Raw genomic sequence first — 71,092 nt, 5'->3', positions numbered from 1 at the left:
ATGCTGAGGCGACTTCAAACTTTCGCCACTCGGTCAGTCCTCGTTCGAATTCAACAATAGAAAGGTCTATTCACACTGGGAAAGCCTCAGCTTACGGCTCGGTACTGAGTGTCTAGAATTTGCAAACCGCTTGCAATGCTGTTACAGTGTTAGCAGTACATGTACCGATATAGTGCGTGCGTACATGCATGTCTGCCGCCGGTATTATTAATTCCTGACTTGTTCTTCTCTTTAGAGACTTCTTGGCCTGGCTATACAACGAGTCGCCCGTGAAGGACACGGTTGTTGTGGATGACCGGTGGGGAACGGATACACGCTGTCTGCATGGAGGTGAGAAGGACACAGACTCGGCATGTAGCTAGAATGCACGCTGGTGACATTGGAAGGTGCGCGTGTGCACACACACACACACACACACACACACACACACATGCATGTACGTGCACATGCGTGCACACACACACACTCACATGTACACTGTACAATGTCCTTGCAACCACACACATTGCTGATGAGATAGAGTGTTCTCTGAACTGCTCCATACATGTATCTACTTGCAGGCTACCATACGTGTCATGACCGCTATGAACCAGGCGCTCTGCAGCCACACAAGTGGACAGACTTGATGACGATGGCAAATTCATGGGGATACGATCGCGTCGAGACGGTCGATCAGTACAAGACTGCCGAGGAGATGGTCTCAATTCTTGTGAACAATGTTGCATACGGCGGTAAGGGGCGATCATTAGAACTGTCGGTTAATGCATTACTGTAAAACCGGAAAGTTTATTAACGACCAAAAGGTTTAACGTTTTTTTGTAATTTTGGCATGATAAGGTGCAGAAAGTTTAACGATGGCTATCTGGCCACCCATCTGTATGCGCATCGTTAAACAGACATCTTGCGATAACGTTTCTTCAAATAACGAAAAAATGTTGGTCGTTAAAACGTTAGACTTTGTGACTCGTTAGACTTTCCGGTTTTACAGTGTGTTAATAAGAAGAAAAGAGGACTAAAAGAGCTACAAGTTACGCTATCATATCCACTAACACCACCACCAGTTATGTTACAATCAGCTCATGCGATAACATTGCACGGCACTGACCAACGGTACTGACGTTGTACGCCTAACTGCTTTTCTTTTGGTCCTCTTTTCTGCTTACAAATTAATCCTTGGCTCTCCCGGTGACCCGAGTCTAACAATGCATTATGTGCCGGGATATTACTGTAAAAGCCATAATATATAACGAAGTGCTAACTCGAACGAGTTAACGAGGAGAAATCTGTCGTTAAAATAGAAATCAGAAATCGATACATATACTGTCCTATTGAGCGTTGAGAATGAGTGAGAATCGTTACCTTTGGTACACGTAAACTAGTCAATTTTGGGAAATCGTTATATATGCGCCTCGTTAGAATAATGACTTTTACAGTAGCACACTAGAGAGTAACAAAGTTGGTCTCCATTTTTGGTGGCCAATGTGGCATGCGGTGGTAAGGGACCGGATCCGGTTAGCCCTGTCATTCACCAAATGCAGTTGTCTTGTGATGCCAGCATACAGAGGAGGGAGTAAAGCGGTTGGTCTCCATTCCTGTGATCGATGCAGCATCCGGCAGTAAGGGACAATCATCAAACCCGTTGGTCACCGAGTGTGTTATGTTCCCCGGTACACGTATAGAGTGGAGGGACTGGAAAAGTGCATTGCTACTTGCAGCTAAGCGGTTCAGTCTTGATCATCAGGCAGCGTTCACCCAGAGTTCAATGGTCTCATGATCATCAGGTAGCAAGTGCCGTACTCTCCCCGGTATAGAACGCAGGACCGGCGGAAGCAGTTATTGATTGGTCCGACCATACCCTAGCCTTTCATACACTTTGTGTATGATATGGACGGTAGACACATGACCTCCTCAGCAGCCTGTAAACATAAGTTGGCGGCCAAAAAGTTGGTCCGGCCATGGCCTGACCAACCAGACTGGTTCCGCCGGGCCTGGAACTAGAAATCTGCCGCAGGGGCATCGGAAGTCATTTTAGTGTGGTACGGTCAGCTGTCTGAAGTACAAGTTACTCGTGGGGGAGGGGGGTCCTGAGCCAACATTTGTAAATAATTAATTTTAGAGCCCAGATCAGTGTGTTTTATTGATCCACAGGGTACCTGGGGCAAAAGTGGTGCGGTCAATACCGTGGTGACCATACCGTGTCCGACGCCCCCGTGTCTTGTCTAGAAGCGTATTCTGAATACAAGCCTGGTACTCAAGACGTACCTACCGGTAATTCTAGCACACAGTCTGGTTTTGTAGCTACAGTGTTGCTCAATGAAATCCAGTCGCATCACTCTAGTACGCGCCGGGCCGGTTGCACAGCCATAAACCTGCGAACACTGGGCTGCGGAATGATGCAAGGCGCATACTTGAGTGACGTGACTGGGTTTCATAGAGCAGCACTGTACTATATCTGCCTGTGAGGAGTGACTAAGTAGCAATATGGGGTAGAGGAGACGGTTTCAAATAGGACACCGGTTGCAAACCGGAACGGACTCAATATTCACTTTCTCTCTTGGTATTTTGATTAGAAAACATATGTCACAGTGAGACTACGATGTGTTATACTCCGAGCCAAAATTTCATGGCTCTGCGATGACCAGAAGCGCCATATCAAGCAGGTGAGTTTTTGACGTGTTGCTTCGCACTGCGACTTGAGTTTTACGACTTTCGAAAAATCAACTTCTTGTCGCAGGTAAACAGCGGCTCGCCTCTCGCCAATAAAGCACCGCATACCAATCAAAACTAATGGAAACACACACAAGGCTTATTGTTACTCTGTACTGGCCGTCGTGGAGCGATAGCAATTACCAAATTTCAGACCCAGAGTGAATTTGACGTGCACTCTAAAACGTGTCCGGTTTGGAGCCACCTCTGATTTGAACTTTTTTGAAGAGAAAAATTGGGCAACTTGGAGGCAATGGGTCAACACAAAGGAGTGGCTCAGTTCGATTGACTCTGGCCCCAGAGCAAACTTCAACATGCCAGTTTCCTTCCACAAACATATTTCGAGTGAAAAATCAACGCTGATGATCGGTTTGGGTCTATACAAATTTGGCTGTCAAAACGTCCCGGTATCGAGCCGTCCCCTCTACCACACTTGTTTGTGCTGTGCAGGGAGTCGTAAAATACCGGTATTTTACGACTCCCTGGTGCTGTGTACGAGAATTGACACTTAAAAAATGAATTACAAGTTGTAGGTTACTGTGATAGACCCCACATGTGGCATTCCGGGAACAGCATACAGTCAAACCTCTTTAGGACGAACACCAAGGGACCGACACGATTTGTTCGCAACTTAGTAACGGGAGTTCTTCTTATCCATATCTTATACCCAGTGAATACACAGTGATTTATCCAATAGAGTTACAAATTTATTTATTTATTTACTTCACCTTCCCGTGGCCAGAGAATATAGGCCAATATGGACTCGGGGAGGGGGGCGGTAGCAATACTAGTTCTTCTTTTAAGCGAAAGTTTGTTTTATCAGTGTTCTTCTTAACGAGGTTTCACTGTAATTATATTCTGTGTTGTAATGACTGTGCTGTGATGTGTTGTTCCAGGTAACCTGATTCTGAATATTGGTCCCACTCACGACGGTATCATCATCCCGCTCATGGCCGAGCGCTTGCTCCAGGTTAGTGGGTACAGTACCAGGGAGTAGTAAAACACCGGTATTTTACTACTCTCTGGTGGGTACTGAGAACACTTGCTACACAGTTGTGAAATCCGACCCACAGTGCATATTGGGAGTCCCCAAATTGCACGGCCCTTGGCGCCCTAGAAGTGGTACGAAAGCTGTTTGACGTGCTCGTGTGCAAGTACAGTGATGTCATCGCAACAGGTCCAGGGCGTCAGTTTTGCACTTTGGGTCGGATTCCAGTGAGCGGAACTGTATTTTGGCCGAAAACATATTGTAGGAGACAAATACACCGAGCGTCTTGGTGCTCCACCCGTACAACACAGCAACAACAACAGAGTTGCATAGCCAGCCACTACAACAATTACATGCCACCATTTGTAAATCATCACTATGAATGTACGTTCGCTAGGAAGTCTTCCTCGGTGACTTTGGACCATGTGTCAATGGGTGTGTGGGTGTGTATGTGTGTGTGTTTGTATACACACTGTAGATTGGCTCCTGGCTGAAGGTCAACGGCGACGCTATCTACGGCACACAGCCATGGAAGGTCAAGCAGGCTGAGAACAGCTCAACGGACGAAGTCCTGGTGTACTACACAACCAAGACATTGAGCACGGCAGGAACACCGGCTGCTACTGCGGTGGACGACGATGACGCTTCCACTGTGGACCTGTATGCCATACTGATGTCCTGGCCTACCCAGACGGGCACCGCACAGCTTGCCAATCCGCCGTGCTCGGCTGGTACGACCACCGCATCATTGCTGACCGGTAATGGGCCCGTCACGCTCGGCGTGCAGTGCTGGACGAGCGGAACCGGCATCAACATCAGCATGCCAACCGCTGGTCTTGCCCTGGACAAGAAGAGCTTCCCGACACAGTACGCGTACACTATTCGGCTTCAGAACTCGCTGACTGGCGACGCGGTCACTGGCAATTCCGCCGGCCATTTGTAAGCAGGGAGGCTTTGGTAATCAGCGGCCGCACAGTTTGATTCAGGAGTCAGGACCATTTCCCCTCATAATGTCTGTCATGTACAGTGCTGGCCTGAGAAATCCAACCTCATGAATAAAGTAGCGTTGCGTTCGAGTGCACAGACCAGTATGTGTAGTGCTAGGGCTGGGTAGCGCCCGGCAACGCTATTTTATTCATGAGGTTGGATTTCTTTGGCCAGCACATGTAGTCTATAGTTGAAGTAGTTTGGGACTCGGGCTCGGGTCCGCTATAAAATACACATTTCAATTTCTATAAAATACACATTTCAATTTCTATAAAATACACATTTCAATTATTTCGTATCGCAATCCTAGATTGGCTAGGGTAACCCGTAAGGAGACCATAGGTCTGTGGGCACTGCCCTAGAGAAATATGAATAAATGCTATACTATACTATTTCTGCTGCTTTTCAAATCACTTTAAGCGTGCACTGGCGGCATCAGTGTACCTTAGAAATGCCTGACGCCACCGTGATTCGCATAAACATTGCCGGTACTATCTCATTTGCAATGAGCTGCCTGCCATCTAAAATTTTTGCAATTGGTATACCCTTGTGACCCATACCCAGTCCATTGATATTTTTTTTATCATTTTCATCATTTTTTCTTTCTTTTTGGTGCGTTTTATGTCCCCATGATGTCGAGACCTCAGGTCGGCTGAGAGCAAAAAGCCCCACCATCACTATGCTCCACTATGCAATTTTTTGTCCTTGCCTGTGAGCTGTGATCATTGCAAAAAAAGAAAAAAAGAAAAAAGGTTGCCAGTACATGTGGTACATTTAAACTCGGAGGGAGTTGTGGTTGTTCGTGAGAGAGTGCTCAATACACCAAGGTGCAGAGCCTAGTACACACACTTGAGAGGGACGAAAAGCGAGGGAGGGAGGGAGGGAGGGAGAGAGAGAGAGAGAGAGAGAGAGAGAGAGAGAGAGAGAGAGAGAGAGAGAGAGAGAGAGAGAGAGAGAGAGAGAGAGAGAGAGAGAGAGAGAGAGAGAGAGAGAGAGAGAGAGAGAGAGAGAGAGAGAGAGAGCTGGGAGATAGAAGAGCACAGTTCTCTTGGTGATGGGGACTGCGAAGGATAGCAGGTTCTGGGACATGTGCATGAGAATCAGAATATTGGTGATGATGGCAGCAGGGTTATAAGGTAAGCAACTGAACACTAACAAGAACAGGGAAAGCGTTGGCGAGCAGATTCGAAGTGCATCAGTAGCAGAGAGCCAGTCCTGAGGAAGACGGTGACGGTACACCTTTTCCTTGAAGCTTTGCATGATGTGGGGCTGGGCGGGTGGGTGGTGGAGCAGGGCATTCCACGTTGCAACGGTGCAAGCAGGGAATCCTTGGAGGCAGCTATTCCGGGTGTTGGCATGCAGGCCAGTTGTCATCTGGTATGGATGGGAAATCCTGCGGCTGGAGAGAGTGACGGGCAGGTCTTGTCTCGGGGCACCGTGAGTGGCTGGTTTGGGCAGCATCTGCTTCAGAGGGCTGGATGCATCCAGATAGGAGAGCTTATAGGCATAGGCAAGCGCAGCTACCAGGCGACGGAGTGCCAGGCTAGGGAGCCAAGTACCTGCTCCGATGATGTGGAGGGTGTGGGTCGAACAAAGCCGTTGTAGACGCGGTGGCGGCTCTCGGCGTCCAGAATGGGAGACGCTCGCTTAAGGAAGCCCATGCGCTGGTTAGCACGGGAAGCTAGGGAGCGGAGGTGGAAGGAGTAGCTCAGGGTATCGTCGAAGGTGACTCCCAGGAGTTTCAGCCGACTCTCTTCACTAACCGGTGTGCCATCAAATGGTGCTCGAGGGAGCTCCCAGGGCTGGCGATGGTGGCCTATAGACATAGCCTGCGTCTTGGAGGGCTCAAATTTGATCCTCCACTTACGTCCCCAACCATGCATCGACTAGGCCAACCATGCATCGACTAGGCGCCAGGCGCGAACTGATGGTGGTGGTGGTGAGAAGGAGAGCTCTGTGCTAGAACTTTGCAGCTTAGAGAGCGTGTGTGGGCAGGCGTGTGTTTACCGCCATATTGCCAGGTGTGTCTTTACCACCATATTAATTTTATCAACTTACGTCCCCAACGGGAAAACGCATCAATGCCCTGCTGGAGGAGCTCGGAGCCACAATCGATGTCAGCTCTTGTTGTGAGGCAGTGGAAGAGAGTGGTATCGTCAGCGTAGGCTGCTAGCTCCATACCTGGTGGGAGGTGGTCCTCGCCATCATTGGTGTAGAGGATGAACAGGGTGGGACCAAGGATACTGCCCGCCGGCACGCCAGCTTTGGTCGGGTACGGACTGGAAAGTTCACCTCCAACCGCAACCCTCAAGTGACGATCAGTCAGGTAATCCCTCAGCCAAGCGAGAAGTGGACCAGTTACACCATAGCATTGTGCCTTGTGCAAAACGCCTACATGAGAGACGCGGTCGAATGCGCCAGCCACATCAACTGCAATGACTGTAACCACACAACGCGACTCCATTGGTAGTTGAGTAGCGTGAGTATGTCCTGCGTGCCGAGTTGGCTGCGGAAGCCATGCTGACTTTTCGATAAGCTGTTGTGTGCCTCCAGGAACTGTCGGATTGAGTGGTTGATAATGACCTCCATGACATTCGACAGAAGAGAGAGGAGGGAGATCGGGCGGTAGTTCTTAACATCAGACTTGGATTTTTTCTTGTGCACCGGCACATCCATTGCCGTCTTCCACATTGTAGGTTGCCGACCTTGGTGGAAGGCCTGCGAAAAGAGCCGCGACACTGTTACTGGTACAGCCAGCTCTTTGCTGCATTGCCGGAGTACATGCCCGGGGATGTCGTCTGGACCCGTGGCTTTGGCGGGCTGGAGTTGCCTCAGCTTCCGCTCAACGGTGCTTGGCCGAAAGTGGACATTGCTGAGTTGAGGTTCAGATCGGGGGCGGACTGGAGGGAGGCTGTTGGCTTGCAAGTCGTTGTCACCAAGACTGCACTTTGCGGAGAGGTACTGCCCGAATACTTCGGCCTTTTCGCTGCACGTGGTGTGCTCAGTTCCGTTCGACGCACGCAGAACAGGTATGTCTGCAGAGCGGTATCCTTGCCCACCTGCTCGCTTGACGGTTGTCCACCATTGTCGGTTGGAAAGGGCACATTTTCCTATCTATCGGCGGATACTGGTAGTGTGCGCTTGCTTGGCTTTGTGGAGACAGTTTGTTGCTTCACCTGTTGCCATAGAGTAGGCCAGCCGCAGGTGTGCATTGTTAAGCGAAGATCAGTGACGTCGCCAAGCACGTTGTTGCTTCCACCCCCCCCCCCCCCCCATTTGACGCCCATCGCCGGAGGTGATGATAGCGATGCTACACTCAGCTACTGCAGAAGCCATAGCAACTAACTTGTGCTGGGATTGCACCACAAACACACACACACACACACACACACACACACACACACACACACACACACACACACACACACACACACACACACACACACACACACACACACACACACACATACACACACACACACACACACACACACACACAAACACACACACACACACACCACACACACACACACACACACACACACACACACACACACACACACACACACACACACACACACACACACACACACACCTCAGACCTCAGACATGCCCATCGCGCAAGCGATGATAGCGAACAGCTATGTAAGACATAGCAACTTGTGCTGGGATTACACCACACACACACACACACACACACACACACACACACACACACACACACACACACACACACACACACACACACACACACACACACACACACACACACACACACACACACACACACACACACACACACACACACACACACACACACACACACACACACACACACACACACACACACACACACACACACACACACACACACACACACACACACACACACACACACACACACACACACACACACACACACACACACACACACACACACACACACACACACACACACACACACACACACACACACACACACACACACACACACACACACACACACACACACACACACACACACACACACACACACACACACACACACACACACACACACACACACACACACACACACACACACACACACACTCGTACTTGTTGCTCACTGCCAAAACTGGTCACGTGGGTCTCCCCGGGAGAGGGTAGAGAGACTCAAAAGGAATCTTGGAAAGATGACTCAATTGGCTATTGAACCGCACAACGGCCGACACCCCCTGAATTCCCCAAAACTCTGGGTGGACTTGAAAATGATCCCACTTATGGGCTCACCACACCTCAGTAAGTGGGTGAGGACACGGTGCAGAAAAAGGATTGACGGCATCAGGGTATCCGTCCCGGGATCCAACTGCAGTTACCCCTGCCCCCAGTGAAGGTAATACTTGCTACTAGTGTGGGTGGCTAAATCAGAGTGGATCTGACACAAGCTTCACTAGCACCATGATTACACAAGAGTTAATCTAGCCAGAAGTAGTCCATGGTTAACAGGTATGTACATATATACTTCAAATAGAAAGTATATGAACCCTGAAACCAACAAAGGTGGTAGGTACAACATTACACCTTCAAGCAGCCGAGCCCGTTGGCAACATACCCAACACTATCCGGCATAAGTGTACCCACCAACCGAACTAGCTGGCACACACACACACCTCAGACCTCAGACATGCCCATCATTTTTCCATTTTTTTCTCACACACACACACACACACACACCATGTACCACACACACACGCACACGCGCACACACACACACACACACACACACACACACACACACACACACACACACACACACACCACACACACACACACACACACACACACACACACACACACCTCAGACCTCAGACCTGCCCATCGCGGAAGCGATGATAGTGAACAGCTATATTAGACATAGCAACTTATGCTGGAATTACACCATTCAACAGCTTGCAAGGCTGATGAATTGACCGCCACACACCTTTGGACTTTTGGAAAGCCCATCGCCGAAGGCGATGATAGCTATTAGGCGAGGCAGTAGTTCTTGTGTCGGGATATATCATTCGGACGGGGAAAGTCGCGGCCGCAGACACAGACGAACACTATTGGTTGGGGCTGGCTTGGTGGCTTCCGACGGCTACGCTCGCGCCAGTCCCTCCGGTCCTGAGCAAGGTGGTACCATTGCGCCTCCGGGATACCAGTCGCACGCAGGTCTGAAGCTGCCACATCTCTCCAACGACGCTTGGGTCCATGGCGGGGCCGCGTGACCGGCACACACACACACACACACACACACACACACACACACACACACACACACACACACACACACACACACACACACACACACACACACACACACACACACACACACACACACACACACACACACACACACACACACACACACACACACACACACACACACACACACACACACACACACACACACACACACACACACACACACACACACACACACACACACACACACACACACACACACACACACACACACACACACACACACACACACACACACACACACACACACACACACACACACACACACACACACACACACACACACACACACACACACACACACACACACACACACACACACACACACACACACACACACACACACACACACACACACACACACACACACACACACACACACACACACACACACACACACACACACACACACACACACACACACACACACACACACACACACACACACACACACACACACACACACACACACACACACACACACACACACACACACACACACACACACACACACACACACACACACACACACACACACACACACACACACACACACACACACACACACACACACACACACACACACACACACACACACACACACACACACACACACACACACACACACACACACACACACACACACACACACACACACACACACACACACACACACACACACACACACACACACACACACACACACACACACACACACACACACACACACACACACACACACACACACACACACACACACACACACACACACACACACACACACACACACACACACACACACACACACACACACACACACACACACACACACACACACACACACACACACACACACACACACACACACACACACACACACACACACACACACACACACACACACACACACACACACACACACACACACACACACACACACACACACACACACACACACACACACACACACACACACACATACCACCACCACCACCACCACCACCACCAAGTCCAAGACTCCTCAGTGCTGATTGTTAGCATGCTAGCAAGAGTATTATTATAACCCCCCCCCCCTGGGGGGTTAAGTACTCTTGATGCTAGATGTAGCCATGGCATGTGTACAGTGTAGGGCTACCCTACTCCATGGAGTCTACCCCCTATCATCAAGCCTGAGTCCATACTCCCCCGGACCACTCTCCAGGGGACTATTAGCAGTCTGTCCAACCTTGCCACCTTTCCAAAGCAGGACACCTATATAAAATGCATACAAAGGCAATTGTCTCCCATGTAAATATACACACATGTTTTGGGAAAGCATGACTGTCCTGCTCAAAGCAGAACGGTTGGACAGCATGTATTACTATTAGTTGGCCCGACTATGGAGAATGGACTCTTGCTATCATCCTTTGTACAATAGTAGCCCTGCAAGGCTGCATGCCTTGACGCAATGACGGCTGGAGTCGCCACTGAGAGATGGGGCAAACAGACGAGGTCGACGAGGTCGGCCTCACACAACACAATCATTCATTCATTGTCAGGTCAAGTGCCAAGCTACAAAAATGTGCAAGGTACGCTCGTACCTATGCTACTCGTAGAGCAAGAGTCCATAACCCGTTATGGACTCTTGGTAGATCTACTAGGGTTATGGACTCTTGGTCGTAGTCGTAGACTCGTACTCGACATGGTCGACTGCACGCTACTACTGCACGGTACAGGCAGTGCGACTCGCGCCTCCACTGCTAGCTCATGATCCAGCTCGTACACCACCACGTGATGAACTGTTACTTGATCGAAAAGGAAGAAAAATTGTACGCAAATCAAAATTAGAGGCATTTTCAATTCTTGCTGAGAATTACAAGCAATGACAGTGTTCAGTCTCTACTCTTCGTCTGTTCTGCTTTTCTATCACTGTTGTTCATGTCTAGAGGTGGCTGGATATCCACCTTACCCTGTGTACATAGTTTAGCAAGGCGTAATCAGCTTGGGAGTAGCTTCGTTGTCTAAATCGCCATGGCCTTGGCTCAAAGTCTTGTGAAAATGGAAGAAGCTTCGACTGATGCTGCTGATGTAAAGAACGAGCCGGCTGATCTGGATGTATGTTCCCCGACTAATTCATCATCGTCAGCTATTCCTGGGCGAGCATCAGCAGGCCAGAGCTCGTCCAGTGCGGACGAAGATGACGAAGAGGAGTTCTTACCCGAATGTCGGGGTGACGAGTTTGCTGCAGCTGACACAAAGCCCATCATAGTCCAGAAGAAAAAGAGCAAGGCCTCCGGCGGCGGCTCTGAGCGGCGCAAACGGAAGCCGTCGGCATCGCAGTCCCAGTGGAACATGCTTGACACGGGTGACAGTGGTGTGGGTGCCCCGTCGCAACCGGCTCAGAAGCGTCGCCGCATCGCCAAGCTCAAGGCGGAAGAGAGCCTGTCCGCCGACGTCCTGGAGGCGCGTCAAGAGGAAGAGGAGCGCAGGAAACGACTAAGCAATCTCGGTGATGATGTGCTTTCACCAAAAGCATCATCACCGAGCGTAGGCGATAGCGTTGCTACAACTACTACCGCTGCTACTGCTGCCACCGGAGAAGTAAAACGCTCCGAGCCGAGAATAATCGACTGTCGCAGCAAGCGCAAGCACGAGGTCATCACGCTGGATTCGGACAGCGACGACGATGACGACTACAACGACGATGGCGGCGGCAGTGGCGGTGGTGTGCTTTCCAGCGTTGCGGGCAGAGGTGGGCTGAACGCCACCGCTCCTGGCGCTGCTACTGCTGCCCTGTACAACAGCACCGACAGCACTGCAGTGCTGCTGCAGCCTCCCACGCTACCGCCCGCCTTGCTCAAGCAGCGGCCGCAGCACGTCATCGAGATTGATGATGACGACGACGATGACTACGCTAATGCGGCCAGCAGCAGCAGCGGCAAGTCTAGTGCCGCAGCAGCACCAAGGATATCACGTAGGACTGCCACTGGAGCAGTGCTGGTGAATCCCAAGCGTGGGCAGGACGAGAATGAGATCTTCCTGGCGCCGCAGATCTCCAGGGCCGTGAAAGATCACCAGGTATGTGTGTGTGTGTGTGCGTGCGTGCGTGTGTGTGTGTGTGTGTGTGTGTGTGTGTGTGTGTGTGTGTGTGTGTGTGTGTGTCCCATATGGTGCAGTGGTATGTGCAGCGATTTCCAATCGATAGGTTGCGGGTTCGATTCCCAACGATTATGGTCACACACGTCTTTCTTCTCTTTCTCAGACTCCTCCTGACTTTTCTTTCATTCTCCTGGGTGGTTACCAACAGCCAGTACATGCCGGAGTATGTGGGGTGATGTGTGTGCGTGAAGAAAAAAATGAAAAAGACCAAAAAGTAGGGATTCACTGGCCAGAAAAAGCCACTTCATAGCTGTGTGGTGTAGACCAGGCTGAATAGTGGCGGTCAATTCTTCAGCCTTGCAAGCTGTTGAATGGTGCAATCACAGCACAAGTTGCTATGGCTTCTGCTGTAGCATCGCTATCATCGCCTCCGGCGATGGGCGTCAAATGGTCAAATGGTCAATGTGTGTGTATGGTGTGTCGTGTGCAGTCCGTTTCCAATCGAGAGGCTGTGGGTTCGATTCCCGACGGTTATGGTCACACACGTCTTTCTTCTCTTTCTCAGACTCCTCCTGACTTTTCTTTCACTCTCCTGGGTGGTTACCAACGACGAGTGCATGCCGGAGTATGTGGTGTGATGTGTGTACAGGAAAAGAAGAAGGAAAAGACCAAAAAGTAGGGATTCACTGGCCAGAAAGAAACCACTTCAAATACTGTAAAACTTGTTATTTTCGAGGGAACTATAGTTTCGGTGATTTCGGTAGAGAAACCAGGCACCTATATTTAAATCACACCTGGAAGGCACTAGAGTATGCGCTGTACGTGAAGGGAAAGCTGGTCACCTAATTCTACATTACGCCTGAAACTTGCCAGGTGCCTGGCACCGACATTTTAATGCACCTAAAATTACATGTTTTACAGTAGCTGTGCGGTGTAGACCAGGCTGAACACCTGGTAGGTATGTTGCACGTTACAGATTTGTCCCAGTAGCATGCACTACCTAGACTGCCTGGGCAAAAGATATTATGATTGATACATGGTATGAGTGAAGCGGACATTACCCCAAAAAAAACAAAGAGAATATGTTGAAATTAATGTTCGTAATCTATTTTCTTGAGACTATCATCAGGGAAAAGTCGTCTCACAACAGAAGCTATGCGGGTATTGTCTCCTCGTCGCCTATTCAGATATATGAATGTACATGTATGTGTAGTTCTGGGGATCACAGAACAACAAGGTCAAGCAAGGCCAGGTTGTCGCTACTCTGAGTTTCATGCTTACGCAATCATCAGGCAACAGATGATTGCGTAACTAGCCTTGTTTACCCGTGTTGTTCTATGTATTACGCCCTGCCTCCGCGGTGTTGAGCACTGTCAGCACACTGGGTGCACCCCCCCCCCCCCCAGTAGGTCCGGGGATCATAATGAATTGAAGACTACGAAGATCAAGTGATTACCGTCATATGAGTCGACTATGAGTTCAACTGCACTGGAGTCTTTAATTCATTCTTCAGTGCTCATTACGTACAGTAAAACTTGTGACTACCGACCACCCCTTGGGGCCAGAGAAAGCAGTCTTTAGTGCCAGGTGGTCCTTAGTTAGAGGTTTGCACCGCACAACCATAATATATTATATGAATGTGAGACCGTCCGTGCCTGGTGAAGTGGTGGTCTGTAGTACCAGGCTGGTCACTAGCCACGGTGGTCTTTAGTTACAGGTTTTACTGTAGTGCCAGGCTGGTCGCTAGTCACGGTGGTCTTTAGTTACAGGTTTTACTGTAGTACCAGGCTGGTCGCTAGTCACGGTGGTCTTTAGTTACAGGTTTTACTGTAGTACCAGGCTGGTCGCTAGTCACGGTGGTCTTTAGTTACAGGTTTTACTGTAGTACCAGGCTGGTCGCTAGTCACGGTGGTCTTTAGTTACAGGTTTTACTGTAGTACCAGGCTGGTCGCTAGTCACGGTGGTCTTTAGTTACAGGTTTTACTGTAGTACCAGGCTGGTCGCTAGTCACGGTGGTCTTTAGTTACAGGTTTTACTGTAGTACCAGGCTGGTCGCTAGTCACGGTGGTCTTTAGTTACAGGTTTTATCTGTGAACTAGGAAGTAGAAAATCATGATGTTAGAAAGTACAGCGCTGCTCGGTGAAATCCAGTTGCGTCGCTCAATTTCTCGCCGGGCATTGCGCGGCCCTAGGCCTGCGAACACTGGGCTGCGGATTTCGAAATGTTGCAGGGCGCAAACTCGAGTGACGCGACTGGATTTCGTTGAGCAGCACTGCACTTGGGAAAGCCCGCAACAAGGTGAGCAGGCACTCGTATTCTACGCAGCCTCTTTTGCGATACATAATGGCATAATGTGGAGCCACCGTCTTCCTTCACTCTATTTCACGCACTTACCTAGGGTACCCTGTAAAAAGACTTACAGCCTGTGGGGATTATGAGCTACTTGATGTACCAGCCTGCTATGCCGGATACCGCCAGCCATGCATCGACCAGGCGCCAGGCGCGAACTGATGGTGGTGGTGGTGAGAAGGAGAGCTCTGTGCCAGAACTTTGCAGCCTAGAGAGCGTGTTTGGGCAGGCGTGTGTTTACCGCCATATTGCCAGGTGTGTCTTTACCACCATATTTATCAGTCTGTGGGGATTTCCCTAGTATAATTATAAATACTACTACTCTGCTATAACCTGTTGACTTCTGCTGTTTGTGCTCCTGCTGCTCACTCACAGATCGACGGTGTTCGCTTTCTGTTTGACAACCTGGTCGAGCGAGTATCGGAGTACAGCAAGTCGCGTGGCTTCGGTTGCATTCTCGCTCACAGCATGGGCCTTGGTAAAACGTTACAGGTGAGGTCTGAATCCGTGTCCGGGAAAGTCAGACGTGATTGCCACATTTGACTGCTTGTAGTGGCTTGTCAGTCACGCGGCTGGGTGTCTTCGCTGCGAAGCTCTTCAATATTCACTGTATTCTAGCATGCGTGTGTGTGTGTGTGTGTGTGTGTGTGTGTGTGTGTGTGTGTGTGTGTGTGTGTGTGAAAATTTGTGGTGCAGTCATGCCTCAATACAACCTTAACGTGGGAAATAATTTCACGTCACCCTGTACCAAGGCATATTTCAGTGCCATCAGGCCCAGGGCGGCGGCATGGCGCCCTGCGTTACCCAGTCCACGATGCGCGGATGTCAGTGATCAACAGCTGCAGTACTGTAGAATAGCAGCAGGAGCCGACTGCCTTAGTCCACTGTTCGCGTTCGCTATGCGGTGTGGTATTGTCATATTGTACATGTAGACAAATTAATCGGTGAATAACTACTTTGTCCGGCTCCAAAGAAAGGCAGTTTGTGTGGTTGAAATTTTGTCCGTGGATCTTGAACCGCATTGAAATGGTAAACAAATTGACTCGTAAGCGGGATTCACAGAAGATTTTTTGCGATGCGACACGCGATGCGACAGACGCGAAACCGGGAAAACCCCAAATCGCAGCCATGTCGCACTCCACGCCACTGCCGCAACTGGGCCATCGCAGGCCATCGCAGAAGTTGAGCTTGGCTCAACTTTTGCGATGCGATACGATGCGACAAGCGATTTGGCGTACGATTTTGACCTTTTCTACAGCAAAGTTGTACAAAGGTTCAAGAGTTGCCTATAAATTGGTACAAGTTGTATCAAACCGCGTGAATATCATGGTGACGTAGCCAAATCAGCAAGATGTTGTCGCATCGCTGACTTCTTCTGTGAATGGTATTTCGCGAGTTCGCATCGCGTGTCGCATCGCAAAAAAGCTTCTGTGAATCCCGCTTTAGTCCCGAATGAAATTTATAGGAAAGTGTTTGCGCCCGACACTGGAGCTTGCGCCTTTCTACCAACTTGACTTGACACGACTGCCATCCACAGCGCACGAGAAGTCCCTCGAACCTTCGACTAATTTAGTCTTTTAGTTAGTCTGGAATTTTGTGGGCCAGATCAAATTCCCGGCGAGTTTCTCTGTTTGTGCATGTTGCAAAAGAAGGATCCACGAGCGGGATTCAAAGCCAGCACCCCTGTCTTTCCGGGACAGGTCCCTACCCACTAGGCTACCGGGGATAACACACACACACCCGTGGCTCCGTCTTGCTATGTACAGTATTATAATTATCCTCTTTTACAAGAGTATTCTTTTTTTTCTTTTGCTGCTTGCGCCCCCACAGATGATCGCATTCATCGACGTATTCCTGCGGCACACACCTGCACAGACGGTGCTCTGCATCGTGCCAATCAACACCCTGCAGAACTGGGTGGCAGAGTTCAACAAGTGGGCGCCCGCCAAGCCGATCAAGCTGGCACCGCCGTCACCGTCACCGGCGGCAACAGCAGCCGCCACGGCGACATCATTATTCCCCGCGGCGACGACGCCGTCGTCGGCTATTCCAGCACCGATCGCCGTGCCAAAGGTGGAGCCGATAACGGAAGACGTGGAGGTGCCGTCGGATGAGGAGGATGGCGAATCGCAAATGTCGGCCCCCTCGCTGGCAGGTTGGTTCCTTGCTGTTGCCTCATCTACAAATACTTCGCTTTCTTGTGTGAAAACCTGCTTTGTGTAATCCTGCTTTGAATGCATGCGCCCGGCGGACTTTCAAGATAGCGTATCGACCCAGGTGCCTTTTCTTGTGTTGTACGGGGTATACAGTGCTGGTCAATGAAATCCGGTCGCGTGTGTCAAGTTTGCGCCTTGCACCACTTCGCAGCCCAGTGTTCGCAGGTCTAGGGCTGCGCAACGCCCGACGCGTGCTTGAGTGACTCAACTGGATTTCAATGAGCAACATTGTACATAGAACTGCTTAGTTTGTATGCATGCCTGGCCCTAGCATCCACATGCATGCCTGGCCCTAGCATCCGCATGCATGCCTGGCCCTAGCATCCGCATGCATGCCTGGCCCTAGCATCCGCATGCATGCCTGGCCCTAGCATCCGCATGCATGCCTGGCCCTAGCATCCGCATGCATGCCTGGCCCTAGCATCCGCATGCATGCCTGGCCCTAGCATCCGCATGCATGCCTGGCCCTAGCATCCACATGCATGCCTGGCCCTAGCATCCACATGCATGCCACTGCATGTACAGCGCTGCTCAATGAACTCCAGTCGATGCACTCATGTACGCGCCGGGGCGTTGCGCAGCCCTAGACCTGCGAACACTGGGATTCGAAATGGTGCAAGGTGCAAACTTGAATGCCGCGACTGGATTTCATTGAGCAGGACTGTAGCTTACACACACACACAACACTATGGTCTCCTCATCTTCCTCGTCCTCCAACAGATCATTCTATGTACCGTATTTTCCGGAGTATAAGCCGGACTCTTTTGAACATTCAAAATTCACCCAAAAAAAGGGGGGGGGGGTTGCGGCTTATACTCCGTTGATCGTTTTAACGGTGATAAATAGGGCAGATGTCTGTATTTCGTGGCAAAAACATGGGGGGGGGGGGGTGCGGCTTGTACTCCGGAAAATACGGTACATGTGGTATCTGTTGCGTTTCCATGGTTACTGTGCTTCCGTGGTTACTTTGTGTTTGAATATCAGTACCAATACTTCACACGTATTCTGCCGCATGTTTGGCTTCCTCGTTTTCAGATGGGTCGGATGAGAATAAGGTGCGCTACCGGTCCTACAACATATTCTGTCTGAACGAGGGCGACCGCTCGCTGTCCTCGCGCGCAGCCAAGATCGGCGAGTGGAGTCAGACCGGCGGAGTGTTGCTGATGGGGTATGAGATGTACCGCACTCTGTCCTCGCTAGAACCCTCCATGGCGGTGAGTTGTATGGCGGAGTGTTGTTGATGGGGTATGAGATGTACCGCACTCTGTCCTCGCTAGAACCCTCCATGGCGGTGAGTTGTATGGCGGAGTGTTGCTGATGGGGTATGAGATGTACCGCACTCTGTCCTCGCTAGAACCCTCCATGGCGGTGAGTTGTGTATGGGGGTAGTGTTGTCTAATGTGCTTGTTTGTTTGTAGTAGTGGTGGTGCTGGCGGCGGTGTTTGTCTGGCTTGCTGGCTGGCTGGCGACTGATTAGCTCGACCTTTGCTGGTGTGCAATCGCCTGGAGAACCAAGCCTTTGCTTATAAAGAGACAGATTGACTGACTGACTGACTGACTGACTGACTGACTGACTGACTTACTGACTCGAGAGTTAGTTTGTGACCATGGCAATGACAAACGAATCTGTACTTGATCCCATCAGGAATTTTCAAAATTCCGTCTTGTGGCTGGCTAGCTGGCTGTCCGTCTATCGTTGTGTCGTTTTGGAAGGATAGGTGTATGAAGTCAATGTGTTGCATGTAGTTCAAAGCATCAGCGTAATGACTTGTGATGGAAAGAGTCAATGTGCCAATGTGATTGTCGGTCAGTACACGCTATGCTGTGGTACTTGTATGCACCACTTTACAGCCCAACCTCGTGCTGCAGCAAAACGCTGTTTAGGACAACCACCAAACTGAGAGAACTGCTGCGATGGAGATTAGGCATTAGGCTCGCCGGGTGCTCTGCAATGCTTCAGCTTACATGCTAGCTCTTGCAGCTGTGCCAGCTGAGCTAGTGTAAAACATGTAATTTTAGGTGTCGGGGACCTGCCAGGTTTCAGGTGTAATTTAGAATTAGGTGACCAGCATTCCCTTCACATACAGTGCATACTCTAGTGCCTTTTAGGTGTAATCTAAATTTAGGTGCTTGTTTTCTCTACAGAAATTACCGAAATTAAAGTTACACCGAAAATATCGTGTTTTACAGTATCCTCGAAACCAAGTTTCCGTGTACTATTATGGCAGTGGTTTCTTATGAGCTGAGTGTCGCTCCTTTCTTGTTCAGTGCCTCCCCTAGCGCCATTGTAACAACTGATGCTTTGTGTTTACTCATCCCACAGGGTCGTCAGAAGCTTGCCAAGCTGGAGAATGGCCGTAGCAAGGGCAAGAAAAAAGTAGCTGCCTCTGCGTCATCCTTCACCACCACCACTGGCACAGCTACCATTGTATCGACGTCATCATCATCGTCGGGTGACGTTGATTGCTGTGTAATCGACGTCGACGAAGAGGACAGAAAGACTGAGTTGCTCAGAGGTACGCTGGTGCATGTGTGTGTGTGTGTTGGGGGGGGGGGGGGGTAATTGTGTGTGTAAGCTGAGGTCTCTCTCCCTCTCTCCCTCTACCCCTCTCTCTCTATCTATATATCACCAAAAGGCATCCATTTCAGCCAAAAAATGTGTACAGATGCCACTAAGCCGTTATTACGCAGTCTATTGCTCGGCTGATTAAGATTTTCGAAATTTTCTCTCGCTGTTGGAGTGCGCATCCAAGACATGCTAGAGCTGATTGGCAGTTAGTTGTAGAACGTCAGTACCGTCGGTCAGTGTCGTATAATATTATCGCATGAGCTGATTGTCAAGTACATTGTAACTGGTGGTGTTAGTGGACATTAGGGAGGTTTAGTTCCCACGTAACGGAAACGCGTACGTGGGTGATCCACGTAAAGTGGATGAAGGGCACCCACGTTGCAATGTTGTGTTTAGTCACAAACAAAAGCATCAAGCGAAAGGCCCAAACCTGGTCAAAGACGAAGCTACCCGGGCCTAAGAAGCTCATCCAATATTTTGATTTCGTGCTTCGGAAACTTCTTCAGCTGAGCACCCTAACAGCTCGCACAATGGGCTCCATTCTGATTTTCACCCACGTTCTGGCGGAACGTGGGTGAGCTTCCATACACGGTATGTCATGGATCAGAAAACGTCTGTACGTGGGTCACTGAGTATCACGTGGTACACACACGTAAAGTACCCACGGATTACGTGGGACTAAACCTCCCTATTTATAATATAGCGTAACTTGTAGTTCCTTGGTCCTTTCCTTTGTTACAACTTTTCTATTTTTAATTTTCTTCTGGTTTTGCTGTCTCTCTCTCTCTCTCCTCTCTCTCTCCCTCTCCCTCTCTCTCCCTCTGTCTCTCTCTCTCTCTCTCTCTCTCTCTCTCTCTCTCTCTCTCTCTCTCTCTCTCTCTCTCTCTCTCTCTCTCTCTCTCTCTCTCTCTCTCTCAAGGCTTGCAAGGAGCACTGAGTCGGCCCGGCCCTGATCTGGTGGTGTGTGACGAGGGCCACCGCATCAAGAACAACTCGGCGGCCGTCTCCCAGGCGCTGCAGCAGATCCGGACCAAGCGTCGCGTCGTGCTCACCGGCTATCCGCTGCAGAATAACCTGGTCGAGTACTTCTGCATGGTGGACTTTGTGCGGCCGCGCTACCTCGGAACGCAGAAGGACTTCAGCAACATGTTTGAGCGGCCCATTCTCAACGGCCAGTGCGTTGACAGCACTACCTCGGTAAGGTGCCGTTGTATGCTGTACTGTCAGGTACTGAAGAACTGGGGGTCAGCCTCGTAGCCTAGGCCGTTTCTTATTTTTCATGTACTACAGTCTATGCGCAGCTGAGCCATAGTGTATAATATTGCTGTATGTCAGCACTACCTCGGTAAGGTGCCATTGCATGCTGCACTCTCGGGCGCTGAAGAACTGGGGGTCAGCCTTGTAGGCCGCTTCTTACTTTTCATGTACTCAGTGTCTGCTCTAGGATTGTAGGACAGCCGGGTACACGTGTACCTGGCGCAACCATAGCAACCGGGTCGTAGCCGGGTACACATGTACATGTACCTGGCGCTGTCTCACCAGCCGAGTCACATACTTTAACTGGTTGGTTGGTTTATTTTAATTCGGACAATAAACGGGAACTACGCCCAATGATATAAAGGCGAATGGATAAGCCGCATTTAGAAAAGAGAGGACAGGAATTAGAAAATTACGAAAGAAGAAGAAGTATCTGACACATACAAGCAAGGGGGGGGGTATGTACTCTTGATACCAGGGAGTAGTACAATACCCTACTACTCCCTGCTTGATACAAGCCATGTATGATGTAGTCAGTCCTTTCAAAGTAACTAGTTCGAAAGTGTAAAGTACCAACCGGGTACTCACAGGTGACCCGGTACTATATTTTCAACCGGGTTCAAGCGCCGCCCAACCGGGTGGATTACCCGGCTCACCCGGCGCTGGAGCAGACACTGGTACTACAGTCAGACTTCGCTTATCCGCTCCTCTTTTATCCGGATCCCTCGCCATCCGGAAAAAAATATTTGGTTACCGATGTACAGCATACATATATCATGCATACGTACAGTATGTGTGTTCGATTATCCGGTTCCCTCGCCTATCCGGATATTTTTGTGGAAAACGGGTGTGTGCGGTTAAGTGAGGTTTGACTGTACTACATACAGTCCATGCACAGTTGAGTCACCGGGTATATGCTTGGTGATGTCCTAGCCTGTTTGTTCTTTCTCCGGCACCCGACTGTACTGTAGTCGCATTTTGTAATGACCTAGCTTGTACATGTATCACTAACACCAAGAGTACATAACCCCCCAGAGTGTGCAACGCCTGATCCAGCTCTGCATAGGGTCTTGGTCGAGCGGAATCGGATCTTTGCGTCATAATACCGTACACATCTGAGGGGAACCCGGGGAGTCGCGGGTACTCTCGGATCAAAAACAATGGTGCCCTGCCTCGAGACCGGCCTTGCGCTGGTGTGTAATGTACGCATGACATCAGAAGATCCGATTCCGCTCGACCAAGACCCTGTGCAGAGCTGGATCGGCGTTGCACACTCTGGGGGGTTATGTACTCTTGCCAACACCCTGCACGGCCGCTTGGGCATGGTGTTGTGGGGTGTTCCGCAGTGCATTGCTGGTCCAGTGTACTCACATGGCGTTACTCATACTGTACCTTTCCTACTAGGCACTGCCCAATGGTCTTATCGTAAGTATTAGAGAGGTGCAGGGAGATGTGAAGCAAGTGCTCTGACGATAATAGAGAGGTTAAGATGCATGTCACTTCTCTGCGGTTGACGTCACAGTATAAGAATTAGCAGAGAAGTAGTGTTCTCTGTCCACCCGGGAACGGGTACGAGGGAGCACGGTGTGGGATAAAAGGAGGTGACGAGTGCAGGGTCGGCCTCTTTTGTCTTTGTGCGGAGAGTTGAGTGAGAGTGCCCACCCACCCACCCCAGTAATCATCATGTAATTTCATACATCATCGCTTTGATTATTCTAGTGATTTGATTATTCTAGAGTGTGCGGATGCATAATGGTCGGGCGTGGTTTTCTGGTTGTACGTAGCTGGATTTTTTGGTTAGACTAGGCAATGGTTCTGTATAGTCATGACCGCGGAATTGTGTGCAAAGACAATAAGTTGGGGCGCTGTGCTGTGGTGGCCCCCACTGGCAGTGTTCACGTGTTCAATAGTGGTGTACACGTATGAGTGAGTGTGCGGATGTGTGCGCAACGAGTGAGTGCAGGGTGGACAGAGAAACGTTATTTCTGACGTAACGCACAAGTTCACGTCAAATTTGGCGTAAAACTCCAAATTTCGACGTGAGCTGCAGGTCACTCGCGTTGTTTTCCAGCACGCGAGCCGAATAGCGCGAGCTGAAACTTCGCTTCACATCAGAAATAATGTGCATCTTAACCTCTCTATTCATGATTCCCCTTGGTGCGCGTATGCGTATTCAGGTCTGTGCTGGTCTACTAAGGTGTATGCGTGTAATGACTGCACGGTATTTTGCACGGTATTCACATCACCTGCGTCTAAAGCCGCATGGCTATGCCGCTGCTTCATGCCTATCACATGGCCATGTACAGATTCTAGTAGGTTCCATTGGACCAGTGTGTCACATGATGTCACTATCAGCCATGTTGTTACATTGTCCTGGACCAGTGCATCACGTGATGTCAGCCATGTTGTGTCCACTGTCCTGGACCAGTGCATCACGTGATGTCAGCCATGTTGTGTCCACTGTCCTGGACCAGTGCATCACGTGATGTCAGCCATGTTGTTACATGGTCCTGGACCAGTGCATCACGTGATGTCAGCCATGTTGTTTCCACTGTCCTGGACCAGTGCGTCACGTGATGTCAGCCATGTTGTGTCCACTGTCCTGGACCAGTGCATCACGTGATGTCAGCCATGTTGTTTCCACTGTCCTGGACCAGTGCATCACGTGATGTCAGCCATGTTGTTTCCACTGTCCTGGACCAGTGCATCACGTGATGTCAGCCATGTTGTGTCCACTGTCCTGGACCAGTGCATCACGTGATGTCAGCCATGTTGTTTCCACTGTCCTGGACCAGTGCGTCACGTGATGTCAGCCATGTTGTTTCCACTGTCCTGGACCAGTGCATCACGTGATGTCAGCCATGTTGTTTCCACTGTCCTGGACCAGTGCATCACGTGATGTCAGCCATGTTGTTTCCACTGTCCTGGACCAGTGCATCACGTGATGTCAGCCATGTTGTTTCCACTGTCCTGGACCAGTGCATCACGTGATGTCAGCCATGTTGTTTCCACTGTCCTGGACCAGTGCATCACGTGATGTCAGCCATGTTGTTTCCACTGTCCTGGACCAGTGCATCACGTGATGTCAGCCATGTTGTTTCCACTGTCCTGGACCAGTGCGTCACGTGATGTCAGCCATGTTGTTTCCACTGTCCTGGACCAGTGCATCACGTGATGTCAGCCATGTTGTTTCCACTGTCCTGGACCAGTGCATCACGTGATGTCAGCCATGTTGTTTCCACTGTCCTGGACCAGTGCATCACGTGATGTCAGCCATGTTGTTTCCACTGTCCTGGACCAGTGCATCACGTGATGTCAGCCATGTTGTTTCCACTGTCCTGGACCAGTGCATCACGTGATGTCAGCCATGTTGTTTCCACTGTCCTGGACCAGTGCATCACGTGATGTCAGCCATGTTGTTTCCACTGTCCTGGACCAGTGCATCACGTGATGTCAGCCATGTTGTTTCCACTGTCCTGGACCAGTGCATCACGTGATGTCAGCCATGTTGTTTCCACTGTCCTGGACCAGTGCATCACGTGATGTCAGCCATGTTGTTTCCACTGTCCTGGACCAGTGCATCACGTGATGTCAGCCATGTTGTTTCCACTGTCCTGGACCAGTGCGTCACATACTATGTTTGTATGTGTATTGCGTTTGTATATATGCATTGTGTGTGTGTGCATGTGTGTGTCTGTGTGTGTGCATGTGTGTGTGTGTGTGTGTACATGTGTGTGTGTGTGTGTATGTGCATTTGTGCCTTTTCCTACTGGCAGGACATCGTGCTGATGCGCCAGCGCACGCACATTCTCCATACACTGCTGGAGGGCTTTGTTCAGAGGTGAGCCATGCACGCAACACAGTCGGCGCACAGTCGTTAGTGCATGGACACGGCAGGAGTGTGGGCATGTGTGTGTGTGCGGAGGGAGTGAGCAGGGTACATGTGAGACAGACAGACAGACAGAGCGATGGAGACAACCTGATCTTCTTCCCATGCTCAGTAATTATTTTCTTATTGTCCGCAAACTCCAACACAGCCACTTACACATTTAGACTTCACTTCTCAACTCCAAAAACGGTCTTTTCACTGCGATTCAAACTAAAATTAAAATTAACATTACACCAAATTTTCGGGCTTGGCCCATCATCAGGGTCATGAATGACAAAAACATCAGTAATTCTAGTGTATTATTGTTCTCGCTTTCCCAACGCATGCACGCGTTCTCGCACGCGTGAACACGCAGACGCGATCAGCGTATCCTGACCAAGTCTCTGCCGACGATACACGAGTGGGTGCTGTCAGTGCGCCTTTCGCCCGTGCAGACGCGTCTCTACGCTACCCTGGCTGATCTACTGCAGTCGGAAGGCAACAACAGCGTCAACCCAATCAAAGCCTTCTCCATGTGCTGCAAGGTGAGTTGCAATACCCTTCTTAGAGCTACTGGCATTGGGGCATATGGCGGTTAACTTTTTCTTCATAAACATCCTCTTTTTTGTGGATGTGCTCCCTTGTATCCCAAGAAACTCTTTTTATGATAGTTAGGTAGGGTCACCAGCATGATAAGGCTGTTTGGAGCGGGTTTGTTTTTAGGGGTGAATGTATTTATCGATTTTGGGCAGAAATTGCATGTTTTTTAGGAATTTTTCAAAGGTTCTACTCTCTATCTCTCCAAAACATTCACAACCACGGTCTTGCACTGCAATGGAATAAATTTAATTCCCGTAGCTATGCAGAAGACGTTACTTCAGTAACGTCTGGCGCTAGCCAGGGTCCACACAGCTTTAATTTGGTGTTTGTTTGTTTGTTTGTGTCACGCCTGGAGCTATCCCGTATCTGTCCCGTACCGTACCATCAAACACTGCTGGCCACAAACAGCTGGCCACAATATTTGTTGGCTCCCATATCTGTCCCGTACCATCAAACACAGCTGGCCGCAAACAGCTGGCAACAGTATTCGTCGTATTATGTATACGATTCCCTAGGTATGGGGAGATTTGGAAAGAAATAGGGAGACAAGGAGGGAATGAAATTAGAAGGGACGTTAGTTGCCGAATAGGTGATAGGATGCGTCAGCAAAAACATACTTTGGAAGAGAGATCCCGTCGTCTCCAAAATACATGTAAGCGTGAATGGGCGATTCAGCGCCGGTCACAGGAAACGTCGGAAAAGAGATCCCGTCGACTCCAGAACGCCCGTGATCGGCAGAGTCAGCGCCGGTCCCAGGAAACGTCAGGACAGACATCCCGTCGGCTCGAGAACGATAGTGCGGGTTCGAATCCCATGCAGGTTATGTCTTTAAAAACAAAATTATCATCCCTATGTTTCCCTATGCAAAAAAGCATAGCGTAGGGCCCTGAGCTTCCAAGCTCTCTCGTTAGTCTCCAAGTGTTTGCCCTTGGGGTTTCATAAGGAAGTATTGATGAAGCCCTTGCTATTAATGGAAGTCTGCAAAGTGCGCCGTATATCCGACGCATGGTGTCGTGTTTGCTTTTCACATTGTTCCTCGCCCAGACGAACTATTGCAATAGGCTGTCTAAGTGCCTATGTGACGTCACGCAGCCTGAAAACTCGTAGTTACACGTAGTTACAAGGCCAAGTGGTGACAAGCAAAAGTCGCGTCACCTGCACTTGTCGTGTTTCCAACGGTCACGGCGTCACTTTGACTGGGGCGCGCTCGTTTTACTTCAAGAAGTTTCTGCTTCGCTCTCAAGCCATCATGCATTGTTTTCCTGCTGAGTGTTCACCAGCGCCTGATAGATAGGAGTTCTGAGTTTCGCTTGCCGCTGGACAAGGAAACGAGCCCAGAGTTGGTTGGTCTCAGAACTAAAAGAAATCAGCATTCGCTGCGATATAAATAACGGAGACACCCATCATTGTCATCATTGTTATCATTGTTTCTTGGCCTGTAACTACATGTAAAGCTGTACGACAGTACAGGTACAGCAGTGGGTAAGCAAACAAATCAGCTACGGCTTCTCCTTCTCTACTAAGCGAAAACTACAAACTCGGCGACAAGTAGCAGTTTATTTGAAATAAATAGTCTCGCTCTCGCGCTCTCCTCAGTCAAAATGATGCTGTAGCTGTATTCACTGCATGCTGCTGCCACTGGAAACACGACAAGTGCCGGTGACGCGACTTTTGCTTGTCACCACTTGGCCAAGTATCTTTGAGTTGTCAAGAAGCTGTGACGTCAGACTTCGACGGCCTATTGCAGTGGAAGACCGTGATTGTGAAGGTGTTGGAGAGATGATTGATCGGCTGCCGTGGAGCCTTCGAGTACTGAAGGAAGTACTGCTCTCTAGTTGTCTTGTTTCACTTGGAAGTCGCTGCTTGCGGGGAAGGCATTTCGGCAAGTGAGCTTACCTGTTGCTTCACCTTGCAGAGAAATAATTCTTTTTTTAGACAAAACATCGCAAATACGCGCAATCGCACTGTACGCGTTAGTGTACGGTGCCGTTCTTCGGTCATGGACATCCTGTTTTTATTCCAGTTCTGGGATCCTTATACTTCAAGAAATCTGAAGATGCACAATGTCAAGGGGGTGATCGTGCATTTTCTAGTGACGTTGGTTAGTGTCTGCACGGTTGACCCGGTACGCTCATGACAACCGACTAGCGTGTTACTGCTGCAGCCCAGTGACATGTGAATGACACCACCGGCTTGCCAATGCTGGCTGGCCCAAGGCACTGCCGCGTCCAGCGGCTCGTGGCTGCGTCCATAGGTGCGATGATGCCAGCCAAAGCATCTCGTCTGCCCGTGCTCATAGGTATCTAGCGTAGGCTGTTCGGCATTGCACATGAACATCGTGTGGTGGATGTCACCGGCGGTAATGTGGTCGATGCGGACGCTGACATGTTGTGCCGCACTCCATCGTTCTACACCGCACACCGACTTCCAGGGTCACTTATCTCTGTTCTTCCTGGTCACCGTATTGCCACGAGCGACAGTCGCTGAAAAGAAACCCACCCACAGAGTGGGTCTTTTTCTTGACGAACTTACCGCGATACTTCGCCATCACTCCTTCGCCCACCACTGGCCAAGTGGCGAAGAAAATGATGCTGATCTCAGACGGGAAGACGAAAAGGCGAACTTGAAGTGGTCAAAACAAAAAGTAAGCTTCGGACGGCCAGCACTTCAAATGTTTGTTGGAGTCTGCCACTTGTTTGCACTGCCGAGTGGAGGCATGCACGTCGTATGCGGACTGCATAGTGGCTCCACGGCGGATCCACTTGGGCCGGTCCGCTACCTTGGCTATCAGCGCAGGCAAGGCGTTCACGTCTGCAGCAGCATTATGGGCATCATACCACTGCTCGACGGATTGCACAAGCAGGTCTTCCTGGCGGTATGACTTACATCCAGCGTACTCAGCCTTCATAGCGACCACAACACCAACCATAACATCCAGGAATCGCTGGAGGTGACCGTCCAGCTTTTCGAAGAGGATCCTGCAGTCGAAATTGCAGACATTGGGACCAGCGGTTACGAGTTTACTGCCGACGCTTTCAAGCCGCAAGAGGAACTTCTCCAGACGTACAGATCCTTCGCTTCACTGGGGGAGGCCTGTCCGGGAAAATCGATGGCACAGCGTCTGCGTTCAGCTTTCGGCAGCACGTTTCACCCAAAAGCTCTCCCTGCAAGTTCCTCTGGAAGGCATCCTCTTCAAAATGTGCCGAACAAATTACAGAACTCTCCTCAAACTTAGGTGGCAAATTCTCGCGGAGAATCGCTGCGACCCATTTCGCTCGGAGAGCTTTATCCCGGGGAATACGATGCACCGTGGTCCCAGGGGGCTTGCCAGACTGGTTAGAGCAGCTGACAGCACAGCAAACTGGCATCGTGGCTGAAACTGTTCATGTCGCAAGAAAGAAACTCCACAAACGCCACTCTTTCTTGCTCACAACAAGCAAGCAGACCGGGAACCTGTATCTCTTTGACGTCACAGGGTGTGCGCCGGCTGCATGACGTCATGGTAAATTTCGAATTCAAATATCTCCAGAACGGCGTATCGCACGGCGATGGGACCTTCACCACCGAACTCAGCGCCTCGAAATCTACAAACTGTGAAATTTTGATTTTAGGGTGAACTTCCCCTTTAATATTAATGTCCATTGACTTGGAGACACATTGCGCTCAAAATTTTAAAAAAATCACGGTTCGCGTGAGACTCGGCTGGAAGCCGAGTTTTCCGCATCCACCGTGGGAACGCCACCACCCTCTAGGATCAAGGCGCAGATGCAGCGCCTAAACGGTGGTAGGTGAGTAGATCAGACCCACCACCAAGTGGTCAAAGACCGAAATCCCATTAGCTGCATCCATGTTACCCTCGTGCCAGGCCACGAGTTCCCAATTAACGCTCAAGTCTCACTGTAAACCGGTCTACTTGCTAGCACTAAGACCATCTGTGTGTGAAAGCCGGTTTTCTATTCACCATGAGGTACTACTGTACAGGCAGAACATTTAGCGGGGGAATAATTTAGTGCAGCTCCAAAGAAAGGGAGTCCGTCCGGTTGAACCTTTCCCAATTTAGTCCACGGACCATAGATCGTATTGAAAAGCTGGACACATCGACTTCAGTCCGGCATGTAATTTAGTCCGAAAACTCCTTGGACGAAAAAGACGGAAACGAGAGAGCTTGGAAGCTCAGGGCCCTACGCTATGCTTTTTTGCCTAGCTCATCATGCTTGTTATTAGAACTGAAGGAAATGTTTTTTTCCATTGATTGGCTACATCATTGCATTGCAAAAATGTTAGGAATTTTTCATTTCTCCTATTTTTTAAAGACATGACCTAGGATTCGAACCCGCACTAGTGCGCACTATCGCCCTGCATGCATTCCCCCGATACACTTCGCATACATACTCATTCTTCCAAGTTGCTTCACGTTATGATCTTGCATTTGAAAGCCCTATTTGAATATTGTGGCCAGCTGTCTTTGATGGTACGGTACGGGACAGGTGCGGGATAGCGCCAGGCATGCGACGGCACAAACACGCAAACACGGAATTAAAGCTGTGTGGACCCTGGCTAGCGCCAGACATTACTGAAGTAACGTCTTTTGCATAGCTACGGGAATAAATTCCATTCGGATGTTTCTGCTTCTACAGTAGGTGCTCCGAGCAGATAGTTCAGACCATGTTGCTGTGTTGGTATCCTATTGGTACCCAATGTCTGCCCGTGTCGCCCAGGTCTGGAACCACCCGGATGTACTGCACTCGGTTGTCTCGGGCAAGAACTCTAAATCGGTGAGTGGAATGCTGTGTTTGCCTGTACTGTGATGTATGTTAGTTTTCATTGGTTTCCTTGGTTGTTCGTTGTTGTGCTAAGCATTATTATTTCCATGCATTGATTTGAGAAGGGATGGCATGAAAGAGCTTACTTGAATCAGCAGTTGCCTTCTTGTTACATTGTACTCGTTACGTAAATGGAACCAAGATATTCTGGATTTACAGGAAACGTTCTTGATACGACGTGTATAGTAGCGCGCGCGGGATATCCGACCCAGAGTGTGTATTTGGCGCCCTTAACTTGCACGGCCTTTGACATCCGCCGTGGACGTGGTACGAATGCAGCTGGACGCACACCTGTGCAAGTACAGTGACATTATCGGAACTGGTCCAGGGCGTCAGTTTTGCCCCGTTGGGTCGGATTTCACCGGGCGCAACTGTCCTTGCTCTCTTTCTTTCTCAGGGCATTCTGGATGACATGGACGTCGATCTATCGTCAAGCGGCGGCTCGAAGACCAAGAAAGATTCGGCGTACATCACCTCATGGGTACGTTCATGGCTCGTATTGAATTTGTCTTGTTCATGCGACAAAGTGTGATGCTGCATTTGATCCGACATGGTAGCAATGCCCCAGCAGTGAACTCGCGTGCCGCGAACATCGGGTACTCCAACCCAGCTTGGCATGTTCATGCAAACAGTACTGTCAGGCGCCGAAGAACGGCCAGGCTAGAATTTCACCATTTTGTTAAGAACGGTCTAGGCTGGATGTTTTGCAGATGAGAACGGAAACCGTAATGTACACTAAATGTACACTCAGACGTATAGCTCTGCATAAATGTAACGTTACATGTAAGACTGTACACCATTGAATAAGAGCGAAACGGTTGTGTTAAGAACGGGCTAGGCTGGAACCCTGACCCCCCCCCCCCCCAGCTCTTCGGCGCCCAACAATAGTGTATGCTTTACTATTGGAAATTTATATTGTATACCTTCAGGTTCTTCAGGTTTCTAAGACCTTGTTTACTCTGCTGCAGCCAAGTACACGCTCAGTCTATAGGGGAACACCGTGATGATGGGCCAGGCCTGGAAAGTTGATGAAGAAATTAATGTTTTTACAGCACAGAGACCATTGTGTGTTTGTGGGGGGGGGGGGGTGCATGTGTGTGGCCTGTGTGTGTGGCCTGTGTGTGTCCGCGTGTGGCTGTGTGTGTCCGTGCGCGCGTGTGTGTGCTGAGACTGAGTTATTAAATGTTCTTGTTTGGAAGGGTCCCACCCTGGCCACTCTCTGGCAACCTCTTCTCTGGCATACAATATCACTGTACACAAAATATGTGGACAGTCATTATAACTGCAACACAAACAGTGAGATTTTTTATGCAGTGAAAATAGATCTGTGCCCAACTACGTTCGGCCGGGTCATTCTCATGCTCTGCTGTGTTTCTTTGCCTGTGTTGTGTTGTATGCTACGTTGTATACTATGTGTAGGCACCGGCGTTCAAGAAAGTGTTTGGTGAGACGTATGGTCCGGGCAGCGAGTCTCACGGTAGCAAGTTTGAGATCCTGCTGCAGATGATTAACCTGTCCGTTCTCGCAGGCGACAAGCTGCTAGTGTTCAGGTGAGCTAATGACTAAGGCAAGATGCAGACATGCTGGCTGGCTGGCTGGCTGGCTGGATGGATGGATGGATGGCTGGCTGGCTGGCTGGATGGATGGATGGCTGGCTGACTCACTGACTGTATTACTGTGTTACTGATCGTCTGACTGAGATGGATAGAGGATTGTGAGTTTTGGGTATGCATTTGTTTGACTCATTGGACGGAGGTGTGATCACTGATCAGTGCAGCCCATTGTTGACATTCCCAAGTTGATTATACTGCCGATGTGTGTGTGTGTGCGCGTGCGTGCGCGTTCGAATGTGTGTGGGTTTGTGTACCTGATCATGTGCCATTTCCTCTTGCCCTGCTCTCCAGCCAAAGTCTGACAACGTTATCACTGCTTGAGGACTTTCTGTCGTGCTCTCAAATTCCGGGCACTACGGAGAAATGGAAGAAGAATGTCTCCTACCTAAGTAAGCTAAGCTTGTGACTTGTCTTTGCCTTTGCAAAGGTAGTGTGGGCTGTGCTTGTGGTGTGTGCTGTATCATGTCCATGGCAGTATCCATTGGCTGACAGTGTGGCAGTCCTGTGCATGTGTTGTTGTTCTGTCAGGCTGTTGTGCTCATTCTTTCTCTTTCTCTGTGTCTCTCTGCCTCTCTCTCTCTCTCTCTCTCTCTCTCTCTCTCTCTCTCTCTCTCTTGACAGGACTAGATGGGTCTACCCCGTCCGCCGAGAGGGAACGAATGATCAATGCATTCAATCATCCGGCCAGCACAAGAATACGTCTGTTTCTCTTGTCCACTCGGTGAGTGTTGCACCACCTGCACTTTTTAGTTGCAAATTGTAACGGTGCAAGTATTCTGAATTTATTTCCCTCAATTCACTACATTTGCCCGAGTTCAAAAATCTTAGTTTTTAACACCACTGCGAAGTTGAGAATGCAAATCTAGAGGTCTGGACTTTTGAAACGTGCTGGAGGGAAGTTTACGGCTCTACCTGATGCGAAAGATGTGAAGTGCAGTGGGGAGGGGGGGGGGGGGTACTCATTAGGATTTCTCTCTCTCTCTCTCTCTCTCCTTCCCTCCTCTATCCTAGAGTTGTTTTTAGAATTCTCATCGGCTCCGCCCCCGAGTACAGTGGAGATTGGTTGGGTGTATGTGACAGGGTCCATGTACTAAGTTTCCATCGTGTTTTTGTTCCGCTGTGTGTTGTTTGCAGAGCTGGTTCATTAGGTATCAACCTTGTTGCAGCCAATCGCGTGGTGATTGTCGATGTGTCCTGGAATCCTTGTCACGACGCCCAGGCCATATGCAGGTTTGTAACGTGTGTGTGTGTGTGTGTGTGTGTGTGTGTGTGTGTGTGTGTGTGTGTGTGTGTGTGTGTGTGTGTGTGTGTGTGTGTGTGTGTGTGTGTGTGTGTGTGTGTGTGTGTGTGTGTGTGTGTGTGTGTGTGTGTGTGTGTGTGTGTGTGTGTGTGTGTGTGTGTGTGTGTGTGTGTGTGTGTGTGTGTGTGTGTGTGTGTGTGTGTGTGTGTGTGTGTGTGTGTGTGTGATGCACATGCGTTTGCTTACGGTATGTTTGTGAAGCCGTTTGTATTCCACTGCACCGTTGCTTTCCATAATCCACCAATCAATCTTTCCTTCTCTCTCTCTCTCTCTCTCTCTCTCTCTCTCTCTCTCTCTCTCTCTCTCTCTCTCTCTCTCTCTCTCTCTCTCTCTGCTATTGTTTTTGATGCGTACATAATAGAGTGTATCGTTATGGACAGAAGAAGCCATGTTTCATCTACCGTTTGGTGGCTGATAACACTCTGGAAAAGAAGATTTATGAGAGACAGGTCACCAAGCAGGGAATGTCAAGTAAGAAGAATATTCTTTCTAGTGTGCGTGCGTGTGTGCTGGTGTGTATGTGTTAGCATGGTGGCGGTCGCTCGGTTGTGTGGCATTGGTGTATAAAACAGAGAGGTTCCAGGCTGTCCAAGAGAGTGCTCAATACCGAGAGATAGAGCTAGTTCAAACAATAAGAGGACGGAAATTTTTTTTAACTGAGTTTCACGCACTAAACGATCATTGGTGTATTTGTACGTGTATGTAGGTGCCCTGTGTGTCCGGGGGGGGGGGGGGGGGGGGGGGGGGTCCGGCATGTGTGTGTCTGTCTATTGTCTAGGTGGCATGCTCAATTAGGTTTGTTGTTGCTGTGTCTTGGCGCGTGCGTGCAGATCGTATTGTGGATGAGTTGCATCCGGAACGTAATGCCACGAGAGAAGTTATGAACAGCATGTATCACACTAAGGTATGCGGTGGAGTGGACACGGTTGCAGTCTAGTTTCCAATGATTGCTCTGATGCATGCCATTGCTTTGTTTTGTCCTGAAAGCCTAGTCCGAATTACTGCACTGCAGACGCATGCTCGCCTGAAATGTACGCAACAGTTCTCACTCTCTTGACCAGGGATCGTACAAACCCTGGGTTTTGATGCATCTGTACGACTCCCTGCTCTTGACCTTTGGTCGGTGTACGAGACGCACGCACAGTTTCCGTAGGATGAGTACTTTTTCATGTAGTACTGAATGCGGCAAGTAGGACTCGCCCATCCTCCCCTCTCCACCTGGACCTACTCCGCAACGAGCATGGTGACGTTTTCGTTTCGTGTGTGTGTCTGTGTCTGTGTGTGTTCTTTTCATTCAGGAGGTTGATCCGAATGCATCCAGCGACTTCACAGCAATCATGACCAACTATCCGGATTTCGTGCTGACATCCATTCTAGCAAACCACAGCAAGTTGCTTACCAAGGTAGGGTTCTACGTCTGTATATCTCAGGTGACTGTATATCTCAGGTGGCTGTATATCTCAGGTGGCTGTATATCTCAGGTGCCTGTATACCTCAGGTGCCTGTACATCTCAGGTGCCTGTATCTTAGGTGCCTGTATACCTCAGGTGCCTGTCTATCTCAGGTGCCTGTATATCTCAGGTTCCTGTACATCTCAGGTGCCTGTCTATCTCAGTTGCCTGTCAATCTCAGGTTCTATATAATTATCTCAGGTGGCTGTATATCTCAGGTTCCTGTACATCTCAGGCGCCTGTATATCTCAGGTTCTATATATCTCAGGTGCTTGTATATCTCAGGTACCTGTATACCTCAGGTGCCTGTCTATCTCAGGTGGCTGTATATCTCAGGTTCCTGTACATCTCAGGTTCCTGTACATCTCAGGTGCCTGTACATCTCAGGTGGCTGTATATCTCAGGCGCCTGTACATCTCAGGTTCTATATATCTCAGGTGCCTGTATATCTCAGGTGTCTGTATATCTCAGGTGCCTGTATATCTTAGGTGCCTGTATATCTCAGGTGCCTGTATATCTCAGGTGCCTGTATATCTCAGGTGTCTGTATATCTCAGGTGTCTGTATATCTTAGGTGCCTGTATATCTCAGGTGCCTGTATATCTCAGGTGCCTGTATATCTCAGGTGGCTGTGTATCTTAGGTGGCTGTATATCTCAGGTGGCTGTATATCTCAGGTGGCTGTATATCTCAGGTGGCTGTATATCTCAGGGGCCTGTATATCTTAGGTGCCTGTATATCTTAGGTGCCTGTATATCTCAGGTGCCTGTATATCTCAGGTGCCTGTATATCTCTCTCTGGATATCTCAGGTGGCTGTACATCTCAGGTGGCTGTACATCTCAGGTGGCTGTCCATCTCAGGTGCCTGTACATCTCCGGTGCCTGTATACTGTATATCAGTTGAGTGTGTAGTATTTTAACTGTTTGTCTTGGTGCGTCTGTATAATATTATGCTGGTGTGCTATCTGTTTGTGTGTTTATTTTTCGGCAGGCACCATTTGAGCACACCTCCTTGCTGGCAGAGGATGAGAAAGAAAAGCTAACCGAGTTGCAGAAAAAGGAAGCTTTCGCAGGTACTTTTGTGCAGCGTCCACCACATCTGTTTAGTGTACCGTGTGTATGTGCATGTGCGGGGGGGGGGGGGGGGGGCCAGTTGATACAGTAGTCGAAAAGTAATGATGTAGCATCGCCGCTTGGGTGTTAAAGGTGAATCAATGTGGAACATCCTGAAATTGTTTCCATTAGTTCTTTAGTAATCGCGATGAACAGGACAAGGCGAATCTATATTTATAACGGCTTTATTGTATTGTCGATTCAGTTAGTCCTGTTTATCGCGATTATTAAATAATTGTTGTCGCCTCGTCCTTTGTTTAAAGATTATTTGTTTCTTCATGTATGTGAAGTCAGCGTATTTTCTTTTGGACTGGGATGTGTTTTTGTCTGCAGCTTACGAGAATGAGAAGTTGTGTGTCCAGCAGGGCCTGCCCACATTCTCACCGTTTGCCGCTCAGAACCGATTTGCCAGCCCGGTGTAAGTGTGTGCCCGTGGAGCACCTACGTCTGTGCGTGTGTGTCTGTGGGTGTCCGTGTGGGTGTCCGTGTGGGTGTCCGTGTGGGTGTCCGTGTGTGTGCCCGTGTGTGTGTGCCCGTGTGTGTGTGTGTGTGTGTGTGTGTGTGTGTGTGTGTGTGTGTGTGTGTGTGTGTGTGTGTGTGTGAGTAAGTGAGCACGCACAAGCAGTTTTAATCTGCCTTGCCTCTTGGTATAATTTGTTTCATTCAGTTATATATTTTTACAGCTGTATATTGTATGTACCATGTAGTTGTCACGTTGGCGTAAGAAGCTCATTGACAGCAATTCCGCCGCTGTGTTTTAAAATGATGTGCGTCTCCTGTAACCGCGTGTGAGTGAAGTGTGATGCGGTGATTGCGAATGAAATCCAACCCCTAGTTTGCCACCACTGCATGCTGGGATGAGTGCATGCGCTCATCTGAGCATGTAATGTACTCCGTTCTGCCGCTGCGTTGAGAAGTCCACAACCGACAGACGGAATGCATTGTCCGCAGATTTGGGCACAGTGTACAGCTTCACTGTGTGAAATCCCACCAAAAGTGTGTATTTGGGCCCAGGCTTGCTCAGCCTGATACCCCCTGGCAGTGGTACAAACACTGCTGTATGTACACAATCATGTACAAATACAGCAATGCAATGAGGACTGGTCCAGGGGTGCTAGCTTTGCACTTTGGGTTGAAATTCACCTAGAGCAGCTGCAGTAACTTCCGTTTCTACGGCACCGACGACGTTAGAGGGCGTTTGAAATGCGTACAGATCGAGCCATGCATATGTGTGGTGTGGTGTGTGTGTGTGTGTTTGTGCGTGTGTGTGTGTGTGTGTGTGTGTGTGTGTGTGTCCAAGCACAGTTGAGCGTCCTGGCTATTAACACCGTGTGTGTGTCCTGCATAGGGTGGTGCCCTGGTTACAGAATGTACTGGCTTCATTGCAAACTGGCGGAAGCTTGATTTCCCTCACTGTGACATACATTTTTGTTCTTCGACTCTAAATAAACAAACAAACAAACAAAATGTACCAGCACAGGTCCAGCTAGGGGATCCATACAAGCACAACTAAAATTAGCCATACCACACAGTAGGCGATGTATCTGCCACCCGGCTATAGTCAGGCATGGTGCTGGCCTGGCACAAGCGAAACTTTCCAGGCTGGCTGTGTTTCTCAACACAATTGTATAGCCGGCGGTAACGCGGACGTGCGAACTTTTACTTGCTTACACAGCAGAAGCAAGAGTCTTTATTGGTATATGACAAGCCGATGTCTTTCTCAGAAAAGACGTTGAATGATAAAGGAACACAGCTAGTATAGAGGATAGGAATGTGCCAAAAGCAATGTGATAGTATTCTACCTGGAGCAAAAATGGGGCAAGAAAGTACAATTGTGTATAGTGACAATTGTGGCACGAATGGCTTCACAAAGTAGAGGCAACAACACTCGCCTGCAAGAATAGTGACAAGGTGATAGCCAATAGCACCGAGAGCGTGTGTGGTGGTGGTGGTGGTGGTGTGTGTGTGTGTGTGTGTGCTTGCGCTTGCCTGCATGCTTGCTAGGTTTTGTCCCGTCTCAGCGTTATCTCTCGGTGCTCCTCATTGTCACCTTGTCACTATTCTGCTTGGCTTGCGTTGCCTCTGCCGTCTGCAGCCATTGGTGTCACATTTGTCACTGTGCAGCGTGCGCCTTTGTGCTTTCCTGCCCCATTCTCGCTCCGAGTTCAACTGGTCTATATTATCATACCGCTTTTGTCACATTCCTCTTCCCTATATTAGCCGTGTTCCCTTGGGTTTTTCAACATCAGCTCTGACAAAGATATCAAGTCAATGTCTTTCTGAGAGCTGACATGCCAGTATACGTTTAGAGTCTTGTGGCTCTTGCTCCTGTTGTGTGGTTCGGCAAATCTCAACTGGGAACAATCGTGCCGGAACTAATGTCTCCTGAAGTAATAATTATAATGTTATGGATGTGCCTTGCATTAGCAGAACGAAATTCTCTGTATATGGTACAGAATAATGCTGTGACATTTCGGCGGCGATTTATTTTCGGCGTGGGGTAGAGGGCATGGTATAGTGCGGCAGATGCTGTGAAAAATGTCATCGGCGTTTTAATTTTGGCGTTTTGGGTCGGTGCCGAGTATAGCCGAAATTAAATAGCTGCCGAAAATTTGTATATTTACAGTATTGCATAGACGTTTTGCATGGTGCTTGTTCTTAAAGTTAGTTTTCTTGGTTTGCTTTTCTAATTGCTGTACTTTGTCGTATTGCTGCGTCCTTGCAGGAAACAGCAGCTCAGGAATCCTGAACCAGCTAGAGAGGAGGATCTAGTGAAGGCCTTGCTCAAGCACCCTCCTTCGCGTTTGGTATGTCTATGTCAGCAGCCTGCTATGCTCAATGTGGCGTGTTTTATGTAGTCGTCTCCTTGTCTGTCTCTGATCGTTTGTCCGTCTGTGTGTGTACTTGTATGTGTGTGTGTGTGTGTGTGTGTGTGTGTGTGTGTGTGTGTGTGTGTGTGTGTGTGTGGTGTGTGTGTGTGTGTGTGTGTGTGTGTGTGTGTTTATGTGCGTACATGTGTGTATGTGTGCATATCTATGTGCGCCTGTTTCCCTTGCCTATCCAGCATCCCAATCAGCACAATGCCGTGATAGTTCGCACGCTGGTCGGCGAGGTGGCCTGTGATCTGAAGAAATGGCTGGACGCTCTGCAGTACATCATTGATCACATGCCGAAGGATGGTGCCAATCAGCAAACGCAACCGGCACCAGTGAACAGTACTCTTGCACAGGCAACACCTGCACAGCCGACTCTCACACAGCCACCTCCCGTGCAGCCAGGGGCTGCATTGCCTACAGCGGGTAACACGCCGCCGTCGTTATCTTCCACAACCGGTGTGCCTAGTTCGGCGATGCCTGTGTTGCAATCCGCCGCCACGGTGGCCACGAGCTCATCCGCACGCGACGTGACACCGATCGACATAGTCAGTTCCGGCAGCGATACAGGATGCGCCTCGCCACCGCCACCACAGCCACCACCTGCAGCAACATCTGCTCCTGTGCATGCTGCCTCCGCCGTGAGCACATCCAGCCGTGACGCATCCTCAATCGCCCCCAGTACTGGCAGTGCAGCAAGTCGTTCACCCGCCAGCACTGATTCAACTACAACGGCCTCATCCCAAGGGGTGGACGCTCCAGTGGGCGTATCGACCGCCGCCGCATCATCATCGTTATCCAGCTCTGGCACAGGCACTGAAGGACCATCGGCGGCATCATCATCGTTGTCCAGCTCTGGTACAGGCACTGAAAGACTATCGGCGTCATCATCATCATCATCGACGACGACGAGCACCCAGGCAGTGGCTGCGGCAGCCGCTGCTATCTCCGCCATCGATCTGCGTCAACACGTGCCCGCAGCCGAGTACACTCTGGCGTTGACCGCCGGTCGTCTTCCCGAGCTGGAGCGTCGCCTAGCCCTGGAGCTGGTTGCCAGCCGAGGTGAGCTCCTGGCCTCGCAGGTCCTTATCGGCCGTCTAGAGGAAGGCAGTCGCGAGCAGGCACGTCAGCAAAGCCTGCTTAAGGAGCAGCAAGAGCGCAGGCAGCGCCTCGCCACTCTCCAGCAGCAGCACCGACAGCCGTTCCGACTCTCCGCCGCGTCCGTGACGAAGGCAGCAGCATCGTCGTCGGCAACGGCGGCGACAGCGGGCGGTACGACTGACAGGTCAGCTGGCACGGGTGGCGTGGCTAGTGCTAGCAGAGCCCCGTCCTTCATTCCGCTCACACTCAATGCTGCTAATTCAGCACAGGTAACAGCAAGAGCAGCGGCAGGAGGAGGAAGATGTTCACCACAGCAGCAGCAACAGCCGCACTCTCAACAGCATATCCAGCTGCCGTCCATTCTCAACCGTTCGCCGGCGCCCGGCGTTGCTTGTACTGCTGCTGTCGGTGGTGTCGGTGTCGGTAAATCCACCGTGCACTCGCAGGTGTCTGCTGTTACACTGCAGGCGCGTAGTAATCAAGCCGCCGCAGCGCCACGCCCTGTCCAGTGCGTAGCACCGTTGTCAGCTGGCAGTCGGCCTCCCGCCACCGCCAGCTCCGCTGCGTCAGCACCGTCTTCGGCAGAAACAGCTGCTGGCCAGGGTGCCGTGCACCGAGCGCCTACGCCTGGCCGGCTGGACAGTCCCAATCTCCCGAGGCGTTCTCCTTCGTCGCATAGCATTGCCAGCACCGGCTCCAGCTCACACTCCGAATCTACCGAAGATGGCGAGGAGCGACATGGACTCGTTGCTGAACAAGCGACCCGCGCGGACAGTAGCGATGACGATGAGCTGATGATAACATTCTCGAAAGCAGCACCAGTTGCTTCAAACGCTGCTGCTTTGGCGTCAAAGCGTGTTGCCCCGCTGCAGACAGGCTTGGCGGACAAAGCGCGGCACATGGTAAGCGGTGGCGTGGCGTCACGCGTAACTGCACCGGTATCCAGCACGGTTATGCCTGCACGACAGCTTTCTCATCCCGCAGCTCAGCACTATCACAGCACTACTACTGCACATGCATCAGCGCCGTCACCCATCCCGGCACCACTGACATTGTCAGCCGAAGCAATGCGGCCAGGTGGAGCAGTGCGGCCAGGTGGAGCAGTGCACGGAGGTCGGGGAGCAAGCCCCGCGCACCGCACTGGCGCTAGCAACCACACCAGCAGCAGTAGCAGGTTGTCACCCGATGTCATGCAGAGAGGTAGGAATGCCGCTACTCCAGGCGATAGCAGCAGCAGCAGAGATTCCCCTGCAGCACATCCTGCAGCAGCACGGCCCACACCGCTAGCGCTGCCTCCACGCTCACCCTTGCCGCTCGCTCTGTCACCGTCGCTTCACTCCGCACCAATGTTGCCTGCACGGAACGATCTACTGGCGGTCTCGGGGCGCGTGTCTCCATTCCGTCCTCTCAGTCCGCCATCACAGCTGGGAATTTGTGGAGCATCGCCTAGGCATTCACCAACGTTGTCGTCACCATCACCGCTGCACACTGCTGGGCCTGCTAGTGGTGCTCCACCGCCGCGTGATCAGTGGCGTCCGTCCGTGCGAGCATCACCACCTCCCGTGCTGGGTCGTCCGCGGCGACCGTCTCCGCTGCACCACGAGCATCATGGCACACATCACCGGCACAACGAACACCGTCACAGCGATGGGCGCTACCAACGACACCAGCAGCAGGAGCAGCACCGTGATCAGCAGCAAGATTACCATCATCACCCTCACCACCGCCATCACCAACACCAGCAGACACGCCCACGGCACTACGATCAGCCACACCCTCACCGATACCAACACCACCAGGACGAGCAGCCACACCACCAACAGCAGCAGCAGTCATACCACCAATACCACCACCAGGACCAGCACCACAGACACCAGCAAGACGGTGAGCATCGTCAACACCAACACCACGAGCAGCCATATCACCATGAGCAGCCATATCACCACGAGCAGCCATACCATCATAACGACCAGCACAACGAGCAGCAGCAAGACGGTGAGCAGCACCAATACCATCACGACGACCACTACCAGCAGCCATACCACCACCAGCAGCACCAGTTCCAGCATCAATATCAGGACCTGCACGCTAACCGTGGCAACAGGCGAGACCACGCCGGATGGCACTCGGCACCACCTTCACCTCATGGCCCCATGCACGATGCATCACCGTCACCTCACGATGGCCGAGCATCACCAGTCTCCTCTCAGCAGCACGTGCCAGCAGCTTCTCAACATCACCCCAGTGCCGTCGCGGCTTCCACGGTGTCACCACCTGGCAATGCCGATGATGCCTACAGACGTGCTCACACCATAGCGCGTCTACTGCGGGCAGCGAACAGTCAGTCCACAGTCTCCGCGACTACTGCCGACGCCGCCGCGTCTCGTTCTCATCAGCCTGAACCAGTGAACGCAACTGCACACATCCCAAAGCTTGCACCCGCTGTTGCCACTGCAGGTGATACTTCAGCGATGCTGCCGAATGCATCCGCTACCAGCTACTAGGGTGGGCCAGGATGGCCTGGAGATTCTCTAGATCGTTACCGCGCTCCCGTGTGTGTTCGCATGTCTGTTGCTAGGAGGTCAGCTATGCTACCTAGTGCATCCACTGCTACGCGATTGGACTAGGATGGCTGGGAGATTCCCTAGATCGCAACCGCTCTACGCATGTTCGCATGTTTGTTGCTAGGAGGACTGGTTTCAGCGTCACATGACCCGCTGGTAGGACTGGTTGCAGTGTCACATGACCCGCCGAGAGGACTGGTTTCAGTGTCACATGACCCGCCGGGAGGACTGGTTGCAGTGTCACATGACCCGCCGGGAGGACTGGTTTCAGTGTCACATGACCCGGCCACTGGTGCTCATCCACAGCAAGCGCTTGTGCCCATGTTGCACACGCACATGCGTGCGCGTGCGTCTTAGTGTGCTAGCTCGCGTAGGCCAGCACAGAGATCATCATCGTGTCTGGTGTGTGTCTTAGTGTTTTGGTCCGTATAGGCCAGCGCAGAGATCACCAATCACGTCTTACTGCGTTGGTTGTGAAAGGCAGCGCACATTGGGTCCTCCGTTTCATAAAGACTATATCAATTGTATCACTGTGCTGCTGTGATTTGATGCGTTTCGTGTTCCCACGGCGCCCAGTATCCAGCCTGGTGCATACATGACACTAGTCACTGTGTTCAGGATCTAACCTGGTTTAATACATGTACATGACATTGCACTAGCTTGATTTAGAACCCTCATGCTGTGCTTGTACGTAAACTGCAAGCAGTTCTTCTTTTAATATTCACTTTTTTTTTATCCATCATATCAGAGCTATGAAAGAAACATACTTGCTGTGCTAAATACAAAAGGTTTTCATCCAATTTTATTCGGAGAGCAGAAAATCAACAATCATGCTACCTTTCTTTCTTCTTCTCTCTTTTCGAATCTGTTTTAAAATTGACCTGCCTTGCTGGTGGTGCTCAGCTGTGTCACATTAGTACAGTAGCCTGTATGTGTGTGTGTGGGGGGGAGGCTGTTTGCACGTGTGTGTGTGTGTGTGTGTGTGTGTGTGTGTGTGTGTGTGTGTGTGTGTGTGTGTGTGTGTGCGTGTGTGGGGGGGGGGGGTGTACAAGCTGCTATGTCTAACATGGCTGTTCGCTATCATCGCTTCCGCGATGGGCAGGTCTGAGGTCTGAGGTGTGCATGTGGGTGTGGTGCGGCCAAAGCATGGACTTTGCATAGTGGTGAAACGGGTACCATGCACGCTATCAGGTGGGGCCCTGCCACTAGTAGTGCACTATTGGGTCAGGTTCTGGCCATTATTTAATTTTTTTATTTTAATTTATTTACTGTTTCTAACAAACAAGGGTTGAATGGAGCTGAATCCATGCACCTGCACTCCATTACAATCACACACACACACCTCAGACCTCAGACATACCCATCGCGGGAGCGATGATAGTGAACAGCTATGTTAGACATAGCAACTTTCACACACACACACACACACATGCACGCACACACATACACACACGCACACACACACACACACCATTTGACGCCCATCGCCAGAGGTTATGATAGCGGTGCTACAGCAGAAGCCATAGCAACTTGTGGTGGGATTGCACCATTCAACAGCTTGCAAGGCTGAAGCCACTATTCAGCCTGGTCTACACTACACAGCTATGAAGTGGCTTTTTCTGGCCAGTGAATCCCTACTTTTTGGTTTTTTCATTTTTTTCCAAAGAGAAGAAGGACATGTTACGTCACTATTTCCATACAAAATAACTATTTCCACTAAACCTCGCCCCAAGGGTGTCCGGTAGGCCGAAGTGCCCGGGCGTAATAACGTCTGTGCCGGCAAACTGAGGTATGAGCACAAGTACTGCAAAACGGGTAACATTTGCGACAATAAATGTTTGCGTTTTACAAATTGAGACTGGTTTGCGCTGTTTAATGTTTGCGAGTCGTTCTACACAGTCGAGCCAGTCCTTGCACTGAACTTTACATGGCGCGAGTTTGCGTTGTTCAAAGTTTGCGATTCGGGGCCTCTCGCAAAATTCGCAAACATGTTTACGTCGCAATAGTTACCCGTTTTACAGTACATGATTATTGTGTTGATATGATCATAGCTAACGAGTACAGGCAGTTATTTGGCGCACCGAGCATTACAGTATTGCCATTGCAACTTGAGGAGTACACAGCTCAATTCATCACGACGAACAAAGAACTGTTATTTCTACTAGCTTCACCGGCCAACAAAATACTGTACTTCTTCAGCGTGAAAATTTAATAATCAAGGAATAAAATGATTTCTTGATGCCATCTTCATTTTGGTCCGAAGAGCCTGTCGATACAAGGAGATAAGCGTGCATCGTTCCTTCTCCAAATAATGTGATTCAGAGTAATACAAATAGATAATTTGAATATTAATTTCCACGGATTCAGTGGAATGACAACAGCAGGGAAGCTGTGAGAGTCTCGCCAACCCAGAGTGCGTCGCAGCAAGACAGAGTGTGCAATACATACACCGCAACAGAAAGGTGGACAGAGCTAAAGGCGACACAAAAAAGCAGACGGGCTTCCCTAGACAGCGTTTGAAAGGCTATCGGCAACTAAAACCTAAGTACAAAATGCTCCTAGACAAGATACATGTACCAGTAAACAAGAATAACATTATAATCATAATAAGAAGCAGAAGCAGAAAAAAGGGGAGGGTGTTAAATATCAAAAGCTCATAATGATTACGACGCTGTTTATAGCTTGACAAACTGGAAATTGTTCTTGAGACTATCGATGGCCCAGTTCTTTCGAGTTTACCTTTTTTCTTTTCGTTCTTGGCAGGAATCGGCGGAGGTTTCACCCTCCGATGAGAATGCAGCATTACCTGTGCCCACAGCGAAGCACAATAAAAGAATACAACAACACCGTTTACGTTTACGCCCATTGCTTGGCGGCTTCGGCGTGCCAGCGGTGGTCGGAGACGATCCAGACGCTGTCCTTGACCTTGCCGCTCTCGTTCTCCACGTACTCGCTGAGCAGGTGGGTGGCGTTCGCGACGGTCACGCGGTTGTAGCCGTAGTCGACGTAGTGGCTCTCGGCCCAGGTGGACGGCTGCCAGTCGGGCTGGTCGTGGCTGGCACCGGCCATGCCCACCATGATGTGAACGGTGGCCGCCGGCCCGCCGCTCGCCGTCTTGGCGCACTTCTCCTTATACACGGCGCAGGTGCGCTCGTACGAGTGGTAGTGACCCGACCAGAAGACGTCGACGCCGAAACGGTACAGCGCGTCCTCGTAGGCCTCGCGCTGGTGAACCTGGATGATGTAGTTGGCGGACGCCACGCGACTGCAGTACATGGGTCGATGGCCCATGACGAACACCCACGGTGTGCGCGTGCGGTTGACCGTAGCCAAGTCGGCGACCAGGAACTTGTACATGTCACTGCTGGGGTAGAAGTCGTGCTCGGTCGACAGCCAGACAACGTGAATCAGACCGTAGTCGTGCGAGTACCAGAACGGCTGCAGGCTCTGCGCCGCCGTCGACGGCATGCTGAAGCGGTTCACGACGGGAACAGCGCACTCCCCTGCGGAGTCCGTGCCGTAGTTGCCCCACGACGGATGATAACCATTGCCGTCCGCATGGCTCGGATCATTTTCGCCGCCGGCCTCGTGATCGTACTCGTGGTTGCCAATGCCGACATAGTAGGGGATCTGCGTGGCAACGCGCTGTACCAGATCGCCAAACTGCTCCCACTGGTACGCCGCACCCCGCGCATACGAGATGTCGCCGACATGCAGCAGCAGATTGAAGTTGCGTCCCGCCGCTGGCATGCTCTTTAAGTCCTCTTCAATGCGAGACATGGTGGTGTAGGCGCGATCTCCTGGTGGAGGGCCAGCCGCATCGCGCCACTCGCCCAGGTCGCCAAACACGAAGAAGTTGACGGGCTCGGCGCTGCCCGGTGCCGGCTGAGTCGTGAACGAGAACCAGTCGGACCAGTGGCCGTCGCTGCCGTAGCGATACGAGTAGCGTGTGGCCGACGACAGACCCATGAGGCGCACACGGTGTATGAAGCCTGGGTCGCGGAACTTCAGCGCCGCCACCTCGTTTGCCGGCGCGTTGCACAGATCGCTGGCCGCGTACGTGTGTGCCTTGCCTGTGGCATTCATGACATAATTGTTGGCTTTCATGACATCACCGTGGCGGCTGGAGTTGAGTACGTACTGCACGACGGACATGTTGTTGAGGTCCGACACCCACATGACGTTCATCTCGCCGACGACGCCGGTCTCCGACAGGCGTCCCTGCGTCGGCTGGCTGCTCCCGGCCGCAAAGCCCACCGGCGGACTCTGAGCGTACGCCTCGTACGACTTGTTCAGCAGGGCGCGCAGGTAGCGAAACTGGTACCGACACCGCATGTTCACCACCGGGCCAAACTTCACCGACGTCTCCTCTTTCGGAACGCTCAGGTAGTCGACGTAATCCCCGTCGGCGGCTGTTTCGGGACAATACGCAGCGATGATGTCACCGTGGGGACTTCCCTCGATGTGTGGCGACGTCGGCAGCAGCGACTCCATCTTTTTCTTCGGCCAGTTAACAGTGATGTAATCACGCACCTCCAGAACGCTCGGCTCCACCGTCATGATCTCCGCTTGCCCGGCGCGCAGTTGCCTAGCGCCGGGCCGCAGCAGAGTGGGCATGGCCTCCTCGTGCGGGTGCCACACGCCAGCGCCCGCTTTCCAGTGCGTACCATGCGGTGCAGTAGCCTGGGTCATGTGGTATTGCAGCTGAAGCCCGATGCACAAAACCGTCACCAGGCTGCCTACTGCCTTCAACGGTGGCAGAGTTCCTCCCATGAATGATCCCCTCGTCATTCTGCTGTTTCCTGCCAGCAAAGTCCTCGTGTATGTCTGTTTGTTGCGCCAATAATCCGTTTCGAGTCCCGCTAGGCTTTCGACAGTACAGCCGGATTGTGAGGCGTTTAGAAAATTTAACTTGTTCACGCAGCTTGATTCTAAAAATTAGCAATAATTGCCCAACAAGTGAAGATTCTCGCTCAACAAAATGTGTAGCAGAGAGTTATTCAACCGTGTCGGGTGATGCGAGGCAATCGGCCACGCTGAGACTGAAAGGGGCTTTAGCCCATGCAGGCGATGTTATACTGATTGAACGACACACCTACTGCAATCCCCCAAATAAGACAGTTCCAAAATTGCAAAAAGACAACTGGAACATGCTAGCGTCTAGACAGCATAGCCAAGCAGGTCGCTTGTTGAAGCGACGCCTTTCTCAAGTTTCTGTTCACTTGAAACGAGCTCACTCTCATGTCTCGTGATTCCATGATACATTATTTTCGTGTGTGATTCGATTTTGTCATGTGACCCAGATACAGGTTGCGAAAATAATTAAAGGCACGTGATCGCACTGATCGGATGATCGCGAAGTCAGTGGCCAAGGCACACACATGACACAACCGTTGGCGTTGAAGGCCTGCACTGCACTGACTGTCTGCTGTTGTTGTGTGTGGCCTTCGCTCCAAAACACAACACAGCAACTGAGCAAGGCGCACTGCCAGCAGTCTGAACTGCTCAGACCAGAACAGACATTCGTCCTCAGGTTGACTCGGCCTGGGATGGAACTAACCACACGGTTACTTGACGACCACTCCCTAGGCCCTGGTTCCGATAGTCGGATTTTTCATCCACGCCAAACTGCTAAAAAATAATATGGGCAAAGCGAATGTTCACAACGTTACATTACTACTGTCATTAGTTGCCCTGCTACCAATGGCAATGGCAGTGTAATGCCATAGCACGACTGTCCGCAACGAGTTTGTGATCATGAGCCAGGTCATCATGGTGACAGCAGCACCATTACATACCACGCAGCACTCAACAATGAATAAGCAATAGCAAAAGACAGCGACCCAGGATTACTTTTGCAAGTTTTGGTCAATTGATCGAGAAAAACCGCGATACTCCGCACATACTCGAGTCTCGCTAGCGCTATCATTTTGGCAGATACAAAAAAAACGAGCTGGAGAGATGTCCGCATGGTCCCTCGGTCCTTTTCTTCTTGCAGCACTGGTGCACTTGGCCAGCTATTCCAGCGCACGGACAGTTGCTCCGGTGACCGGCCCGAGCAGCAGAGGTCATGTTATTGTGGAAGATTTGGGTGGACAGCTGCAAATCGCCAAGGCCGCAAAGGCCCTGATCGACACCCTGCGCTCCAGATCGGCGGCGACACCGATAGGCAACAGGAGGAAGGAAGCCGGAACAGCAGAATGGCGTGGTGGGGCAGGTGCCACTCACAGCGCAGCAAGCTCGCCGCCGTTGTCTTTCATCCAGCGACCATCACAACCAGTTCTTGATGGCGGGGAGATAACCAGCGGCCTCGGGACGCACGGTTCGTTGATCGTGGACAAGCAGAAGATCGACGTGGGTGACTCTGTTACAGTCAGCGGGTGGAAACGTCCAAATGTTTCCAACCCAGCTACGAGCGCGGATCCCTGTGGACCATTGCAGCATCGTAACTTACATAAGAAACATGACGTGACCGATAGTAACTTGTTTCCGCCGGTTGGCGATGTCATAGCGGTGTATTGTCCGCACGATGCACGCGATGCTGACTACCTGGACTAACGTTACCGCGAGGTGAACGCCAGCATTGGAACGGTACAGTTTGGCCCGCTGGTTAACATGCGGTGCGAGTACGCGTTCCGCTACTTGCACCAGTGCACGAATGGCTCCTACGTGGCAACGCTTGCCAGCATCGCGGTCTCGTTTCGGCAGGGCAGCAACCAGCCGACACAAGGACGCGTTTCCGAAACGGGCATCCCCGGTGAAATGAGCATCATGTGGGTGGCGCAGGCGGTCAAGCCATCGCTTGTGGAGTACCGGCGAGTGACGTCGGAGGAGAGCGAGCACATCATAACTGCCTCGGGAACCTCGCACACGTACACAGCCTCGGATATGTGCAATCATCCCGCCAACATCACCGGGTCTCTGCTCTTCCGGCATCCAGGATACATACATCGGGTTGTGCTCCGCAACCTTGCAGCCAACACCGAGTACGAATATCGATTCGGCGCTGGCACGACTGGCATCGTGTCGGCAGCAGCAGAAGAGGAAACAATAACTTGGTCCCCGTTGTATCAGTTCACAACTCCACCTGATGTTGGAAGCAACCAGGCGATCAGCTTCTTCGTATTTGGCGATCTGGGCGAGCAACGGGGTCCCACTGGAACACCATCGGCGAATAGATCGTACACGACCATTTCTCGCATTGAAGATGACCTTTTCAAGAGCCCACAGCAGTTTCACTTTGTCCTGCATGTTGGTGATATATCCTATGCGGAAGGCCGCGGCTACAAGTGGGAGCAGTTTGGTGACTTGATCCAGAGCGTGGCCACCAGGATACCGTATTACGTGGGTATTGGTAACCATGATTACGATCATGTGGCCGGGGGAACGCGGGATCCCAGCGGTGCCCCAGACCAGGGGTACCACCCCTCCTGGGGCGTGTACGGCGACGACTCTGGTGGCGAGTGCGCTGCTCCGATCGTGAGCCGCTTCAGCATGCCGTCGACGGCGGCGCAGAGCCTGCAGCCGTTCTGGTACTCGCACGACCACGGTCTGATTCACGTCGTGTGGCTGTCGACGGAGCACGACTTCTACCCCGGCAGTGACATGCACAAGTTCCTGGTCGCCGACTTGGACGCCGTCAACCGCACGCGCACGCCGTGGGTGTTCGTCATGGGCCATCGACCCATGTACTGCAGCCGCTCCGTCGACGAAATCACCGCCAAGGATAACTACATTGTCCAGCTACACCAGCGAGCGGCGTACGAAGATGTCCTGTACCGATACGGCGTCGACGTGTTCTTCGGAGGGCACTACCATGCCTACGAGCGGACGTGCCCGGTGTACAATGGGACATGCCGACAGAGCTTAATATCGGGCATGGCCGAAGCAACCGTGCACCTACTAGTGGGAACGGGCGGCGCGAGTCAGGACTTTGATCGCTGGGATGCCCACCCGTGGAGCCGTCACCGTGGCATCGACTACGGCTACGCTCGCGTTCACGTTGCCAACGGCACGCACCTGCGCGTGCAGTACGTTCGGAACGAGGACGGGTCTGTTGCCGACGACGCCTGGATCGTATCCCGACATGGCTGGCATCTCTAGTACTGGAATGCAGCACTGGCAAGCAAGCCCGCGAGTGATGTAGGACAAAATGTCATACCCAATGGTGTAAGAGTATAATAATGCCGCATGGATGTACCTTCAAATCACCATGCATAACATGATGCCGGCTTTGCAGGGCAAGCCGTCCTACCTCATACACCGTGCACTTTGACAAAGCAAGGCACAGATCCTATGTACCTAAACACACCATAGTCAAACAGTAGACACAGGACAGAAAGGCTATAACGCGGGTTGTAAATCAGAGTTTCATGACAACCGTGCACTCATCGGTCTTTCGTACCTAAAACATCAATCTTAAAGACAGCATTGTCTCCCACAGAACATGTAAACACCGGCTATATTCAAACTGCTCATATGACAATGATGGTCTTACATCGAATAATGCTAGGGAAATTCCCCTGCCACGGAGCCATTGATCACCCTATAACACAATGCTATATCCCCCTTCTGCGCTGCTCAAGCCGCTGATGTTGTGCATACATGTACATGTACATGTAAATGGCAAGGGTTTGATTCAGGACTGAACACATGTCATGACATACAATGTAACATTGGATCAGCTGTTATTAACAAAATTGCTTTCATAGGCCCGGATGCTCCGGCCATGCTGCAGATGCCAACGAATGTATGGCCCGAGTGAGTCACGTGTAGTCATGGATGTGAAGATGCATGCACTGATGCATAGGGACCGGCGGATTATGCTCGAAAAGGTGGTAGATTCTGCTCGAAAAGCAGTGAAATTGGCAGAACCATACAAACCTTATTTTTATGGCGGGCAATTCATCGAATTCTGCTCCATTTCTTTATCCACATACCAAACATGCATGAAACTTACCAGAAAAAGTACCGGATTCTGCCAATTTTTCTGCCGGCAGAATCCGCCGGACCCTACTGATGCACAAACTCATTTATTGGCAACCCTATTCTAATGACCGTGGTACATGTACATGTACATGAGAACTAGACCTGGTCTAGTGAGAAGGCATTCTACTGCCTGTAATTCTGGTGAAGTAAAATAAAGTAACAGCAACAACAACAACAACAACATGCATGTACCAGCAGGAATGCTGCTATACACATGTACATGAATGTGACGCTTGCCACCAGATATGCCAAAATGATACACATACCAATCCTGTAGGCTGTACACGACATGCATGTACTGTAAAGCGACAAACTTTCGCGGCGTGCAAATTTAGCGTTTTCATAAATCGGGCTGGTTCACGACGAGAAACGTTTGCGATTCTATCTCTTCAGTCTTAGGGTTCCCTGTAACAAGACGGCAACGTCTGTAGGGCCTTCCCTATCAAAATAATAAATTCTACTACTACTACTACAGTCGGATTTTGTACTGTCTACAACAATCAATGTATGGAGAGGTTTGCGGCGATGTATATTCGCGAATGTGTGATGGTCGCGAAATTTAATCTCTAGCGAAAGTTTCTCACTTTACAGTACACGACTGTGTCACATGATCATGTAAAAATTGTTGACGACTTCCTGCTGCTGGACCGGTCAGAGAGGCCTGACCTGATACTGGCCTGAGCAGTGAGTTGGCAGCTGGGTGACCAGGTGACTCTCTCACTGTCTCATATCTCCGACTGGCCTGGCTGGATGCACCCACCCTGGCCACAGAGTGGTTTTTCTGATAGCACACTGCCCGCAACACAGCTACACACGTCTAGTACCGGAACATGCATGAAACTGATGAAGCTCACACTTCGAGATTTCCACTCCATGCTGCAGAACACACATGGGACCACCATGCCACACACTAGACTGTGCATGTGGGTGCATCTGCATCATCGATGCATCACATGAGGTCGTGTTGCAAGCAGGGACTGGGAGTCGTAAAGTATTTTACGACTCCCTGGTTGCAAGCTCACTGCATGCATGCATGCAAGGTACAGTGTGCGTGTACTGCACTGACTTGTCATTTGTAGTGACTGACCAGACCACACACCGTACATGATAGTACGCGGGTAGATTTACCCATGCTTGCTTCGGCTACACTTTTGTACAGCCAGTCAGTGCAGTGTACCACTTGCTTGGTGTCTGTCGATAAAAAATTGTTCAATGTTTTGATGAATGACGGGCCTTCTTGGCTGCTTGCCGCGGAGAGAGAAGCACCTCCGCAGATTGGGCCATTACTCCAGGAGCTGGCGTACATACTTTTCTTGTGGTGGAACATTTCGCACTGGCACCAACATTGCTCTTGTCGAGCCAAATAGGCACACGGCCTGCCGCTGAATTTAGACCACATACTGTCAGAAACCTAGAATTGGAGACGTCCCAAAGGCTGTTCCCACTGTTTCTAGTCCTCCTGGGTGCAAGAAGGCTCCATGGCAGCCCCTGCACGGCATGCCCACTTGGATAGCTACCTTGGCAAATCCTACAATGTCAGTGGCACAGTCGTGTTTGTCCATAAAATTATTGCCGAAGGTCAGTTTGCTGGTTGATCTGGTTTATCAGCTAGCCCCGTACACTGGACCTTCTCAAACGAAGTGTGGACGCTTTGTTCTGTGCCGTTTCTGCTTCAGGTGGCTATGGGATCGTTTTCCTGGCGAAAAGCACGAGCAATTTCAATGAGCCAGGTGCTAAATGCTGGGCCCTCAAGCGGGTCCTGGTGAACAATCAAGAGGATCTGCGAAATTGTCAAAGGGAAATTTTCGTCATGGTGAGTCGCGGGTGGTACAACTTCGACCTGAGCACGCACGCGTACATCTTGTTGTTATCATAAACACGACAATGTTCACCGCTGTAGTATCTGCTGACCTGCTGTACGAGTGCATGGTACTACTAGCTAGCACTGACTGAAGAAAATCCAGTTTTGTTTCTTGCAAATAATTTGAATGTTTGGTACATTATTGACAGCTGTTGCATGTCCAGTACGTATTACCCAGGTGGTAAATTTCCTGACCCAGGGCAAGATAGAATCACATGTACATTCACTTTGCAACTTAGCACACGAACAAATCTCTGAACCTCTGGCCTAAATGAAATTTCTGCAAAGGCTAACATGCATCTAGATCCATACTCGTCTGAGAGACAAGACTCCCTGTTGGGATTACACGAGTAAAGTGAGTCATGTATGATATCAAGAGTACATGAAAACCAGAGTGTGCAGCTCGGATGGGTTGCTGTCACGGCGAAATTCCGTGATTACATCATTTTAGTGATGTAGTGCGTACAAGCAGGATTCAAGCAGGTCTCTTTCTGCACAACTGCAGCTCAGTTGTACGCACTACGCCATTTCCCGCCTCAGATCTGGGCCAAATATGATGTAATCACGGAATTTCGCCGTGACAGACACCCATAGCAGAAAAGGCCCCAAGCTGCACACTCTGGTTTTCATGTACTCTTGATGATATTGGTGCTAGACGGTGTTGGCCCGTTGTTGGCCCGGTATGGCATTTGCCCCTGTGTATGTATGCATGCGCATGCGTGTCTACATGGTGCATGGTGCGTGTGTGTGTGTGTGTGTGTGTGTGTGTGTGTGTGTGTGTACATGGTGTGTGTGTACATGGTGCGTGTGTGTGGGGGAGAAAGAGTGCGCAGGCCCAAAGCCTTTGGGAAATCCTTAAAAATATAATAAAATACAAATACATGTGCATGTGTGTACATGTGTGTTTGTGTATGTACACGTTCATGTTTGTGTATGTACGTGGTACATGTTTGTGTGCGTGTGCTGTCCTGTTTGCATGCGATTGTGCGTCCGTGCCACTGTGCAGCGGACGAACCGCAGCAACCCGAACGTCGTGCGCCTGGAGCAGTCAGCGATCAACAGCCAGGGTGGTGACATCCACGAAGTGCTCATGCTGATGGAGTTCTGTACCTGTAAGTACATGTGACTGTCACCAGGCAGCCATAATCATGTCACTTGCAGTGGGCGGTTCGATGGACTTCTCGTCCGCTCTCAGTCTGGATGGCAGTCGTGACTGGAGAGTCCGTCAAGTGCCACGTCAAGTCGGCGCAAAAGAGCGAGGTCCGGTGTGGGGAGCAAACACCTTTCCTGTGCAATCATCGCCGAAGTCGCTACCACGATCTCGTACTTAAAGGGGAAGTTAAGGAAAAAATTAAAATTTCACCAGTTGTAGTCTTCGGGGTGCTGAGTCGAATGGTCTTGGTCCGAGGAAGCTGAGACGCTCCCTTCCTACTTGAATCCCAATCGAACTCGCGCACTTCCACCGAAACTGGGTGACTGCGCCCTACGAGATGGGGTTTTATATGCAAAATGTCACTAAAAGTGCCATTTCGTTCTTATAAAAGCACGGATGACCGCGATTGGCCCATATGTTGTAGTCCTTTGGACGCTGAGTCGACTGGTTTTGGTCCGAAAAGGCTGCGATGCAGCGTTCCTCCTTTATTCCCAATCGAACATGGTTGAAGAAGCGGTCACGTGCTCCTGGGTGCCCAAATCACCTGGTCACCACGCCAGCAGGCGACAACTTTCACACCAAGGTTCAACTCGAGTTCAACTCGAGTGACAGGACTGCACCCAAAAAAGGTCAAACAGGCTAGTAAGTTGTACCCAGCAGGCACGGTGACCAGGTGACTGGCGTACGCAGGAGCACGTGACCGCTTGTTCAACCATGTTCGATTGGGAATAAAGGAAGAACGCTGCATCGCAGCCTTTTCGGACCAAAACCAATCGACTGAGCGTCCAAAAGACTACAACATATGGGCCAATCGCGGTCATCCATGCTTTTATAAGAACGAAATGGCGCTTTTAGTGAGATTTTGCATACAAATCCCCATCTAGTAGGGCCCAGTCACCCAGTTTCGGTGGAAGTGCGCGAGTTCGATTGGGATTCAAGTAGGAAGGGAGCGTCTCAGCTTCCTCGGACCAAGACCATTCGACTCAGCACCCCGAAGACAACAACTGGTGAAATTTTAATTTTTGCCTTAACTTCCCCTTTAAGTGAAACTTCACTGTTAGCCATACCTGCAAGGGGCATACATAAACATCTGTGCTGGAAAGACGCGAACGGGAAAAGTCTGAAGAAAAAATTCCCATAGTATGTTACACCCAGAGTAGTTTATATCCCAACACGGCACACGAGTAGTTGCATGTTAACGTTAAACGATACACTCAGGGTGAATGTGAACTCGCTCGTCTGCATGCTCGTATCGCCGCTTTGCATCGCTGTATGTGATGGCATTCGTTTTGCTGAAATTGTTACATTGCACTGGGCACCACTACCATGTCATGTGATGTGAGCCTCTGCCGTCACCGCTTTGGGTAGAGAGTGTAGAACTCACCCCCAGGCGAGAACAGACTTCGGTCAGTAAACTGTACGTTGTGCTTGATGGTTGGACTTTTCTGGCACGTGGTCATGCTCCACACTCCGGAGGAGCCTGCCGATACTTTGGCGTAGTTCTGCTATGTCGCCTCGTGCCGAAGTTGTACGGCGTCGGGTCACGTCCCGGTACGTGAAGCCTGTGGCCCCATCTAACCGCAACATCCTCACAGGCGTAGAAAAAGTCGCAAAATCTGTGTTCTACGTGGGCAGTGTCAACATGGAGTGTAGCGCTAACGCAATCGTGCCAGCTAGTTCGGTTGGTGGGTACACGTCTGCCTGATTGTGTTGGGTCTGTTGCCAACGGGCTCGGCTGCTTGAAGGTGTAATGTTGTACCTGCCACCTTTGTTGGTTCCAGGGTAGTTTCTATTTGAAGTATACATACCTGTTAACCATGAACTGCTTCTGGCTAGATTAACTCTTGTGTAATCAATGGTGCTAGTGAAGCTTATATCAGATCCACTCTGATTTAGCCACCCACACTAGTAGCAAGTATTACCTTCACTGGGGGCAGGGGTAACTGCAATTGGATCCCAGGACGGATAACCTGATGCCGTCAATCCTTTTTCTGCACCTTGTCCTCACCCACTTACTGAGGTGTGGTAAGCCCATAAGTGGGATCATTTTCAAGTCCACCCAGAGTTTTGGGGATTTCAGGGGGTGTCGGCCGTTGGGCGGTTCAATAGCCAATTGAGTCATCTTTCCAAGATTCCCTTTGAGTCTCTCTCCCCTCTCCCGGGGAGACCCACGTGACCAGTTTTGGCAGTGAGCAACAAGTACAAGTACAACAAGTGTGTGTGTGTGTGTGTGTGTGTGTGTGTGTGTGTGTGTGTGTGTGTGTGTGTGTGCGTGTGTGTGTGTGTGTGTGCGTGTGTGTGTGTGTGTGTGCGTGTGTGTGTGTGTGCACGCCCGCACATGCGCACAATGCACGTGCCATGCCTATCTGGTCAGTAAACCAGGCAGGCACAGTGAGTGGGTTGGTCTAAGACCATGATTGAGATATGAGAGGTAGGAGATGCCAGCCTCCCTTCACGCAATACAAGATTTAGCAGTATGCACCCACTGTGCATGGTCTGACAGTTCGATTGTGTGATTCCGGATGGGACGCGGAGTTTACCAACTGCCAGTACAGTCAACCTTGCGTATAACGACACTCTTTGGGGCATCAGAAAAGTGTCCTTACTTGCGAAGTGTCATTATACCCAAAGTCTCATTATAATTATGTATTACAGTTGGATGGGACTTTGCTCTGGGCATGGGAATTCTGTCGTTATTTGCGAATTGTCGTTATATCCGCAGTCGTTATTAGCGAAGTTGTCTGTATTGTAGTTCTGCACCATTGGACACTCGTTTCAAGTTCATTTCTCTTTCTTTCTCTCCCATTATGCTCAGCTGGCAATCTGCTGGAGTTGATGAACCAACATTTTTCGGAGGGACGTAAGTTGCCGGAACCCCAGGTGCTTCGCATTTTCTACGATGTGGTCAAAGCTATTGCCTCGCTGCACCAATCGGAGACGCCAGTTATTCATCGAGACTTGAAGGTACGTCTCTTTTCTATGATGTATGTGTGCTGGGCCAATGAGGGAGGCGATTTGGGGTAGGGTGTTCGAGTCGGGGTGTACGGCTCAAGGGAGTCTGACCGCACTTTGTATTAACCCCAAACTCACACAATTGTCAAAGTACATTTACTCCTGCAGCTGTTGTTTTTTAATGCTTTTTCGTTTGTTTTTGTGTGTCTTTTTTCTCTACTTTTGATAAGGTGGAGAATGTCCTAATTCAAGGAGATCTGTATAAGCTGTGTGACTTTGGAAGCTGTACACGAACAACCGTTACGCCTTCGGTATGCCCTGTGTGATGTGTGTTGTCTTGAGAGCCGCATCTATAGTTTGTGGTTGTGCAAATTCAGTCGTGCTTTATCCAGGGTGTTCTGGAGAAGCATGCGATTCCTCTTGCACTTGTCCGGTCTCTCTCTCTCTCTCTCTCTCTTCTCTCTCTCTCTCTCTCTCTCTCTCTCTCTCTCTCTCTCTCTCTCTCTCTCTCTCTCTCTCTCTCTCTCTCTCTCTCTCTCTCTCTCTCTCTCTCTCTCTCTCTCTCTCTCTCTCTCTCTCTGTACGTGGTTGTGCTGTCTTGTTGTCTTGCCATCACTTTCCAATCCACCTGTCTTCCACCCTTTGTCGCTCCCTTTATTTCTGTTCCTCACTCTCCTCACCAGCCCGTTATTCTCATGTCCGGACATATCTCATTCTGCATGTTCTGATATCAGTCTGCACTGCCCGTAGAACATAAAAGCCAGAGTATCCAGCTTGGGCCGGTTGGCTGTTTTGGGCGCAATTCCTGGATTTCATCGTTGTCCACGCAAGCGAGCAGGGCCAGGTCAGGTGGCATAGCGCTCCTGAGGCTCCTGACTGCATTGTAGATGCATGCGTGACCAGACATACCAGTGAAACACATACCCCCCTCCCCTAAATGGAATTATGGTGAGTGGTGCGTGACGCTAGCACTGGCCAACCCTGGGCCGTGCACTGGAGCGCAGCGCTGCTGCTGTGTTCACGCTAGCGAAATTCATTGGCTGGCACAGTACTTGCAAAGTCTTGCCAGCTCGCTCTGGATCACTAGTTCACTACGGTTGATGTGGCCTTAGGGGTGTTGGCATTGGTGCTATCTATCCCATCCTGCCTGCTCATCCAGGTTTTCATGTACATTAGTAATAGGTTTTTCATTTGACCCGACGAGACCACACGACGCTTGCAGATCACAGCACTACTTGCTGTCGTGGAGTGTGGCTGGTGAACTGTTCGTGCTGTGATCTGCAAGCGTCGTGTGGTCTCGTCGGGTCAAATGAAAAACCTATTACTACTATTCGACGGACCTATTGAAGATGGCCACAGAGTTTTCATGTACATTGTTGGATAAGGTGCGCTACACGATTGATGCATGATTGCCTACACGTGTGTGTAACAAACGAACACACACGTGTAGGCAATCATGCATCAATCGTGTAGCGCACCATATCCAACAGACATGTACGCTGGTACTTCAGTAAAACCTGTCAATGTGACCACCTGTCCCAGCGGACCACTACAACTGGGCTCAAGAGATGTGATTTCCTGTAAAATGACCCTGGATAAGGAGACCACCTGTACACAGGGACCACGTTTTGAAGGTCCCTTGAGCAGTCGGCTTAGTCAGGTTTCACTGTACATGACTTAAATGTGTGTGTGTGTGTGTGTGTGTGTTTCTCTTCAAGAACTGAGCCTAATGTTGTTCTCTCCCTGTCTGTGTTTCTCACCTCAGTTGGAAAATGTGCATGGTATCGAGGAGGATCTACAACGCTTTACGACATTATCCTATCGATCTCCTGAAATGGTTGACCTCTACTCAAACAAGACGATAGGCACCAAATCGGATATCTGGGTAAGCTCAACTGTGTGTGTGTCTGTCTGTCTGTCTGTGTCCGTGTGTTTCTGTTGGGCCACTGTGTGCCTGTGCACCAACGAGTGCATTGAAGCATGGCTCTTCCTCTAGGCTGACGTCCTATGACCGGTTTTGCATGCATGTTTGTCCGCACTGTGTGTGTGTGTGTGTGTGTGTGTGTGTGTGTGTGTGTGTGTGTGTGTGTGTGTGCGCATGCCCATGGGTGTATGTGTGTGTGTGTGTTTGCATGCGTATGTGCATATGTTGCGCTTACAGGCATTGGGTGTGATGCTATATAAGATGTGCTTCTTCACGCTGGCGTTTGGTGAGAGCATGGTGGCAATCATGGAGGGGAACTTCAAGCTGCCCGAGAACTCGCCCTATTCCCGATCGCTCCACTCTCTAATCTGTGAGTTTTCCTATGTGTGTGTGTCTGTGTGTGTCTGTGTGTGTCTGTGTGTGTCTATGTGTGTCTATGTGTGTGTGTCTCTGTGTCTGTGCGTGCCGCTCTCTCTGTCTACCTGTGTGATTCTCAGTTGTTCGTTTGTGAACATGTACATCCCGTAAGATGGAATCCTGCGAGACCTGCTTCAGGCCATCAAAGGCTGCTCCGCTGAGAATTCAGAAAATAAAACGTCCCTGGTTGGATTTTACTGCCTAGCTCTGTGCATGTGTGTTTGTAGTGTTATGTAGTCCTGTAGAGGGCTGTCATCTGGCACATGTCAAACCCTTGCTTGTCCTTTTGTGTGGGTTTGTGTGTGGGTGTGTGTGTGTGTGTGTGTGTCTGTGTGTGTTCACGTGCCCACAGGCTATCTACTGACCGTGGACGCGGACGAGCGGCCGGATATCTTCCAGGTGGCATACGTCGTTAGTAACATGACCCAGCTGCCACTGACCGTCAAGAATAGCTTTGTGAGTGATGGATGAACAATACACTGCCCGTGCAGCTATTCATGTATGCTAGATGGCTTGCATGGCTATTAAAGGGGAAGTTAAGGCAAACATTAAAATTTCACCAGTTGTAGTCTTCGGGGTGCTGAGTCGAATGGTCGTGGTCCGAGAAAGCTGAGACGCTCCCTTCCTACTTGAATCCCAATCGAACTCGCGTACTTCCACCGAAACTGGGTGACTGCGCCCTACTAGATGGGGATTTGTATGCAAAATGTCACTAAAAGCGCCATTTCGTTCTTATAAAAGCATGGATGACCGCGATTGGCTCATATGTTGTAGTCTTTTGGACGCTGAGTCGATTGGTTTTGGTCCGAAAAGGCTGCGATGCATCGTTCCTCCTTTATTCCCAACCGAACATGGTTGAACAAGCGGTCACGTGCTCCTGCGAACACCAGTCACCTGGTCACCGTGCCTGCAGGGTACAACTTACTAGCGTGTTTGACCTTTTTTGGGTGCAGTCCTGTCACTCGAGTTGAACTCGAGTTGAACCTTGGTGTGAAAGTTGTCGCCTGCTGGCGTGGTGACCAGGTGATTTGGGCCCCCAGGAGCACGTGACCGCTTGTTCAACCATGTTCGATTGGGAATAAAGGAGGAACGCTGCATCGCAGCCTTTTCGGACCAAAACCAGTCGACTTAGCGTCCAAAAGAGTACAACATATGGGCCAATTGCGGTCATCCGTGCTTTTATAAGAACGAAATGGCGCTTTTAGTGACATTTTGCATACAAATCCTCATCTAGTAGGGCGCAGTCACCCAGTTTCGGTGGAAGTGCGCGAGTTCGATTGGGATTCAAGTAGGAAGGGAGCGTCTCAGCTTTCTCGGACCAAGACCATTCGACTCAGCACCTCGAAGACTACAACTGGTGAAATTTTAATTTTTGCCTTAACTTCCCCTTTAATAGTCCTTTCAGAGCGAGCTGGGTCTTGGTTTTTCTGATGTTTTCTCTTTAACTGTGTCTGGATTGGGTGTGGAGACGTTTTAGGAATTTCTTGTTTGAGATTCGGGGCATTCCCTGATGTTAGTACATGTATACCGAGTTGTTGACCCGAATTCCGCCAGCCGCTACTTTGGAGTTGAGCATCATGCTCTTCATACAGTGGTCCCTCTCTAATCTGCCACCATCTGTGCTATGGACATTCTGCTGAATTTAGGAGAGTGCTGGATTATCAAATCTGATCTATTGGTGCAGCCAGTATGAATAGGACATTTCAGTTGCCGAAAATTATGGTGGTATACAGTCAACTTCGCTAATAACCACTGCGGATTTAACGACAATTCGCGAGTAACGACAGAATTTCCATGCCCAGAGCAAAGTCCATTCTACCTGTATACATATAATGAGACTTCGGGTATATCGACACTTCGCGAATAACGACACTTTTCTGATGCCCGGTCGAGTGTCGTTATACGCAAAGTTGACTGTATTGGGAGTGCTGGTCTATAGTATTCTAGATTAAGGACGGACGACTGTATCCAATGAGGACCAGTCTGGGCTGCAAGAGTGCTCCATGCAAAGTGCAGAGCAGTATACTCGTATACACTGATACGGAAAATGAAAGGCTGTTAAGCTGTAAACGCCAAAAATATTACACACTGGATGATTATCAGACAGCATACACAATTCCTGAGTCTAATGATCTCTTCCTCCCTACTCTTGTGTATTGTTATTCCCTGCGTTTGTTGACAGAACTCGCCCATTCCCACTCACTTGCCCGATCCGCCTCCACTGGGACAGAAGCGTCACGAGCGCAAACAGTCGTAAGTTCATGCAGCCTCTTTGTGCTTGTTGTGTTGGCGAGTCCGACTGCCTTTTCTTTCGCCATGGGTGGCTGCTCCCTCGTCCTCTGGTAGACATAAGCCTTCCTTCAATATAGTGCTTTCACATGTATCACAGAACCATCCGCAGCAGCCATGCTGGTCAAGCCCTGCATCTTTCGTCACAGGATAATTAGTACTAGATGTTTTTTTTGTTTTTGTGCGTTGTCCCCTAGTTGGTCGTGGGGTAACACGGGTCATAGGCGCAGGCAGATCTAACAGGGACTATCGTGAATGGAGTTATCATCGTGTGTGGACTACTACAGTCTATTTCAAAACTATAGACGCGTAGGGTTTTTGAAATATTTCAAATTTGGCTGGAGCTTTTTGAGAGTAGTTTTCGGAATATTGCTCAGGTCCGCTCCACAATTACTCTCATAGTTTCTAAACGATTGGATAACAGATGCCCAATTTGGAAAATTTTATGCACAAAGTGATCACAGATTTTATGTGGTATAGATGCTGGCATAACGGTTTTTGCCTAGGTACGCGTCTATAGTTTTGACATGGACTTTAGTATCAAATTTCATTTTTCTCTTTCTTTAAAAATTATTATTTTCTGTTTTGCTTTTCGTTTAAAAAAGTTGGTTGTGGAAGTAGCACCGGGGGCCTACGCGGCGTTTGCCTGATGCACCCAGGGAGGGCGAAGACTGTCTACACTCGTGGCAAGCGAAATCCGACACTGGCCATAGGGGACAGCGCCACAACACGGCTGTTTTTTTATGCGATTTCACGCCACTTAACAATATGGCCGCCGAAAGTCTCGATTGGGCTTCAATGGCAAGAAAATTTGAATTTTCAAATCGTCAAAACACGAGTAGGCCATGGTTTCCCCTGGATTTTGAAGACTAGTCAGCCCGGACAGCCCGGGGAACACGCTGATCATCTGCGTCTTGTTTCAAGCTTTCCGCTCGTACCTCACATGACTGCCTTTCCTTCAAGAAACATTTGTTCTGTGTCGTGTGACTTTGGCTTCGTTCTGGAATACTCCTTGTGTCGTCGCTGACAAACTCGGCTCCCAGAAGCCCTTCCCGATTTTTTCCCAGCTTAGATCGATTTTTTCCCAGCTTAGATCGATATTTTCCCAGGTAGAGGACTACCCTCTGGTTGTCTTCCCCAAGTGTCATTAGAATATGCACTTGAACTTCTAAATACGCGCGAAGAGTCAGGAGCCTGTTTTCTCTTGATTTGGAAGACAAATGGTGTGGCCCTTTAGTTGCTGTTGAGTGTAGAAGGCTGCTTCCTGCTGTAAATTGCTTAGTCGTCGTGTGGGATATGGTAGAAGAAGACAGCAGCCGGCCAAGTGAGCTTGAAATTGTGATATCTACCCTATTGTGCGTCGAACGATTACGAAATGTCTAACTTGAATGTTGTACACGCGAGCACGCCAAGCAGAGGCTGACAATCATTGGCGAGATCAATCTCCAGACTGCCAGGAGTAGTTCGAGCAAGTTTGAAGCGGAAAGACAGCTAACTGGGCAGGCCAGGACGCCTTTCCACCCTCTTTCTCTCTCAAATTGCAGAAAAGTCGAGTATCTCGCTTGAGCGCTTTCAAAACTGTTCTCTTGGTTTCGCGTCCCAAATCGTGGAACCACGCGAGGATCGACATGAGTTTCGCCTTTCCACCCTCTTTCTCTCTCAAATTGCAGAAAAGTCGAGTATCTCGCTTGAGCGCTTTCAAAACTGTTCTCTTGGTTTCGCGTCCCAAATCGTGGAACCACGCGAGGATCGACATGAGTTTCTTCGAAAAACGCAAACTCATCGCGTATTTGTACCATTCGCACAATGTTACATAAATCGCACCGAACGACGCCATATTTATAAGTGCCTGCGCGTGAACAGCCGTGACAAATGGACATCGATGATGTAATGCACTGCACCTAATTTGTACGTCAGAGCCGTAGGCATCCCAGACAGGTCGAAAGGTCACAACGTAGAAACACACGGTTCACCGACATGGTACACATAAGGGAGTATTGGCATCCAGTGCCCAGTCACATGCACAGTGGAAGTACAATAAACTAAAAGCAATGGAAAAGTACGAAGTGGTTGCTGAAGCATCTTCACACTTCAAATTCAGACTTCAATGTGGTCGTCACGGGATGATATACTCAGTACGCGCCCATTCATATGATTTTGGGAGCACCTTTTAACCTTTCAGGTGAACCTTGACTGTGATGAGTACGAGTACTGTCATGAGACCGATAAAAGTTGTAAGTAAGACGTGTACTACGTATGCAGGGCTGCAAGGGCCGCACACTGCGTTGCGTAGTCCCTTTTTCCAAGTGTGTCGCTTGCCATGACTGTACATTGGAGCTCTTCAGTTGGCATGAAAGTGCGGTGTTGAGGCGTGCCAGGGAGTCTCGTTATTCTAGCGTTTCCCCCCCCCCCCCATGGTTGTGGAAATGTACATCTGATTCAACATTGTATTTCTCTTGAATTTCCATTCCTTTGGGAAATCGTCCTTTTCACAGGTGTAATTGTTATTTTCGTATAAATTAGAAAACCCTGTGTTGATTATCCAAGGAGAATGTGTTCGATCTTTTTTTTTCCGAATTTGCCGCTAAGCATGCCACCCTCTCTGTACTGTGTGTTGTGTTGTGCTGTGCAGTTTGCAAGCTCAGAATGCGCAGACGGTGACGCAGACGTCGCTCACGCCCCGCCAGCGTCCCAAAGCCAATCCCGGTGGCAGCGGCAATGCACCCAGCAGCACGGCAGCAGCACACGTCCCGTCCGCAGCAGCGGCACCGGCTACGGCGCCAGCTGCCGTCGACGCGTTTGGCGCCAGCACGTTTGCGCCTGCGACTGCTGCTGTCGCAACCACCGCCGGCGCTCCACTTCAGTCGGCCGCCGCACCGGGAGCGATGCGTCATCGCCGTGTCCCCGTCGGCTCTGTCAGGTCCAAGTCAACTGGACCGCCGTCATCATCGACGTCGTCCCAGTCGGCAGCAGCAGTGGATGCGTTTGGTGCGCCGGCCTTCGGCATCGCTCCTGTGCCAGCAGCAGCACCGTCATCGGCGGCGTCTCAGTCCGCCGCCGGTGCACAGCCGGTGTCAGCCACACGGTCGCGGCGCTCCAAGTCCCCCAGCGTCGGCTCGGTCATGTCCAGCGACTCGTTTGATCCGCGCGGTGGTGCTGACGACAGGATGGACGCGCCGTGCAATCCGACCGTGTCTATTGCGGAGGAGGCTGCTGTCGACCCGTTCGGTGCGGCCGTCTTCGCACCCCCAACTCATTCCGCGCCTCCGTCTGTTTCCATGGCTTCGGGCAGCAGGGATATGTTTGACTTAACGCCGTTCGGCGAGCAAGCACCTGCAGCTCCTTCAGTTGTGTCGCAGCCATCATCGCCTCGCGCCACCAGCCCGATTCCCCACGCTGCTGTCGCCATCAATGTTCCGGCCACCGCGCCAGCCCGGGCTGCTACCAACAGCGATCCGTTCAACATGTCCTCGTTTAGCAGCAGTCTGGACAGTGGCTCGGGCTCGGGCTCTGCTGCTGGGGGAATGCCGCCACCGCAGCAGCAGCATCAGCACCAGGCAGTGGATGCGTTTGGTGCGCCGGTCTTCCAGACCAACACTAGGGCGGTGACCGGTCATCGGCGCGTGTCCTCCGACGTCACCGGCGTGCTCTTCCACTCGGACCCGTTTGACGCCGCGCCCTTCAACCCCGCGCCACAACCGGCTACGTCCAACGTCAACAGCTTTGCGAGCGGCGCCATTGGCAGCAGTTCCACTGCAGGCGCACGGTCAGATAACGGCCTGATGGGGTTCGGCGGCTCGCAGAATACACACACGTTGCCTGCCTTTTCGCAGCACCAGCACCAGCAGCTGCATCCGCGTACAGCGCCGTCTTCGCCCATTCCTCCTGTTGGCGGTGGTGTAGCGTTCCCCGGTATTGTCAACACCGCCAACTCCACCGCTGCCGACATGTCGTGGACCGCCAAACAGCAGGAGCTGCTGCGGCAGAAGGAGAAGCTGGAGGAGCGGCAGCGCGCCCTGCTGTTGCAGCAGCAGGAGCTCGCTCGCCAGCAGACTCAGCTGGCTCACATGCAGTGTCGTGTCGGCACGCCCACTCCCCCCGGCCAGATGAACGGCCAGGTGTTTGCCAACCCGATGGCGCAGCAGGGCCGCAGTCCGCAGCCAGTGATCAAGTTTGCCCACGCGTCGTCGCTGTCACCGAGTGGTGCTGCTCTCACCGGTGCAGCCATACAGCAGCAGCAGCAGCACAAGCAGATGCACAACGCCTCCTCGCCTGTATTCCATCGCAGGCAGTCGCCCACGTTTCCATTGCACGGTCCAACCGGACCTCCTCTGGGTGACGTTTTTCGGTGAGCACCGTTGACCTGCCGTCGGCCAAGTCCCTTGTTTGTAGGCTTATTCCTTAGGTAGGTTCGTTAGCTGAGCCCGTCCTTACGGTGTAGAAAGCTGATGTGCATGTGTGAACGCTCCGCAAGAAACAAGCTTGTGATCAGCACCGTTCCTGACCACCCACACTGTCACCGGCACTGGACTCCACTTGAGATCCCGATGGCGATTTGATACGTATGTAGACGTGTGTGCGCCTGCGCACCTACACGCGTGTGACCTGGGCGTGCGAACACAGACGCTTACCCGCTGCCGGCCCGTCCAGCAGCCAGGCTTGGCGAGAGCACCCACTCTACTACTACTACTACTACTACTACTACTACTACTATTGCCGCCTGTGTACACTTCTCAGTGGAGAGCACCTGGCATTACTCTGTGACAAATCACCCCGTGTGTGTCCTGCCCCCCCCCCCCCCCCAACCAACCCCGATAGAATTTTTTTCTCGGTAGCCAAGTATTTTCGTTTTTATCTGTCCATCGCTGGACGTAAAGTATAATTATTATCATGCCGGTGCCTCTAACGCTGTTCTGTGGTGTGATTTTCTCCGCTGCCTTGCCTCCGACGAGACGAGAATGCAGCCAATATTGTTTAGCTTACCGTCTCTGCTGTGCTTACCAAGCTGTCGTTAACCGTGTTCTGTCTCCTTTTTCTTTCTTTATGGAGCTATTTATTTTTTGCCAGATGCTATGAAACGAGATGGAGTTTTTGTGTGTGAGTGTTACCTTTTTTATTCACCTGTGTGTGTGTGTGTGTAAGTGTTTGTCCGAGATGTCCCCGCTGGTATTATTATGGCAAGAGATCGCTGTTTCTCTCTTCCTTTCTTTTTTCGTTTTTATCGTGGCGTGAAGTGTGGACGTGTCAATTCGAGTCGTGTGCGAGAGAGTACGAACCTGAGTGTGTACAATGTACTGCGGCCATCCGCATGCGTGTCACATATCGGCTTACTCTCCCTGGTGCTGCGATAGCTGCCCACGGTCTTGCATTCATCGGTTCCGTCAGGTGCGTGCTCGTGTTTTGTTTGTCCAAATATTCTATTCCTATTTCCGGATGGTATTCTTTTCCTGCCTCGTGATTTTGTCCATCCACCACCCCTATGCTGTGCATGGGAGTGATTCGCACCCTGTTCTTTGCTCACTCACTCTCGCATCCTTTCTCACGTTCTTTCTCTCGTTCTGCTGGGTATCTGGCACGAGCAGCGTGCAGCTGTGCTTTTTCTGGCCTCGTTTATGTTGTCGTCGTTCAGTTTTGACGCGTCGTGCATGTGTATTTAACGAAATGTTTTGGCAGTGCCTCCTGCACTCCTCTCCGTCTCGCTAGCCTTGTGACTGTCTGTGTGTAGTTGTGGGATGCACTATGGGCGTAGTGGTGGCCCGCCGATGCGAACACCTTTGCTTGATGTATTCCTCAACACGTCCGGTGATGCGGCCCCAAATCCGGCTGACTGCATTTAAAAAAAATATATTCAGACAGGACTTCAGATTGACAGAATGCACATAAACGTGATTGATGGAGTCCGGCTTTACCGACTAGCAAATTGCGTGTAACTGTTTACATGTGTCTGAATGTGCCCTGGCCTGGGGGCCCGACCAGAGTTCTGCATCATGGCCTGTGGTGGCCAGGGAGTATTGTACTACTCCCTGGTGGTGGCGTAAAGCAGGGAGTATTGTACTACTCCCTGGTGGTGGCGTAAAGCAGGGAGTATTGTACTACTCCCTGGTGGTGGCGTAAAGCAGGGAGTATTGTACTACTCCCTGGTGGTGGCGTAAAGCAGGGAGTATTGTACTACTCCCTGGTGGTGGCGTAAAGCAGGGAGTATTGTACTACTCCCTGGTGGTGGCGTAAAGCAGGGAGTATTCAATAATTGTACTACTCCCTGGTGGTGGCGTAAAGCAGGGAGTATTGTACTACTCCCTGGTGGTGGCGTAAAGCAGGGAGTATTGTACTACTCCCTGGTGGTGGCGTAAAGCAGGGAGTATTGTACTACTCCCTGGTGGTGGCGTAAAGCAGGGAGTATTGTACTACTCCCTGGTGGTGGCGTAAAGCAGGGAGTATTGTACTACTCCCTGGTGGTGGCGTAAAGCAGGGAGTATTGTACTACTCCCTGGTGGTGGCGTAAAGCAGGGAGTATTGTACTACTCCCTGGTGGTGGCGTAAAGCAGGGAGTATTGTACTACTCCCTGGTGGTGGCGTAAAGCAGGGAGTATTGTACTACTCCCTGGTGGTGGCGTAAAGCAGGGAGTATTGTACTACTCCCTGGTGGTGGCGTAAAGCAGGGAGTATTGTACTACTCCCTGGTGGTGGCGTAAAGCAGGGAGTATTGTACTACTCCCTGGTGGTGGCGTAAAGCAGGGAGTATTGTACTTTTTTTTTTTTTTTTTTAGTTTTTTTTTTTTTTTTTTTTTAACTCAAACCATGCCTCTTGTACGGGCAAAACATAAAATAAAGACAATCAATGATTAGATCGAGCGCACGCGGTGATGATCATGTACAATGTCATTAATGACACTTGACAGATAATAATGTAAGCCTCAAGCTGAGATTCTTGCTTCAGCAACAACAAGCGCTGCCGAGTCTGAGGCCATTGCTGGTAAGAATGCCTTGCGTGCACCACGCAAGCACATCAGCGCTGAACGGACCAGTGCAAAGCCAATCTGGCAGCGGATGGCAGCTAGGGTGATGCTGTATGGCTCCCCAGTCTTGGCAGCGAGGAGAGAGGCGATGCGTTTGTAGAGCGAAGCACCATGCTTTCCCATGCCTCCAGTGGTAGAGAAGATGGCGGGGACAAAGCTGGAATGCTCCACCTCCCTCAGGCGCTGCTCATACGCACGACGCTTAGCCTTTTCATGACGGACATAGGTAGCAGCAAGTGAGTTGGAACGGTTCGAAGACGCATGGGGGTTGAATACCCGTACATCAATGTAGGTGCGTTCGAACCGTCCTCCCCAAATGCCACTAGCCACGACGTCTAGGCGTGCCTGGTCGTCAGCAATAGCAGTGCGATAACGGAGTTGCTCTCCGGAGAGTGGCTGGAGGTGTGGCTCAACTGCCACCTGATGGGCCACCCGCCTGAGCAGACGAGCAGTGAGGTCCCTCACCTCGTTGTGACGAATGGACGGAAATCCACCCGTCGGACACGAGAGGGAGTGAGACACAGTGAACTGCTGCCCACACGCACACAGTGATGGTAGCCGGACCGGCAGCCAGTTGAAGCGAAGGCAAACAGCATCCCGAAACTCCGACTTCGTCAGGGTGAAGCCATGGCGTTGAAGGGGTCGGCACGTGAGCCAGCTTGAGGCACCCGGTTCCGAAGCCAGAGCGATCACTCGCTGCAGCTCTGAACTGGCGGAGGAAGAGAAGGCCTGGGCTGCTGCGCGAATTGACTCCCCGGCTGTCGCCATCACGCGCTTCTTGGCAGCGCGAACATCATGGATGGCAGTGCCAAGAACTGGATCTTGGGCGAGAACACGGCAGGTGAGGGAGGCAGTGATGTCAAGGGAGGACTGGTGCTGTTCGGCCCGGGACGACGGATGAGGTATGCCAAGGCCTCCAAAGCGACATGGCAATGCTATCAGGGTGCGCTCCTCAGCATTGACGGGGCGACCTAGGAGAGCAGGAATGAAGGTGTTGGTGATAGCAGCATCAAGCGGAGCTAGGTGCTCAGCCATACCAGGTTGTGCCCTACAGAGAAAAGTCCATTTGCTCTGCAGGCCGTACACATACGCTGAGTAGGCTGCTTGCGGCTCAGTGATAGCATACTGGCTAAGGCGGTGAACTTGTGTGCTCCACTCCTCAACCTTCTGCTGCAGGTAGCTGGTGACAAAGGCTGGCGTGCCGATTGCAGCGCCGAGGTATCTTGCACCATCGGGTTGGATGGTGACACCTGTGCCGTCGAAAATACGGACAGCCTCATCGAGGAACTGAGGTTTCACAACCAGGATGGATTTGGACGGGTTGGGAAAGTATCCGTACTGGGGGCCCTTTCCGACTAGCCGATCCCACCACTTGCGCACCCGCAGCAGCTTGCCACCCGACCCAGCGTCGTCAGCATACCAGGACTGTACCGCACCTTCAGTTGCCACAGACTTCATCAGCGGGGCGATGCCAATAGCGTACATGGCCATTGCCACAGGGTCGCCTTGAGTTGTACCTTCCTCCGATAGGATCGTTTCACCACCAACAAATAGTTTTGCGGGCCGACGGTATGTGTTGACAACCAGATGGGCGAGAGACGGACACGTGTGCTGCACATTCCTAAGGCAAACTTCGCGGTTCAGGCAATTGAACGCATTGGATGCGTCGGCAAGCAAAAGACACTCTGTGGACGGATCATCAAACACACTCCCCATCGCATGGATGGCAGCTTCGATACCTCCGTCCTGGC

General features: G+C 50.8%; 5 protein-coding genes across 8 annotated transcripts in view; 4 read left to right on the top strand and 1 right to left on the bottom strand.

Annotated features, from left to right (window-relative positions):
* Window positions 1–4,770, top strand: part of LOC135811754 (alpha-L-fucosidase-like) — a 31,449-nt gene extending 26,679 nt beyond the window's left edge. For all 4 annotated transcript variants that reach the window (XM_065324995.1, XM_065324996.1, XM_065324998.1 and 1 more), the window contains 4 exons: window positions 236–330; window positions 561–731; window positions 3,603–3,676; window positions 4,173–4,770. In XM_065324995.1, coding sequence (XP_065181067.1) covers window positions 236–330; window positions 561–731; window positions 3,603–3,676; window positions 4,173–4,637 — 805 coding nt within the window. In that variant the 3' untranslated portion in view covers window positions 4,638–4,770. The remainder of the gene's footprint in view (window positions 1–235; window positions 331–560; window positions 732–3,602; window positions 3,677–4,172) is intronic.
* Window positions 4,771–11,790: 7,020 nt separating this feature from the next.
* On the top strand, window positions 11,791–43,621 carry LOC135811752 (helicase ARIP4-like). The gene is made up of 21 exons (XM_065324994.1): window positions 11,791–13,024; window positions 15,771–15,887; window positions 17,226–17,550; window positions 18,647–18,825; window positions 19,935–20,127; window positions 21,100–21,377; window positions 25,214–25,278; window positions 25,682–25,850; window positions 30,624–30,680; window positions 31,126–31,209; window positions 32,148–32,278; window positions 32,633–32,730; window positions 32,963–33,062; window positions 33,476–33,571; window positions 34,003–34,112; window positions 34,472–34,545; window positions 34,940–35,044; window positions 36,082–36,163; window positions 36,537–36,621; window positions 38,929–39,010; window positions 39,268–43,621. Exons 1-21 carry the CDS (start codon window positions 11,978–11,980, stop codon window positions 42,679–42,681), a joined length of 6,891 nt encoding a protein of 2,296 aa, XP_065181066.1. The 5' UTR covers window positions 11,791–11,977; the 3' UTR covers window positions 42,682–43,621.
* A 1,270-nt stretch (window positions 43,622–44,891) lies between these two features.
* LOC135811751 (uncharacterized) lies at window positions 44,892–47,934 on the bottom strand. The gene has a single exon (XM_065324993.1). The coding sequence runs from the start codon at window positions 47,530–47,532 to the stop codon at window positions 45,598–45,600; it is 1,935 nt and encodes a 644-aa protein (XP_065181065.1). The 5' UTR covers window positions 47,533–47,934; the 3' UTR covers window positions 44,892–45,597.
* Window positions 47,935–48,654: 720 nt separating this feature from the next.
* LOC135811750 (uncharacterized) lies at window positions 48,655–51,505 on the top strand. The gene has a single exon (XM_065324992.1). The coding sequence runs from the start codon at window positions 49,357–49,359 to the stop codon at window positions 50,842–50,844; it is 1,488 nt and encodes a 495-aa protein (XP_065181064.1). The 5' UTR covers window positions 48,655–49,356; the 3' UTR covers window positions 50,845–51,505.
* A 1,384-nt stretch (window positions 51,506–52,889) lies between these two features.
* Window positions 52,890–68,017, top strand: LOC135811749 (AP2-associated protein kinase 1-like). Its single transcript, XM_065324991.1, has 10 exons — window positions 52,890–53,307; window positions 53,406–53,542; window positions 54,597–54,702; window positions 57,559–57,707; window positions 57,926–58,006; window positions 59,461–59,580; window positions 59,857–59,989; window positions 60,389–60,492; window positions 62,219–62,289; window positions 64,958–68,017. The coding sequence occupies exons 1-10, from the start codon at window positions 53,208–53,210 to the stop codon at window positions 66,675–66,677; spliced, it is 2,721 nt and encodes a 906-aa protein (XP_065181063.1). The 5' UTR covers window positions 52,890–53,207; the 3' UTR covers window positions 66,678–68,017.
* The last annotated feature ends 3,075 nt before the right edge of the window (window positions 68,018–71,092 follow it).

This window comes from Sycon ciliatum, chromosome 3 (genome assembly GCF_964019385.1).
Source record: "Sycon ciliatum chromosome 3, ocSycCili1.1, whole genome shotgun sequence".
Lineage (NCBI taxonomy): Eukaryota > Metazoa > Porifera > Calcarea > Leucosolenida > Sycettidae > Sycon > Sycon ciliatum.
This window is presented reverse-complemented; position numbering and strand designations above follow the sequence as displayed.

Bases quoted from the DNA above. Each gene is read 5' to 3' on its own strand.
- LOC135811750 (XM_065324992.1), top strand. From the start codon at position 49,357: ATGCGGTGCGAGTACGCGTTCCGCTACTTGCACCAGTGCACGAATGGC.
- LOC135811749 (XM_065324991.1), top strand. From the start codon at position 53,208: ATGGCAGCCCCTGCACGGCATGCCCACTTGGATAGCTACCTTGGCAAA. The intron at 60,493-62,218 runs GTGAGTGATGGA...GTTTGTTGACAG, and splicing joins TGACCGTCAAGAATAGCTTT to AACTCGCCCATTCCCACTCA. The intron at 62,290-64,957 runs GTAAGTTCATGC...TGTGCTGTGCAG, and splicing joins CGTCACGAGCGCAAACAGTC to TTTGCAAGCTCAGAATGCGC.
- LOC135811752 (XM_065324994.1), top strand. From the start codon at position 11,978: ATGGCCTTGGCTCAAAGTCTTGTGAAAATGGAAGAAGCTTCGACTGAT. The intron at 18,826-19,934 runs GTGAGTTGTATG...CTCATCCCACAG, and splicing joins CGCTAGAACCCTCCATGGCG to GGTCGTCAGAAGCTTGCCAA. The intron at 35,045-36,081 runs GTAGGGTTCTAC...ATTTTTCGGCAG, and splicing joins ACAGCAAGTTGCTTACCAAG to GCACCATTTGAGCACACCTC.
- LOC135811751 (XM_065324993.1), bottom strand. From the start codon at position 47,532: ATGACGAGGGGATCATTCATGGGAGGAACTCTGCCACCGTTGAAGGCA.